The 72,089-nt window shown below is 43.7% G+C and overlaps 1 protein-coding gene and 1 long non-coding RNA gene across 2 annotated transcripts; one reads left to right on the top strand and one right to left on the bottom strand.

Moving 5' to 3' along the window:
• Window positions 1-20,755: 20,755 nt before the first annotated feature.
• LOC129814935 (macrophage-stimulating protein receptor-like) lies at window positions 20,756-40,489 on the bottom strand. The gene is made up of 21 exons (XM_055868097.1): window positions 40,205-40,489; window positions 35,179-36,486; window positions 28,329-28,505; window positions 27,882-28,004; window positions 27,524-27,694; window positions 27,134-27,297; window positions 26,873-27,008; window positions 26,645-26,781; window positions 26,293-26,472; window positions 25,728-25,824; window positions 25,361-25,579; window positions 24,899-25,045; window positions 23,929-24,085; window positions 23,582-23,671; window positions 23,282-23,482; window positions 22,935-23,021; window positions 22,648-22,829; window positions 22,412-22,521; window positions 22,135-22,300; window positions 21,793-21,929; window positions 20,756-21,617 (listed from the first exon to the last, which is right to left on the bottom strand). The coding sequence occupies exons 2-21, from the start codon at window positions 36,388-36,390 to the stop codon at window positions 21,392-21,394; spliced, it is 4,119 nt and encodes a 1,372-aa protein (XP_055724072.1). The 5' UTR covers window positions 36,391-36,486; window positions 40,205-40,489; the 3' UTR covers window positions 20,756-21,391.
• A 7,359-nt stretch (window positions 40,490-47,848) lies between these two features.
• Window positions 47,849-48,292, top strand: LOC129815948 (uncharacterized). The gene is made up of 3 exons (XR_008753498.1): window positions 47,849-47,905; window positions 48,006-48,052; window positions 48,259-48,292. It is a non-coding gene; the product is annotated as an uncharacterized LOC129815948 (long non-coding RNA).
• The last annotated feature ends 23,797 nt before the right edge of the window (window positions 48,293-72,089 follow it).

Here is a 72,089-nt window from a genome sequence, read left to right as displayed (position 1 = left end):
GTCATCATCATTATTTAACCCTCCTGCTGTGTTCCGGTCGAATTGGACTGATTCGACCGGTTTTCTCTCTGAAAAATGTAGTTAATTTAATCTGAATGTCATAAGGTTCCATTACTTTGTCCACACAGGGCATCTGAATACACAAATTACATTTAGATGACTTTCATTTAACTTTTGTACACCTGTGGTGTTCCCGGTCAAAAATGACCGGTCATTTGGAATGAATGGGTGAGACTACAATTAGTGTATTGAATTGAGTTCAGGCACATGCCCATTCATCAGATGGACACACTTCCTCTCCCAGACCCCCACATGCATGTGTGTTTGAGCGCACACACACATACACACACACACACCTCACTCCCCTTCTTGGCTTCCATGGCAACCCCCACAGGAACCTTTCCCCAATAGAATCTTTCCCCCACAGGAACCACACCTGTTGGCATTCTCACAAACAATCGCAACATTGTTTCAATAATATATAGAACTTTTCTTACAGCTCTGGTATATAAAACTTTTTTGAGGCCTTGCTCACAATTAATTTTGTGGCAGCACAATGACCAAACGATATACTGTATGTGAGGCTCTTGATCATATCTTTGATCACGACACTGGTGAGGAGGAGAGAGTCCTTGTTAAACTTTGACACAAAGTAGTCTGTCATAAATAGCACAATATATTTAATCTGAGTATTTGTTATAGTCAAAATAATCCATACATTGTTTTTTTTACTCAAAAACTAGTTGTATGAGCTCAAGTCAATGAGGCCTACAGGTCATAAATAGCAAATAGAAGTTCAAAACTTGTAATGTTCACAAGAACTTAAGTTGATAAAAAGATCTAACGCAACATTTGGTGATAATATGTGTATTATTATGGATTTATAATCAGCTATAATGGGGCAATCATTTTGGACCGGGAACTGTCACGTTCCTGACCTGTTTTCCCTTGTTTTTGTATTTATTTAGTATGGTCAGGGCGTGAGTTGGGTGGGTTGTCGATGTGTGATTTTTATGTTGGGATTTTGTGTGTTCGGCCTGGTATGATTCTCAATCAGAGGCAGCTGTCAATCGTTGTCCCTGATTGAGAATCATACTTAGGCAGCCGGGGTTTCACGTGTGTTTTGTCGGTGTTTGTTTTCCGTGTCAGTGTTTGTACCACACGGCACTGTTTCGTTTGTTTAGTCTGATCCTGTTCGTGCGTTCTTCGTTATATGTAAGTTCTCATGTTCAGGTCAGTTGACGTTGTTTGTTGTTTTATATAGTTTTTCAGTGTTCGTCTTCTTTAAAAAATAAATCAAACATGTTGTCACGCGGGACTAGGTTGGCGAAAGAACCAGACGCAGAGAGAGAGAGCCGCTTGGAAAAATATTCCTTATATTTTTACTTCACAAAACTGAAATAAGCCCGAACATCCAGGGCGCAGAGAGAACACTTGCCAAACACCCAAAAATCACACACGTAACAAAAAACAATCCCGCATAAAACAAGGGCGGGTTAAACTCCTAATTATAGGGAAGCTAATTACGAAACAAAAAACAGGTGCAACTAATAAGACAAAACAAACAGACAAACGAAAAAGGGATCGGTGGCGGCTAGTAGGACGGTGACGACGACCGCCGAGCACCGCCCGAACAGGCAGGGGAGTCAACTTCGGCGGAAGTCGTGACACATGTATTCTCCACAAGCTGCGTTTTGGTCCGATCCATGCTCCTCAGACGAGGAGGAGAACAATCGTTACAGGAACACAGAATTAATTAACATGAAACTAATACAACAGGAGGGTTAAGTTGACAATCTACTGGCAAATTATTTTAAATCCTTGTCTTATAAAAGAGAAATTATAGATAAAACATATTGGTGCTCATCGGCCATTGGACATAAACATAAAAAAAACACTCTAAAGTTTCCAAAACGGTCAAAATATTGTCTGTGAGTATAACAGAACTGATTTTGCAGGCAAAACCCTGAGGAAATCCAACCCGGACGTGCCTTTTATTTGGAAAAATCCCTGTTCCATTGGCTGCCCATCCTCCATTTAAAGGGGTATCAACCAGATTCCTTTTCCAATGGCTTCCTCAGGCTGTGACCAGGCTTTAGACATAGTTTCAAGCTTTTATTATGAAAAATGAGCGAGATTTTTCAAAACGCTTCAGGTGTCCTTTAATTAGTTCCTGCGCGTGAGAGATGTAGCTCGACATTTTCTTTCTCTGTAGTATTGAATAGTTTACCGTCCGGTTGAAATATTATCGATTATATATGTTAAAAACAACCTGAGGATTGATTATAAAAAAACGTCTGCCCTCGTCTGCCCTTCAGAACCGGCACGAGCCTGTGGTTTTCTGAACATAATGCGCAAACTAAATGGAGGTTTTTGGTTATAAAAATAATCTTTATCGAACAAAAATAACATTTATTGTGTAACTGGGAGTCTCGTGAGTGCAAACATCCGAAGATCATCAAAGGTAAGCGATTAATTGTATTGCTTTTCTGATTTTTTGTAACCAAGCTATTCTTACATCTCTTTGCTTTCTTTGTCGTCCACAGATCAGGTGCAGCCCATGGAAATGCCGATGCACTCTCCAGGAGGGATGCTCTAGGGAACTAGACCACCCCTCCCTCCTGGTCAGAGCTAAGGGAGAGGTGAGGGGAGTGGTTATTGAGGGGAGATATCTGGCAGCCCGTTGGCTCCACCCCCGGGCCTTATATGGACTTCCTGCCTCAACGAGGCAAGGCTGTGTGTCGTTAAGCCAGGGAGTGCTTGGGGATAAAGGAGGAAGCAGCCTGCACAAAGGGGCAGAGTAGGAGAGAGCCAAGTGAATGATGAAGAGTGGAAGAAGAGAGAGCAATATCTGTGAGATTACCCGTTGTGACCTGGACTGTCGGACTACCTCTCTTGTGTACCGGACCGGATTGACTGAGGACCCGAGTGTGAGCATTACCCCTGGAAAACGGAACGGACAAAGAGAACGGTTTGTGGACAGTGAGGGGATTGGTGAATTCCCCCTTCTTTCCCTGTGTACTAAACTCCCCATTTGCATTCTATTTGTGCTACTGGTGCATGTTTTGTTATTGAACTTGGTGACGTGGAAACCTCACAACCTTGAGCCTGCTACACCACCCATTGTATAAAGAAGGTGAAACGGGTCAGAACCTCAGGAGTAAATGTAAGTTGGCTTTTCATACCCAAGCATTCAGCGGTTGGGACAGCAGGTGTGGTTGGTAGAAAGCAGTGGCGATTTTAGCATGTATATCTTGGTGGGGCAAACCATTTTTGGGGGGTGGGTATGCAGCCCTGCAAAGCCACAACACAACACTAAACACTACATTAACTGCACTAGAATGGTGACACACAGTGCCTACAAACTGATAGGGACTACATAAACCTGTCCCAACAGCAGAGTCCCAACAGCAGTCCCAACAACTTACCACTGCTACACCTGGCTATCAGCGGAGCCTTGTCTGGCAGCGAAACAGTTCATTTAGCCTCTTTACTGCCTTTAAGAAAATATGGCTGACTTACTTAACTTGTTTTTCAACCACTCCACAAATTTCTTGTTAACAAACTAGTTTTGGCAAGTCGGTTAGGACATCTACTTTCTGCATGACACAAGTAATTTTTCCAACTATTGTATACAGACATATTATTTCACTTATAATTCACTGTATCACAATTCCAGTGGGTCAGCAGTTTACATACACTAAGTTGTCTGTGCCTTTAAACAGCTTGGAAAATTCCAGAAAATTATGTCTTGGCTTTAGAAGCTTCTGATAGGCTAATGGACATCATTTGAGTCAATTGGAGGTGTACCTGTGGATGTATTTCAAGGCCTACCTTCAAACTCGGTGCCTCTTTGCTTGACATCATGGGAAAATCAAAAGATATCAGCCAAGACATCAGAAAAGAATTGAAGACCTCCACAAGTCTGATTCATCCTTGGGAGCAATTTCCAAATGCCTGAAGGCACCACGTTCATCTGTACAAACAATAGTGTGCAAGTATAAACACCATGGGACCACGCAGCCGTCATACCGCTCAGGAAGGAGACACATTCTGTCTCCTAGAGATGAACATACTTTGGTTTGAAAAGTGCAAATCAATCCCAGAACAACAGCAAAGGACCTTGTGAAGATGCTGGAGGAAACAGGTACAAAAGTATCTATATCCACAGTAAAACGAGTCCTATATCGACATAACCTGAAAGGCCGCTCAGCAAGGAAGAAGCCATTGCTCCAAACCGCCATAAAAAAGCCAGACTACGGTTTGCAACTGCACATGGGGACAAAGATCGTACTTTATGGAGAAATGTCCTCTGGTCTGATGAAACAAAATTGGAACTGTTTGGCCATAACAACCATCATTAGGTTTGGAGGAAAAGGGGGGACGCTTGCAAGCCGAAGAACACCATCCCAACCTTGAAGCACGGGGGTGGCAGCATCATGTTGTGGGGGTGCTTTGCTGCAGGAGGGACTGGTTCACATCACAAAATAGATGGCATCATGAGGAAACAACATTATGTGGATATATTGAAGCAACATCTCAAGACATCAGTCAGGAAGTTAAAGCATGGTTGCAATTGGGTCTTCCAAATGGACAATGACCCCAAGCATACTTCAAAGGTTGTGGCAAAATGGCTAAAGGACAACAAAGTCAAGGTATTGGAGTGACCATCACAAAGCCCTGAACTCAATCCTATAGAAAATTTGTGGGCAGAACTGAAAAAGTGCGTGCGAGCAAGGAGGCCTAGAAACCTGACTCAGTTAGACCAGCTCTGTCAGGAGGAATGGGCCGAACTTCACCCAAAACATTTGACCCAAGTTAAGCAATTTAAAGGCAATGCTACCAAATACTAATTGAGTGTGTAAACTTCTGACCCACTGGGAATGTGATGAAAGAAATAAAGGCTGAAATAAATAATTCTCTCTACTATTATTCTGACATTTCACATTCTTACAAAAAGTGTTGATCCTAACTGTCCCAAAACAGGGAATTTTTACTAGGATTAAATGTCAGAAAATGTGTAAAACTGAGTTTAAATGTATTTGGCTAAGATGTATGTAAATATTAAGGTGTATGTACTGTAAATACTTCAACTGTATATAACGAAAAAGCTTAATCTAGAACATGTCATACCGTTGAAATTCTTCTGTAAGATTTCCACAAAGGACAAGAAATACGTATCATCTATGTAGCTATGTATTTTAGCAATTTGACATGAATCCCGAAAGGTACAACATATTTTGAGCATTTCCTTTATCCTCACTGTTGGACATTGTGGCCCAGTGAATTGCAGGATGATAAAAATCACTTGCATGGCCTTGAGTCTCCAAAGCCTCTTTCAATGCTCTGCAAATCCTTTGCTTTTCAATTTCTCCTCATCTGTGGACACATTTACTCTCTTTCTCTCTCTCTCTCTCTCTGACCTTTCAGAGTTTGACATCGTCTCCTTAGTAGGCAACAATGGAGGAGATACTGTAGGTAGGGAGAGGGGAAAAATCCTGCACTTACATTCAGGTGTCTGCTGCTGATACACTAGCTCAAGGATAAATAGCAAATTGATTTCAGAAAACAAGTAGGTGAAGAAGGTGCCAAAGCCCACAGATGATAACTAAAAAGGAAAGGTCTGAGAGAGGAGAGGCTTCAAGCCACCAGTAATAATAAACTGTATGTGCACCTGACATGCACTTTAGTGACTAAAAACTAAACTTGTTTGGTGTCCATTTTCTTCCAAACAATTTAGTTTGAGGAAGTGCAAAATGGATCTTGAAATAACATGTTCCTTCAGCATGGAAGCAGGCAGAGAATTTGCCATTTACAGTATGATTCAGCGAGAGATATAACCAACCTGAAGGTCAGAGACCCCGAGAGATCCCCTAGTTATTCAACATCCCTAAATATATTTCCACTGACGTAATTGTGATCTGACATTGAAAAAATGTAGTGTGAATTAAATATTAGCTTTTTTTACCAGTCATGAACAGTTACATTCTGCAGCCTCTTATGTTTGATATTAACAATGGGAGTGGTACACCACATTTAAAGTGTGTGAGAGTGCATGCACATGCATACAGTACAGATGTAGGATCTTAATTTGATCACCCTGTTGCAGGATAACTTTTAAAAGTTTAAAAAATGCTTTTGAAGTTTGTAATTTCCGCTTTGAAATGTCAGACTAGATTTCTCCTTTACGAAAAATGTATCAACTCCTACAAAAATGTCCATTAATTATAATCCACATAATTCACATTTCCTGTTAATGCAAGATTATTTTGCTATTGTAACAAACTGGCTCAAATTAAGATCCTACGTTCATACATGAATAATATTTGCATCCAATAAATCATCATCCCACTTTTGCATCCTCTCACTCTTCTACCAGACAGACTTGTAGACAGAACACATTTTTTTTCAAATCTGAGACCGTCAGTGGTGTAGATTTAGTGGCGATAGAAACTTTCAAAACCACACAAAGCCCAGAGCCTCATACATACCATACACAAAACCAACTCAAAGCAGATCCAAGGTGAAACTTAACAAAGGTTCTTGAATTATTTTTATTATCTTTAATTCTCCTGGGGCGTTTCCGTACCAGGGTGGTGCAGTATAGTACATACACATTCTGAAATATTTCTATTAGAGCTATACAGTATACCCAAAATAAACACTGGCCTCCCAGTTTGGACAAAAATACAGTCATGACAAACATTGAAAATAATGATAGAAAATCAAGTGTTTTGTTTTCTTATGCTACGTGTACTTCTAAGATAAACTAAATGGCTAATCTATAGGGTGTTTGTGGGCTGTATCACAACCGGCCGTGAGTGGGGCCGCACACAATTGGCCCAGCGTCGTCTGGGTTTGGATGGTGTAGGACATCATAGTAAATAAGAATTTCTTCTTAACTGACTCACCTAGTTAAATAAAAGAATAATAATAATTGAGGGTAACACTTTATATTACATTATCCAATTATGATGATCCTTTATCATGGTGTGTATTGATGCATCTAGAACTACTGACAAATTATGAAAATAGTGTCATCTTATCTGTTAAATGAAATTAGGCTTAATTTGAAAGCAGCATACGGATATAGGATCTTAATTTGAGCTAGATTGCTAAAGCAGAAAAATAATCCTGCAGCAACAGAACATTTTAATTATTATATGGATTATAATTAAATTCTTTTTTTGCAAGGGTTGATACATTTTTTGTTAGGGTAAATCAAGTCTGACATTTTAAAGTGTAAATTACAAGCTTTAGAAGCCTTTTTAAAACTTAGATACACTACAAGTTTCTATTTCCTACCGTGCAGGAAAATTCGCAGCAACAAAAGAGTGATCAAATTAAGATCCTACATCTGTAGGTCTACTCTACACTGTGCCTTAGGTATCAAATCAAAAGTTTCCCATCAAAACATGACAGCTGAAAAGAATGCCAGTGACAACAAGTAGGTCTAATGAATAAAACATTTATGCATATCAATACAATAATGCATTTAACAAAACAATAACCGATGTACAGTAGTATTTTGACTGTATAACAATGCCTGTATTTTAGTCCAGGCTTGGTCTTGCTCTAGCACGTCTAAAGCAGCCACAGGTGACTCGTTTCAGGGCCCCCCTTCTTGGGAAATTTCTGGTAACCTGAAAGATAGGAAGAAGTATTTTTAGCATTCACCACCAAATCTGCTCCAAATTATTTGTTGACTTAGGTCCTCCTGTGTCAATGATCTGTGAAGTGTCCATTCCCTTTAACGTTAGTCTACCTTCAAGCCCTTAACGCTCATGTCTGCCCCTACAGAATGTTTTTTTACATTTTTTTACTTACTTTTTTACGTATTTAATCGGGAGCCCAATGAGACCAGGGTCTAATTTTCCAATGGTGCTCTGAGGACAACAAATTCAACACGGACATACCAATAAAAAAAACTCTATACATTTATTTTTTTATACTTCAAGAAATAACTAAGTAAAGTAAGTCGGAAGCTTGTGTAGTGGAGCTGTGTAAACTAAAAGGGAATAGTGAAGTGATCTACAAGACTTTCATGAGGACCAGACAATCTTTTGATGCAGGATGCTGTGATGCATATTAAAACTGTATCACCAGTGATAAAGCAGAAAGGCGCTATGGTAGATGGCATCCACATGATTAAGAGTAGTGGCTATTGCATTCTGGAAAAATGGTGTCACCATAGTCAGGAACTGGCAGGAAAGTTAACTGTACAATCTGCTTCCTGTTGTTTAGGGAGAGGCACGATCTATTTCTAAAAAAGAAGCCCACTTTAAATCTTTGCTTTTTAACTAGCTCATCAGTATGTTTTTAAACATGAAATCCTTGTCCATCCAAATGCCCAGATATTTATATGCGGGAACCCGATCGATGGGAGAAACATTCAATTAACAAATATGTACACTAGTCCATCAGAAAATATTTTGCAAGTATTAGAGACCAACATATATTAAGTTTTGCCCACATGAAGTACACCTTTTAAACCAACCAGGGCTTTTCGGAAAGCAACAAAGTCAGATTGCAGCTCTAACACCTGGTCTACAGTTGGGATAATGGCATACATAATGGTGTTGTATGTATGAGATTAATATTATAAGTTTTAACAGAAAGACCAATATTATTTACAGTATACATACTGAACAAGCAACATGCAACAATTTCAACGCTTTTACTGAGTTACAGTTTCATATCAGGAAATCAGTTAATTGAAATACATGAATTAGGCCCTAATCTATGGATTTTACATGACTGGGCAGAGGCGCAGCCATGGGTGGGCATAGGCCCACCACTTGGAAGCCAGGCCCAGCCAATCAGAATAAGTGTTTCCCTACAAAAGGGCTTTATTACAGACAGAAATACTCCTCCGTTTCATCCACTGTCCACCTGGCTGATCTCAGACGATCCCACAAGTGAAGAAGCCGGAAGTGGACTTGCTTGATTACACGTGGTCTACAGTTATGAGGCCAATTTTACGTAATGCCAAATTCTCTAAACCGATGTTGGAACGGGCTTATGGTAGAGAAATGAACATTAAATTCTCTGGTGGAAATTCCAAATCAAATCAAAATCAAATCAAATTCCTGCAGTCAACATGCCATTTGCATGCTCTCTCAACTTGAGACATCTGTAGCATTGTGTTGTTTGACAAAACTGCACATTTTAGGGTGGCCTTTTGAGAGGCCACATTGTATAGTGCACCTGTGTAATGATCATGCTGTTTAATCGGCTTATTCACATGCCACACCTGTCAGGTGGATGGATTTTCTTGGCAAAAGAGAAATGCTCACTAACAGGGATGCAACCAAATTTGAAAGTGTCCAGATAAATACACTGTATGAATATTTTATCATTCTTAGATGATGCTTACCCAGACACACTGGCCGGATTATTACATGACCCATAAAATTAGCAGGTGTGTCTGGGGGTGGTTACGTCCATCTATTGTATTTCATGAACATGTGTACATGTCTAGACAATAGTGACCCATCCACTTAGCTAGATGTGGCTGAGGGGTAGTTATAGCATTTCTTTCACACGACCCATCAATTTAGACAAGTGTGTCGGGTAAGCGTCATCTAAGAACGATAAAATATTTATAGAATATTTTTACCAGGACACTTTCTGTGTGAAATTGCTACTATGCAAGTACTATCACTGTACCGTTTACATCTTCTGTATCCTGTGCATGTGACAAATAAACGTTGATTTTATTTTTCACGTGGCCTCACATTTGAATCCTTAAAAAGATGGGTGGGACTAAGGCTTAAGAGGGTGTGAACGATGCTGAATGGGTGTAGACAAAGAAGAGCTCTCCAGTAGGTGTATCAAAAAATTCAAGGGACATTTTCTCAAAAGTGGGGTTACAAGTTTATCAAAGCAGAATTACTTTCACATTGTTCCTCAACTGCAGTCTCTACTTTTATTCAATGTAAAAAACACAATTTCATATTTGCTACATAAGCCCAAATCGAGGCGATCGTTCACAAATAACACCACAGTTGTACCTCACTAAACAATGTATGTGACAAACAAACTCTAATACTTGTTCTGGAGGCAGCTCTGCAGATTGGTCAACTAGCACAGACACAAAGTCATGAAATCAGATTTTATACCTAACCTTAACACTATTCTTAACCACACTGCTAACCCTAATGCCTAACCCTAACCTTAAATTAAGACCAAAAAGAAAATGTTTGTGTAACAGTCCTGACCTGTTTTATGTTGTTTTTTATGTGTTTATGGTCAGGGCATGTGTTTTGGGTGGGCAGTCTATGTTATCTGTTTCTATGTTGGTTTCGGTGTGCCTGGTATGGCTCTTGATTAGAGGCAGGTGGTTTGCATTTTCCTCTAATCAAGAGTCATATTTAGGTAGGGCATTATTCACTGTGTGTTTGTGGGTGATTGTCTCTTGTGATGTCTTCGTGTCGTTATTCGATGTATATTCACAAACGGGACTGTTTGGCTGTTCGTTTTGTTTCGATGTCGTCTGTTGCCTGTTCGTGAGTTTACGTTTCAGTTATGTAAGTTTATGTTCAGGTTTTCGTTCTATGTCGTTTTGTTATTTTGTAGTTTGAAAGTGTTTTTGTTTAGTTTTCGTGTTGCCATCTGCATCGTTTGTAATTTATAATAAAGATGGCATATTTCCCAGACTCCGCATTTTGGTCAGAAGATCCTTCTCTCCTCACCTCATCTGAGGATGAGGAGAGCGACAGCTCTAACAGAATCACCCACCTACAAAATGTGACCAAGCGGTATGGGAATGCTCGACGGAGCAATAAGGATTTCTGGACTTGGGAGGAGATATTGGACGGTAGAGGACCTTGGGCTCAACCAGGGGAATATCGCCGTCCAAAGGAGGAATTGGAGGCAGCGAAGGCTGAGCGGCGCTGGTATGAGGAGGCAGCGCGACGACGCGGTTGGGAGCCCGTGAGTAAGACCCAAAAATTTCTTGGGGGGGGGCACACGAGGAGTGTGGCAAAGCCGGGTAGGATACCCGAGCCAACTCCCCGTGCTTACCGTGGAGGTAGAAGGCGTCGTACTGGTAAGACACCGTGTTATGCGGTAAAGCGCACGGTGTCCCCAGTACGCGTGCTTAGCCCAGTGCGGGCTATTCCACCTTGCCGCACTGGGAGGGCTAGGTTGGGCATCGAGCCGGGTGCCATGAAGCCGGCCCAACGTAGCTGGTCTCCAGTACGTCTCCTCGGGCCGGTGTACATGGCACCAGCCTTACAGGTGGTGTCCCCGGTTCGCCTGCATAGCCCAGTGCGGGCTATTCCACCTCGCCGCACTGGCAGGGCTACGGGGTTCATTCAACCTGGTAGGGTTGGGGAGGCTCGGTGCTCAAGAGCACGTGTCCTCCTTCACGGTCCGGTATATCCGGTGCCACCTCCATGTACCAGTCCTCCGGTGGCAGCCCCCCGTACCAGGCTGTCTCTCCGGGTTCTCTCTCCTGCTGTTTCCTCCTCTCCAGCGCAGCCGGTGCCTAGACCACGCACCAGGCTGTCTCTCCTTCTCCTCCCTACAGAGCTATCTGTCTCCCCAGCGCCATCTGAGCCATCCGTCTCCCCAGCGCCATCTGAGCCATCCGTCTCCCCAGCGCCATCTGAGCCATCCGTCTCCCCAGCGCCATCTGAGCCATCCGTCTCTCCAGCGCCATCTGAGCCATCCGTCTCCCCAGCGCCGTCTGAGCCATCCGTCTGCCATGAGCCTGCAAAGCCGCCCGTCTGCCATGAGCCTGCAAAGCCGCCCGTCTGCCATGAGCCTACAGAGCCATCCGCCAGACAGGAGCCGCTAGAGCCGTCAGCCAGACAGGAGCCGCTAGAGCCGTCAGCCAGACAGGATCTGCCAGAGCCGCCAACCAGACAGGATCTGCCAGAGCCGCCAACCAGACAGGATCTGCCAGAGCCGCCAACCAGACAGGATCTGCCAGAGCCGCCAACCAGACAGGATCTGCCAGAGCCGCCAACCAGACAGGATCTGCCAGAGCCGCCAACCAGACAGGATCTGCCAGAGCCGCCAGCGAGCCATGAGCAGCCAGAGCCGTCAGAGAGCCATGAGCAGCCAGAGCCGTCAGAGAGCCATGAGCAGCCAGAGCCGTCAAAGAGCCATGAGCAGCCAGAGCCGTCAAAGAGCCATGAGCAGCCAGAGCCGTCAGTGAGCCATGAGCAGCCAGAGCCGTCAGAGAGCCATGAGCAGCCAGAGCCGTCAGAGCGCCATGAGCGTCGAGAGCCGTCAGCCTGCCATGAGCGTCGAGAGCCGTCAGCCTGCCATGAGCGTCGAGAGCCGTCAGCCTGCCATGAGCGTCGAGAGCCGTCAGCCTGCCATGAGCGTAGAGAGCCGTCAGCCAGCATGGACCTGCCAGAGCCGTCCAAACAGGACCTGCCAGAGTCCTTCAGCCGGGATCTGCCCCTTGTCCCGGTGTTGCCCCTTGTCCCGGTGCTGCCCCTTGTCCCGGTGCTGCCCCTTGTCCCGGTGCTGCCCCTTGTCCCGGTGCTGCCCCTTGTCCCGGTGCTGCCCCTTGTCCCGGTGCTGCCCCTTGTCCCGGTGCTGCCCCTTGTCCCGGTGCTGCCCCTTGTCCCGGTGCTGCCCCTTGTCCCGGTGCTACCCCTTGTCCCGGTGCTGCCCCTTGTCCTGGTGCTAGCTGTTTATTTAGGGGAAGGTAGTGTTAGGGTGGGCATTAGAAGGGGTAGAAAGAGGAGGGGAGTGACTATGGTGGTATGGGGACAGCGTCCTGAGCCGGAACCACCACCGTGGTCAACTGCCCACCCGGACCCTCCCCTGGACTTTGTGCTTGTGCGCCCGGCGTGCGCATCTTGAGGGGGGGGTACTGTAACAGTCCTGACCTGTTTTATGTTGTTTTTTATGTGTTTATGGTCAGGGCATGTGTTTTGGGTGGGCAGTCTATGTTATCTGTTTCTATGTTGGTTTCGGTGTGCCTGGTATGGCTCTTGATTAGAGGCAGGTGGTTTGCATTTTCCTCTAATCAAGAGTCATATTTAGGTAGGGCATTATTCACTGTGTGTTTGTGGGTGATTGTCTCTTGTGATGTCTTCGTGTCGTTATTCGATGTATATTCACAAACGGGACTGTTTGGCTGTTCGTTTTGTTTCGATGTCGTCTGTTGCCTGTTCGTGAGTTTACGTTTCAGTTATGTAAGTTTATGTTCAGGTTTTCGTTCTATGTCGTTTTGTTATTTTGTAGTTTGAAAGTGTTTTTGTTTAGTTTTCGTGTTGCCATCTGCATCGTTTGTAATTTATAATAAAGATGGCATATTTCCCAGACTCCGCATTTTGGTCAGAAGATCCTTCTCTCCTCACCTCATCTGAGGATGAGGAGAGCGACAGCTCTAACAGTTTGTTTTCATTAATTTTTACAATACAGCCAAATTTGACTTTGTAGCTGGTCTATCTAAGGGGAAATGTTAAGAATTAACACACTCAAAAAACAAGGGTATGGTTAGGGTACAGTGTTGTTCCCTGGGGTACAAAAAAGGGCAAAGGTTCATTTCACAGCTACACATATAAACTTACATGTGACAATTAGGTACCTTGTGGGTATGGGAGATTTTTCACTATAGGTCATCAATATAGGTAGGGGGCAATGTACTGGTTGGGGCGTGGATAAATGTGTGCATTTGTGCCAACTGTCTGTAGAAGTGTTTGATGGTTATGCTAATGGAAGTTGAGCAACTCCTTTGACACTCATCTGCAAAGTTTGCAAGAGAATGTGTCAGTAATAGCCTGCATTGTAAAGAGGTTATTGTGCATTTTCCAGTAATTTAATGGCCACATATTGCCAGAAGATGCTGTGAATTTGTCATCTTTGGCAGTAACCTACAGTGCCTTCACTGACGTTTCTGTTGACAACATGCACATCACCTGCTGGTTGGCAGCATACTGTAGCAGTGGCAACCTATCAGAAGATTGCAGAAGAGTCATTCGAGGCGTGGCTTCAGTCAGCTCTTTTTGCTCTCCCATGAGAAGGAATCTGGTTAATTTGATCCCAGTTAACGTGGTCTGTTCCTGAACATTAAGCTTGTATACTATCAGTTCTACAGGGTTGTTTAAGGCTGAAATATTGCATGTGATTGTGAAGTACGATATTTCATTCATAGCTAGTCATATTATTGAAATATGCTCTTACCTACCAGACTGTCAGCAAGTGTGTTGCAATCTCTACAGTAAACTACTGTGAATTTTACATTGACCCACTTGCAACTAGTTGATAGCAAGTTAAGGAAAATGAGTACATGAACGTCCTGTGATCCAGCTTTTGAAAGAAGCACAATCACCTCTTAACAGTGCAGCGCCCGATTGTCATAAGTCCTTACAAGACTGCAGAACTGGTAGTCAAAAGAGATGCTTAACCTTCATCAGCATAACAATTAAACCACTTAAACTGGTACAACATGTACACTGACTGTTGGCACAAATAGAACATATTTAGACCATGCCCCCAAATATGCTAATGAACCCCCGCCAGCACATTGCCCCAGCCTACATTTCAAAGTACAGTAATGAGTGTACCTAATCATGCGTTCACAACCAAGTGGGAATTTATCACATACGAACGGGTAAAATCTCCCTGATCAGCCCTCCAACTGGTAATTACTAGTGGGAAATGCGTTTATCATCCCTGATATATGACTTCGCCCACATGTGGAACCTTCGACATCGCCAACTAAGAAAATTACCTCAATAACAGCACTTTCAGCAATTAAATGTAACAACAACACAAATCTTTTTTAAAAGCAACCTATTAATATGGTTTTTCATGATAGCTGTACTTTAAGTTTATGGTTGACGCAGCTTGTTGGCCATTAGCCAATTGGCGTTCACTGGGTGAAAAGGGTCATTATCAGGGCATATCATTATCTGTATATTTCTGGATATCTGACATTTGATTGGATAGAAGGAGTGGACGTGCTCCAGATACACATGTCCTTAATTTCATATACGGAGCTAGGATATTCTCAGTAATGGGACAGTGTCTACATGCATCCAATCTGGACCTCAGAAATATCCCTGCTACAGAGTCCAGGGAGATAATTGTTACAGGTTTTGGTTTTTCTATTTAAGTTGAGATTGGACTTTAGCACATATAGCATGTTCGCACATAGGGTGCACCGATTGGTGTCACCTCATTACTCAGTAGGTGTTACACCTGTGCTGGTTGCCATCTCGTTAGTGGGAATGTGCCGCAGGCCCAGGTGATATTTAAGAGTGGCTGGCCCAGTGCTCCAGTTGTCTTGACAGATGCAGAGGGTCAACAGCTTTAGTTGGCTAACCCTATTTAGATTTCTGGAAAAACATTCCTTTATCTTCACAAACAAAGCACCCAGTTATCCCTACGGAAAAAGCAATCCTGAGAAGTCACCTCCTACTGCAAGATTTCAGTCCATTTCTACAGTACCCAAAGATAAAGATCGGCAGAAAACTGTTCTTTCGTATCCATCAGTTTGTCATGACTTCCATGAGAAAGGACATAATGTCTCTCAGTGTCCTAAATTGAAACAAAAATTAGAGAGAGAAAAGCTGTTTCTTCTTGTGGGAGCACTCCAGGCTATTAAGTCTCTGGTTGGGATTGGTGTATCTCCTAAACAAGATTCTGAATCAGATGTGTATGAACCCTTTGTTTCAGACGGGTTCATGTCTATGCAGAGTAGCAATACTGTTAAGGAGCCAGTGAAGGCCAGCATCCGGGAGTCACCTCTTCACTGGTGACTGAGACTGGTGTTTTGTGGGTACTATTTAATGAAGCCAGTTGAGGACTTGTGAGGCGTCTGTTTCTCAAACTAGACACTCTAATGTACTTGTCCTCTTGCTCAGTTGTGCACCGGGGTCTCACACTCTTTCTATTCTGATTAGAGCCAGTTTGCACTGTTCTGTGAAGGGAGTAGTACACAGCGTTGTATGAGATCTTCAGTTTCTTGACAGTTTCTCGCATGGAATAGCTTTCATTTCTCAGAACAAGAATAGACTGATGAGTTTCAGAAGAAAGTTATTTGTTTCTGGCCATTTTGATCCTGTAATCAAACCCACAAATGCTGATGCTCCAGATATTCAACTAGTCTAAAGAAGTTTATTGCTTATTTAATCAGAACAACAGTTTTCAGCTGTGCTAACATAATTGCAAAAGGGTTTTCTAATGGTCCTTTTATATACTTGGATTAGCTAACACAATGTGCCATTGGAAAACAGGAGGGATGGTTGCTGATAATGGGCCTCTGTACGCCTTGGTAGATAATCCATAACAAAATCTGACCTTTCCAGCTACAATAGTCATTTACAACATTAACAATGTCTACACTGTATTTTTGATCCATTTTTGCTTTTATTTAAAAAACAAGGACATTTCTAAGTGACCCCAAACTTTTGAACGGTAGTGTATACTTTTTTACCCCAAAAGTTATCAGGTCCAAATGGCACCGCACGGTAGGAATGACCCAGCTAACATTTTTCTGCATAAAGAAATAATTAGATTTTGATTAATCTTCTAGTTTTTCTTAAGTGTGCCTTTAGGTGATGGTGAAAGAGAGGGACTCAGCATAAGTTACCGGGGAACATGCAAGAGTCCTGAGGCCCATTGATCATAAAAGAACGGAGATAATTTGGATAATTTACCATTATACAGAATTCAATTCCCCGTTGCCCTTTTCTTTGCAGCTTTTCTGAGCTTTTTAAAAACTTTTTAGATGGCCCTTTTAAGTGTTAAAATGTAAGCAGCTATTACCTTTACAGTAAAAACCTATTCATACAGGTAACATGCTTTTAAATCAATAGCTTTAAGCAATGCTACATTCTTAGCTCGCCCTTCGCAGTCGAGTCCAATCTTGGCTGGTCATTGTAAATCCCCCCCAAAGATAGTGCAGGAGGCTGAATACAGTGGGGCAAAAAGGTATTTAGTCAGCCACCAATTGTGCAAGTTCTCCCACTTAAAAAGATGAGAGAGGCCTGTAATTTTCATCATAGGTACACTTCAACTATGACAGACAAAATGAGGGGGGAAAAAATCCAGAAAATCACATTGTAGGATTTTTTATGAATTTATTGGCAAATTATGGTGGAAAATAAGTATTTGGTTGATAACAAAAGTTTCTCAATACTTTGTTATATACCCTTTGTTGGCAATGACAGAGGTCAAACGTTTTCTGTAAGTCTTCACAAGGTTTTCACACACTGTTGCTGGTATTTTGGCCCATTCCTCCATGCAGATCTCCTCTAGAGCAGTGATGTTTTGGGGCTGTTGCTGGGCAACACGGACTTTCAACTCCCTCCAAAGATTTTCTATGGAGTTGAGATCTGGAGACTGGCTAGGCCACTCCAGGACCTTGAAATGCTTCTTACGAAGCCACTCCTTTGTTGCCCGGGCGGTGTGTTTGGGATCATTGTCATGCTGAAAGACCCAGCCACGTTTCATCTTCAATGCCCTTGCTGATGGTAGGCTTTGTTACTTTGGTCCCAGCTCTCTGCAGGTCATTCACTAGGTCCCCCCGTGTGGTTCTGGGATTTTTGCTCACCGTTCTTGTGATCATTTTGACCCCACGGGGTGAGATCTTGCATGGAGCCCCAGATCGAGGGAGATTATCAGTGGTCTTGTATGTCTTCCATTTCCTAATAATTGCTCCCACAGTTGATTTCTTCAAACCAAGCTGCTTACCTATTGCAGATTCAGTCTTCACAGCCTGGTGCAGGTCTACAATTTTGTTTCTGGTGTCCTTTGACAGCTTTTTAGTCTTGGCCATAGTGGAGTTTGGAGTGTGACTGTTTGAGGTTGTGGACAGGTGTCTTTTATACTGATAACAAGTTCAAACAGGTGCCATTAATGCAGGTAACGAGTGGAGGACAGAGGAGCCTCTTAAAGAAGAAGTTACAGGTCTGTGAGAGCCAGAAATCTTGCTTGTTTGTAGGTGACCAAATACTTATTTTCCACCATGATTTGCAAATAAATTCATTAAAAATCATACAATGTGATTTTCTGGGGGTTTTGCTCTCATTTTGTCTTGCATAGTTGAAGTGTACCTATGATGAAAATTTACAGGCCTCTCTCATCTTTTTAAGTGGGAGAACTTGCACAATTGGTGGCTGACTAAATACTTTTTTGCCCCACTGTATCTCATCCTGGTAGTGCCCTGACAGTGTTTCTTTCTCCTCCACCTGCACAGAGTAGAGCTGGGGAGGAGGCTCTGATGAAGACTCACTTCAATCCCAGCTCAGTTCACCATCCACCTCCTACTCCCTCCCGCTCTCCCTGCCTCCCATCCAACCTTTCAAGATCCCCCCTCACCTGCAAACTAACCTGCTTGTGTTACAATTAGCTACACCAAAAGAACAACACGGAAGAAAAAGCACTGCAGGAGTGATGGAAAATTACTCTGCATCGCCAATCTGTGAGTGCAAATGGCTTGCTTTCCTTGGCTGCTTAACAGGACAGTTAGTACACCAGTCATTACAGCATTGGCAGGCCAGCCAATTTCTCTGATCGTCATTCCAGATTGAATTAAAAAAACACTTGTCTCAAGGACCATGTACCCACAGAAAAGCATGAATCAGTACTGCAGCCTACAACAACACTGTATAACACGTTTACATAACTGTTTATATAAAAGCCCTTTATACCAAGCTTTACCTATTTTGCATTCTGTCAAAATAAGAAATTGTGATATGATGTACTGTGGTGGTCTCCTCAAAGTTTTTCTGTCTGAAGACCACTGAGCCAGCTGAGAGCCCAATTGTAGGGTGTCCACCCACTCTGCCCAGAGTGGGTGAAAACTTGTTTTGGTAATGACGTTTCACTTCCTAATGTTATAAAATACATTTTACCAAGACAAATATGATTATTCATGTGCTGAATAGTTCAGTGGGGTCTTTCTCTAGCATTTAATTTACAGTATGTACAAAGTCGGATTTCATAACCTAATACATCCGATAATAAGCACCGAGCTCTGTTGACAGAGAGGTGCAGCTTTCTTGCAGAAACTTTTGAGGATTTTACTTGTCTTCAAAGTGGTGTCTGCCGGTCACAAAAAACTAAATTAGCATGACGAGCTGAATTAAATGTACAAGGCTTTGAAAATACAAAGCTTGTGGTACACTTAGTGCTCCAATGTCATTTCAAAGAGATACACTTGTTTTAGTGAGAGATCTTCGAAAAAGGACAGGAATTTCACATTCATATGGAAAGAGTATACTAAAACAAGAAAATACTACAAGTCATCTTTCAAAATCAATATCTATCTTACCTCTACTGTATATTGTTTTATGTCCTATGGATTTGAGAAGAAAGATGACGAGTTCAACGGGAAAGTGAGCCTTAACCTTAATCCTCACACAGCATCTTAGCCTAGTTGACAAGAAGTGGTACAGTTTTCCTTATTTTGGACCATTGGTTTTCTTAGCGGATTATCTACACAATTAACATATTATTTTACCCATTGGTCAAAATAAGAATTATGTTTTTGATTGAACACCCTACCAATTGAAAAGGTTAACATTAACACACAAACTCACGTGCACACACATGTGCGTGGCACACACAAACAATGTGATGCTGTTTATGACACGTAAACCTATCATCTCCACAGTGAGAATATCTCCAGCTCAGCTCAGTGAGAGGCTCAGAGGAGAGAGGTCAGATAAGTCTATGAAATACTTAGAACCCTTCAGTATAACCAATAAACCAAAATCTCTCTCTCATGAACACTATTCAAAGCTACGGTACAGAAACCACCTGAGATTGGCTGTGTTTAAAATCTAATATGTCACTATCCTCATGTTGAAACAAACATTCAGACTTGTCTTTTCTGATTGATGTTTCTGAATCCACCAGGAACAAGACCAACACCGTTGAATCCACATCTACCGACTGAAATAAACGAAGAAAACAGAGGATATGGGGAGAGAGATTTCAGTGCCATTTAAGAGACCGACAACAGTCTGTCAATCATAACCAAACATAAGCACCCTTTTTATCACCTTTCAGTTTCATAATCCCGGAGCGTAGACTGTTGTATCAAAGGTCTTGTCTGTACCGTGGTCTCATGAGGTGCAGAACACTGCAGCATAAGGACTGGTGACAAAGGTTTTTACTGACAGCTAGTGGTGGTTTTAAAGACTAACAAGCAGTAAGACATGGGTTGCATATCAGAGTTAAAGGGACAATCTGCAGTTCAAACAACCAAGCAGAATTGTAACCACCCTCAATTTCATGGTCAGCGCTATAGATGCAAGGACTGACCATCCATGTATAGTATAGATTTAACCATGTTTTGACGCTATACAGTGACAGTGTTTCTTTACAATTACATTGTTTACAAACAATAGAGTAAAATCTATTATGGGTTCTGAAGGGGCATACAAGTTGATCTAACCTCATTAGGCATTTATAATTATATTTTTGAAAAATTAAGGTGTATAATATTGTTAATTTAAAAATACACATATATGTACCATTTGCAGATTTCGTATCTACTTCCCCGGAGTCAGATTCATTTATGGGTACCAATTTTATGTCTCTGTGCCCAGTATGAAGGAAGTAAGAGGTAGTTTCGCAAGCCAATTCTAACTAGCGTTAGCGCAATGACTGGGAGTCTATCTACTAGAACGCTAGCAGATAACCACAGACAACGCTAGTTTGGTTCACTGAAATATCCTCTCAGAAGTATCCATGAGAATGACCAGTTCAGTCAATGGCCACATTCAGAACCATACATCAAATGACCATCAACACAAATGACCATCAACACAAATGACCATCTCTAAGGCATATCTTTGGATGCCAGCAAAAAAAGTGAGAAAAATATGGCTGACAAATGTGAAATCCATCTGATTTAACGTGTCAAAACCAAATCATAGTCCTTAGTTGTTATAAAACATATACACATTTCAGACATACAGTATACTGTACATTCAGTTGTTCATATTTACAGCTGTGCTTCAAACATGAAGGTTCACTTGGTGTCCCATTTATAAATACAATTTCTTCACCTGAAAATCTTCCTTAAAAAAAACCCCACAAGTGCATTGAAAGTACAGACAAATATGATATAGTCATAATTTGTGTACTCACATGGAAGGGGAAACTACATTGAAATGCAGTGTCAATGCTCACACAAGTAAACACATTTCACAAGGTCTTCTTAGTCAATAATCAATATTCTATTCCTTACCAATCCAGTCTTGAGCAACAGAAGTGAACAATTATTTCTGTGTACTGATACTGCGTCGTGGATGGGAACAGGGGGAGCCCCCCATCTATTGTGATGCCCCCCATCCGTGCCCTCTGACCACGCCCTACTGTCCCTTGTCCTGGTCTGGTTTGGTCCACTAAATTCTGGTATGGTATGGACCGGTCAGTTCTGTTGACCCCTGAGGCTCTGCGGTCCTCAGCTGGACACAACGCTGTCTGATCCAGAGGCTTCAGCCTCATCAGCAGAGGTGGTAAGGGTAGGGTAAGGCCGTGGCTGGTCCAGGTTGACGTAGGTCACCTTCAGGCTGATGTAGTGCTCTCCCTCCAGGCAGGACAGGATCTCTAGCACCTCCTGGCCCAGCATGTGGAAGTCAGGCCTGAGCTCTGGCTCCGGGTCCCAGCACTCCAGCATGATGGAGTACCTGTAGAGAAACAACAGCATAGAACAATGACAACAGCTGTCAACAACCATGACAGAGTTCCTAATGCAACAACAACAGCTATAAAAGACTGTGATAGAACAGCTGTAGATCAGGAATGGGATGATCCACGTGACGCCGGTTGCCCGTTAAAATGATCTTACACTAGATCACTTACAAAGCATCAGGGCAGAACTGTGGCTGGTGCAGCCTGCGTCCCTTTAACAGAAAGTGAGTGATGTCATAGGGGTCCACTTCAGGATAGGGGCTCGCTCCTCTGGTCAACAGCTCCCACATCAGGACCCCAAATGACCACTGTGAAGACAAGGGATAAAGAGCTAGAAAACATTTACAAGAACTGGATCTCTAGCACCTCCTGGACCAGATTCATTTAGCAGATGCTCTTATCCAGAGCGACTTACAGTAGTGAGTGCATCCATTTTCATTATTTTTCGTACTGTAAGCCAGATACAGTATACAATGGCTATAAGAAAATTGAAATAGAGTCATAATCCCTCACCACGTCTGACTTGGTGGTGAACTTCTGTGTTTGCAGGCTCTCTATGGCCATCCACTTGACTGGTAGCTTGGCCTTCCTGTGGTCCTGGATGCTGTAGTACTCCTTGTCAAACACATCTCTGGCCATTCCGAAATCTGCCACCTTCACCGTGAACGTTTCATCAAGCCTAAAGAGACCATAGATAATAGACAGACTTTATAGATGGGACAGCCAGGCACTGGATTGAGAAATAGCATAAACAAAACATTAACGAGTGATAGAGCTGCCGTGCACTTACATGCAGTTTCGAGCTGCCAGGTCTCTGTGTACAAACTTCTTCTGGGCCAGGTACTCCATCCCTTTGGCAACCTGTAGCCCAAAGCCAATCAGGTCTTTCACTGTTGGATTCTGGAGGAAGAGAGGTGACACAGGAGTCATTCATGAACAATATAAACGTATGTTCTCTCTGACGAGCTGACTAGTGGCTATACTTTGTTATGATGAAGTATGAGGAAGAGTAGGCATTTAACATACCCTCCTTTCACAGAGTATGAAGTGGCGCAGGTCTCCATGTTTCATATAGGGCAGCACCACCAGGGGGAGCCCCTCCTGAGGCAGCAGGATACCCAGCAGGGAGAGAACATTGGTGTGATGGAACTCCTTCATCAGGATGCCCTCTCTCAGAAACTGCTCCACCTCCTCCAGGTCTGTGATCCCTGAGAGAGGGAGAATTGAACTATGTGTACCAAGCAGGACATACACTAGCACAGTTGTTTATGGCATGAGGGCTCAGCCCAACAAAATGAGAAGAATCCACTTACTGTTCAATGACTTAACAGCACAGTGGATTAACTGTTCTTGGTTATTGTTGTCTGTCAGGTAGCCGTGGTACACAGTCCCAAAATGACCTGAATAACGACAAAATTACATCAGTGTTTTGGGGGACATGGTGCTAGTCTAGTTACATACCTTAAACAACAACAAAAAGAACGAACAGGTAAATGAGTGGAAATAGAAATAGATGGATTCTAATGAATATTACGGACAGACCCATTTTGCTTCTCTTAGTCAGTGTCTGAGGAGGTCCCGATCTGTTTGGCGTGACAATGACCATAGGAGTTGGCAAGACAGCACAAACAGATCTTGGACCGGGCTATCCAGACCATACCTTTGCCGATGATCTGGTTGTGGTGAACGTTGAGCCTGTCGGCTGGGATCAGGACATCTTTGACCTCCTCCAGGAGCTCAGGTCTCAGGGTGTCCAATGAGATCAGAGGCGTGGCTGAGGGGTCAAAGGTGGCAGCGTAGAGCAGGCTATGTAAGGCTATCCCTCCTGAGCCTGTCCTTTGGCTCACCTGGTTGGACCATTCTGGAGTACAGAGGAGACACGGCAAGAGAAACCCTTGATTCATTGATATGAATCACAAGATTAATGAACCATAATAAATGTTCACACCAAAGATCTCACCTTGTCGATAGTCACCTGTGGGGGATCGGTCAGGGTTGCTGCTTAGCCGACTGCGGACAAACATCCTTGCTAAACTAGTGTCTACTTCGCCTGAAATGTTTTCATCAACATAATTAATTACATTGCCTTACACAGTACATACTCAAAAACGTTAGATACCTAGCAGAAAATATAAAATGTCTTAAATGCACACATGGTAAGTTATTGCTTACATGACAACAATTGTTAAAGGCATAAAAATGTAGGTCTGTCTAACCCGTGCTATCATTTAAGAATACTGGTAAATGTACTGGTAGATGAAAGTGCATCTTCTTGTAGCGAATTCCACACACAGTAACGGTTCTCACCTTTCTTCTTCCTCCTCACATGTTTCATGGTGATGAAGGCCATGGCAGCACCAACACACAACGCAATGACAATTCCAAACATGATAACCACTACGTTGGTGGTGTTGTTGACGAAGACCACCGTGCCCACCTCATAGGCACGCCCATTTACAGACACCTAGGACAGAAACCAGGATATTACTCACACCTTATTCTGGGATCAGTTTAATATCACTTTCATTTAAGGACCAGTCTACTAATGGATTGATGGTTTGCTTTCAAGGTTAGGGTCAATTCCATTTCAATTCATTTAATTCGGGAAGTAAACAGAAATTCAATTATCAATGCATGTTAGCTCGCACGATTCTTGCCGTTCTCCTTCGACCTCTCTCATCAACGAGCTCTTTTGTCCACAGGACTGCCGCTGACTGAATGTTTTTGGTTTGTCACACCATTCGCGGGAAACCCTAGACTCAGGAGGGCGGCTGTTTTTGAGATACTGGAACCGGAGCGCCTAGCACCGACGATCATACCCCGCTCAAAGTCACGTAGGTCACTCATTTTACCCATTCTAATGTTCAATTGAACAGTAACTGAATGCCTCAATGTCTGTCTGCCTGCTTTATATAGCAAACTACGGCCACGTGACTGTCTGTAGGAGTGATACATTTTCATGAAGGGGGTGGTGTACCTAATAAACTGGCCACTGAGTGTATATGGAAGTAGTTTAGTGCCCAAAAACAGGGTTAATTATGGGTAAAGCACATATATATATATTTTTAAAAATAATTTCCTGATCTTTCTTAAATCTCTCAGATATAGGAAAGACACTTTAGAACAAAGTTCCTTTAGATTTCTTTTTTTACTTTGTTTCCCCTTGTATTTAATGCTTTCTATGGGCTAATAGCCCCCCCCCCCCCCCCCCCCCCACCCCCACGGCTTAGACTCTTAAGGATTAAGTTCAACTAGGTTAGCCATTACAGTAGCTCACCATGACAGGCGAACCTTCCCTGGGGATGATGAGATCCTTGGGGATCCTGCAGGTCAGTTCGTTGTCCAGTACTTGGACTCCGCAGTCCACACCTCCGATGGTCATTATGATCTCCATGCAGAGGCTCACCATGCTTAGCTTGTTGTGCTGCAGACCATGGAAAAACACTTCAATGAGGAATTCATCGGAGCTTGAATATGAAATGACATCTTTAAAACCAGATTACACACTGTTTCAGTTGTAAACTGGTTGCAATGAAGTCATTTCAACCAGCTTTGCCCACTGGTACCTAAGAAATCAACTACTCACACTATTTATACAACAATTGTGGTTAGATTTACCCATCAACCAATTGGTTAATCTAGAGTTACTGTGATGGTTGAAAACAATGATGATTGACTGACTGACTACGTAACTGACTCTCTTCAAAGCTGAGTCCTGTGTGTATAATTGTGAACGTACATGCAGTGAAACCTCAGTCTGTCCAGGGCTCAGGCTCAGTACGTTGCCTTCATACTCAAAGGGGGTGATGCTGGCGTCTGGTTGGTATTCAAAGTCCTTCCTCACCAGATTGATGGCCCCGTCCATGCCGATATTAATAAAACCCTTGTCTGTCTCATTTCTGGGGAAGACAGGGGCAAAGCACTCCATATGCGTGGGGGTTGCTGTGCCGTTGCAGACCTGCGTTATGTTCAACACATCAAATAGTGTCAATAACAGTACTCTGGGGTCATTTAATCAAATACAATCAAAGACTGGCATTTAATGGATATTACCCCCATCATAGGTTTATGAAGCCCAGAGTTGTGAACCCTGCAGGGTAACTTACACGCTGCAGATACTTCTTCAGTCTGTTGGATTTGTAGTGGATCACAGTGTTGTACGCAGAGTCCAGATTTTTGCCTTTGATGATGATCTTGGATCCACTTAATCACAGAATTGAACAAAGAGAAAAACAAACACATAGAGACTTGCTGTTAGAGGTCAACGTTGCTGACTGTAGAAACCAGAGAAACCAGCACTATTTGCAGTTTATTCTCTATTATTATTCAAATGGTTGTGCCAGTTGCTGAAATGTGACCCAGAAAAGGCACAGCATTGTTACACAACAGGTCTTAGCTTGTTTATTTCTGCTGGCTAATCACATCCTCACTTAGGTTTACCTCATTGCCTCTCGAGAGATTGCACATTTCCTGCACAGCATGTTTCCCCTCAGCTAAAAGTGTAGGCACTGCCCGGAACACATTTGACTTATCACTGTCTTCTTGGTCAGCATCATCTGTGTGCAATTAACTGTTTTCTACAGCTCTATAGAGCACATTTGCAGGTCAATCAGCTAGGCCCAGAAGCACACAGATGATGCCTAGTGGCTAGTATCCATTTGTATGGCCTACCTTCGGAAGCTGCAGGCAGGCCGTATCTCAGTGATCACAGGGTTGCTCTTGTAGTGGAACATCTTGTTAGTGGACACCTGGGATTGGTCAATGACAACCCTCACGGGCACCTTCTTCACTGCTGCCACACCTTTAGACAGGCAGACTATGGAGGACATGGTCCCCGTACCCTTAGAGACACTGACAGAGACACAGTAAGACAATAACATCATATTATGGACACTGATATAGATCCAGACAGAAACAGTAAAAGTTATATGTACTATGAAAGTCACAGGTTCTACAGTTACAATGAGACACCCAGGCTGAGAGAGCAAATTGCACAGCTGAAACAGTAGATGCCCATAATTACCTCTTGATGGGGCAGTCCTGGTCTCCTATAGCCACAGTCTTAATCATCCCAGCATTCAAGTGAGGCCCTGTCAGTGTGACCAAAGTGCCCCCTACCTGAGGCCCGTAGTCAGGCATGATTTCTGTGATACTTGGCTCCTGGATAGAATTGTAGACATTAGAGTGGATGAAATACATTGTTTTGAATAAAAGGTTGTGTCAACAGTCAAATAAATGTAATCCTCCTCACCACAAAAGTGAACCCTGTAATTTGAGCCTGCCCTTGGATTGAGTAGCGTCCCTCCACCTTCCCCTCACGCACTTCCACAGTGATGTTGAGATCCTGGTATGGGCCTGTAACATTAGGGTGAATGCTACACACCAGCCTAGGAGTGGTCAGGGTGAAAGATCAGTGTTGACTACGGCCTCAAGAATAACAAAGCTATGAGGTCATTTGACAGAGTTGATTTGAAGTTTGGATGTCTCCATGCATTCTGTGTCTGTTACTTACTGCGTGCTGTTGCTCTTCTCTGACAGTACAGTGCAGGGAGTCTCTCCCACCCTCACCAGGTGGGTCTCCTTGCTGATGACGGCTGGTCTTATAGGAGACTGGAACTCCCAGCCACACAGCTTAAGCTCCGTCTCACCATTAGGGGGAGCTGTCTTAGGGAAAAACTGGATCCCCCCATACAATACAATCAGAAAAACATGATGCAGTTGACATTTCCTCAAATGCTTTACACATTTTCTTCAAATGGTCAACTACTCACTTTCAAATATTCTATTAAGAATGTGTCGGTTTCTTCGACCCATGTGTTTTGGTGGCCGTTGTTCTGACATTTATGACAGAGGATCCGTTTAAAAAGAGCCACTCCCTACTCCGGCCCCCAAGCAGTCTTACCTCTGTGATGAAGGGAGGACAGGACTCGTTCTTCCACTGGGCGGGACACTCCTCCTGCCTGGAGCACACCGCCGAGCACCAGCCACACCCTGTAAACCTGGGCGCCGCCAGGCATGTGGAGCAGGTTAGAAAGTGTTTACATCCTGGCCCTTTAGGAGACACACTGAACATCTGTCACAGAGGAAGAGGAAGCGAGAGAGAGGTGAAGAGAGGGGGAGAGAGGGAAGAGAGAGGGGGAAGAGAGGAAGAGAGAGAAAAGAAAGGGAGTGGGAAAGAAATTGTTACAGTATTCTCTGCCTTTTAGAAATCAAAAGTAAAAGTGAGGTAATGAGCACTTATGACTGAATAGAAAAGGCACCTTATTTCCAACCACAAAGAGCAAGGACTCGTCGGATTGCACAGCAGCTTTCCTGGACACTTCTGTTTCCTCACCCAGAGAATAGTTGGCAAAGATGATAGGACTTGACCTCCTCAGGATGAGCTACAGTCAAAGACACTACAGTTATATCACTGAGCCATGGCAGACCTATGAAAGGAATGGATTTATAATATGTTCTACTCAGGTTGGTTAAAGTGCTGAGAGACCTAATGATCTTCATTGGAAAAAACTGATTGTATAATGTTCACACCCGAGGAAAGACAGTCATGCACATGGTACAATTTTTTAATATAGCTCAATCTACCCCCACTTTCACTGAATCTGCATTCATGAACTAGACACTGTCATTTCATATTCTCCTACTAGACACCTCAGTGACTGTACTGCAACACAAACACACTAAGCACATAGACACAGTGAGTGTACCTGCAGCAGCCTGCCGTCCTTGGTGCCAATGTGTGCCACAGTGTTGTCCCCGATGATGGTGACCAACACTGAGGTGAGCAGGACGTTGTTCATGTACCTGTTGAAGAGGTCCACCCTGTAGTAGGGTTTAGACACTAGGGTGGGACTTTCCCTGCACGTGGCATTGTTCTCTGAGCTCTGCACAGACACAACACACATAGAGACAACAACATTACTCATACGGACTGACTGACTACTCATACATGAGTACTCATTTCACACAATTTCCACTTCCCTTTTTAGATTGCTTTATTAAAATGGTGTATACACGGATTTATTTTACATTACATAGTTGTTGTTTTTTTAATTTTGCCTTTATTTAACTAGGCAAGTCAGTTAAGAACAAATTTTTATTTACAATGACGGCCTACCCCGGAGAAACACTAACGACGCTGGGCCAAATGCGCGCCACCCTATGGGACGCCCAATCCCAGCCACTTGTGATACAGCCTGTAATCGAACCAGGGTCTGTAGTGACATCTCTAGCACTGAGATGCAGTGCCCTAGACTGCTGCGCCACTCGGGATCCCTCTTTGCCTATATTGGTTGTTTGTCATATTCTCCATTAAGCTGCAATAAGTTTATGTGATTTGTTTTTGTAGTGTCTTGAACCCACCCACCCTCCCTTCCGTGTGCACACACACACACACACACACACACACACACACACACACACACACACACACACACACACACACACACACACACACACACACACACACACACACACACACACACACACACACACACACACACACACACACACACACACCCTTGCACCTCCAGCCCTCACCCCTGTAACAGAGCATAGCTCTGACAACCCTGACACTGAAAACGGCTGTAAACCAGTAGTGAACCATGGCTTCACACTGTGAAAATAGAAAGACTCAAAACACTATCTTCGTGTAGTAAAACCATGAAAAGTAGTGCACCTAACCAAAGATGTGTTTGGAGAGTGGTTGAATGTAAACCCAATGTAAGCGTTAAGATACACAGAATGTATTTCAAAACAGAATTGAAGTACCTTGAAACACCAAAGTAGTTCTTCAACCTGAATATTGGTGTTTTTAAGAGAGTGTTGTGAAACAATAGATAACAATAGTTTTTAACACCTCTCCCACGTGAACTTGACCAAATTCAAAACAGCAATCCTTCTCAATCATTATTTAAGCTTTTATACAAAAATATGATGGTTGACTGTTTTTCCACTTTACTAGTGAAATAGTAATTGAAATGATTGCCAATATTGAAAAGTTTTGTTAAAAATGACCCATCAACTTCAATGAATGATGGAGATTAATTGGGTTTTCTGCCCATATCATTTAAGGTACTCTAGTCTTTTCCCATTGTGTTTTATGTAATTTATCTAGATTTGGTCATGTAATTTCTTATTATTTTTTAAAGTTTAGTCACAACTAGGGCTGTTACGGTGACCGTATTACCGCCACACCGGCGGTCACGAGTCCTAATTCTATGTGACCATTTAGTCACGGTAACTAGGCTTTTTCAAGCTCTGATCGTGCTGATGCTCATTAGTAGCCTACCAAACTTGCTAAGTGCCTAGTACTCAGCACTCTATTGCCCCTCTAATCACTCTGACATCAATGCAAACATAATAGAAAATCTAATCCAACACTTCATGAGAGCCCATGAGCTCATGTTAAGAAACATTTCTGTAGGCTATGCAGTGATGGCCTCTACTAAAAAGAGGATGTTCCAATCAGCTTTCTATATTTATTTCTCAACTTTCCTAATATTAAGCACATTGCTTCGCTTTACAACAGGAGTATAGCCTGCCTGGCATGAAAATAAATAACGAGAAAAGCGTGCTCCTTTTGCTATTTAAGTGCATAGATGACATGTATTTTTGTTCCACTTCCACTGTATTGAGACGGGTATATGATAATGGTCCATTCTAAATCCAAACAAATTTCACACATATATTATTTAGTATATGTAAAGACAAGATTAAATCAAGAATAGTCGAATGGGTGACAATAATATCCTATCCCTTGTGAATGATATATTATCACTTTTTCAAATCGTAGTTGCACACCTCATGTAGCCTAGCCCATAGGGCTATATGTTTTGATAAGGATTGTATCACAACTAAAAAAACAAAGCATCATTAGAGTCGCATCAGGCTGTCTTAGAGTGTATTAAAAATCTAAACAAATAGCCCAACTTTTGTAAAGTTGCATAAATAACTCTAAATTAAACATTTAGGAGGACCTGTTTCTTTGTTAACAGTTCAACACAGAATAGCCTCATGTACGCATTCCCTCAAATCGTTAGGATAAAATATTGTTTCTATTTTATTTAGTTATGTTCAATTGTATTCTTCATACTATAAAATAATCTAAAACAATGCCATGGAATTCTAAGAAAAGCTTGTCTGCTAAATGAACTAGTGTAGCCCACAGCCATATGGCATAGCCAGATCCGGAGCTAACATAAGGACAACTCAGAGTATGGTATTCTCTTCTTCTGAAATAGACTACATTTTATTCATATCATGTTTCTTTAGACCTATCTAAAATAAATCATGGATTTATTGTGATGGTGTAGGCTATATTAAATTGATTCGTTAGACTTTTTAAAATGTAGCTGTTCCAAAGGTCTGCTTCAGTGGCTCGTAGGCTATACATGGAAGTCGGGAGATGCTAAATGTGTTTATGTAAATTAACGGTCAATTACCGTGAGACCGGCAGTTATTTGTTTGACAATCACCGGCTGACAAAATGTCATGACCGCCACAGCCCTAGTCACAACATTTCTCAATTTATAGTATGTCAACCAATCAGCTGTGCAGCCTGACTTGTTTGCCATCACTTTTGCATCATTTCTTTGAACCATACACTTTTTCAATTCATCATCAATCCAGAGGACTCTAACAGTTCTCACCGTTAATTTCTTAACAGGTGCATGCTTGTCAACAATTGTCATGAATAAATGTTAAAAAATACTTCCAGTGCTGCATCTGGATTCACTTAATGATACACATCAGACCAACACATTATTTTTTTTACATCTTTAACAAAAGTGTCCTGAGGATTTAAAAAAAAAAAAAAAATCTCTGATAAATTACTTTATGCCCACTTTGGCTTTCCTTGTTATTGCCACAATATTATGGTCACTACAGCCAATGGGAACTGATATTGCTTTCGAGCAAAGCGCCTCAGCATTAGTGAAGATATGATCAATGCATGTGGATGTCACAGATCCAACACTACTGGTATGCACTGTAGTTGGTTGAGTGATAACCTGGGTCATATTACAGCCATTAGTCACAGTTAGAAGCTTCCTCCTGAGAGGACAGCTAGTTGCTAACCAGTCAATGTTCAGGTCACCCAGAAAATAAAGCTCTCTGTTAAGATCACACACTCTATCAAGCATTTCACACACATTATCTACATATATACTGACTGTTAGCCCTTGCTAGCCTATAGCAACACCCTAAAAGAATAGGCTTTAGATGAGTCAGGTGAACCTGCAACCACAACACCTCAATAACACCTGACATGAGATCGTCTCTAAGCATTACAGAGATATGGCTCTGAATATATACAGAAACACCTCCCCTAAAGCCATTCCTGTCTCGTCTGTTAATGTTATCTCCTTGTATTTCTACCGCTGTATCATCAAAGGAATTATCGAAGGGAGTCTCAGAAATGGATAATATATTAATATTATCCGATGTTAGCAAGTTATTGATTTCCTGAACCTTATTTCTAAGGCTACATATATTAATATAGCCTTTTCTTGTGTAGCTTATCAGAGATGGACATACTATTGAAAAGATCAAACGAAGCAATAGACAAAAACAACACTGCTCCGCATGGGTACTGTTGTTGCTAAACTCACTGCTCTGGTAGCAAGGGAAAAACTCTAAACAGATGTTCCGTAATGTGATTCTGGTGCAACACCCAGAACTACGAGCATACTGTATCAACCTTAGGGCTAGGAATTGTCAGGGACCTCACGATACGATATTATGCTGATACTTAAGCGTCGAAATAATATGTATTGCGATTCTAACAATTCTCACAAATCTATATTGTGATTCGATACAGGGATTTTATTGCGATTCGATGTTCCAAACATACTGCTCACCAGTGTCTGCTGCAGCGGGTCAAGAGAGAGCCATGAGAAAACGAGTTTTGATCAGTCATGGAAATAAAAGTGCTTTAAACAAATTGGCTCCCTATTTAAAAAGAAGATGGAGAACAAGCTATGAAGGACAAATACTGGAGTTTTGGTAAAGGTACAGCCAACTAGCACAAAAATAGTATTGTCAAAATTATACTACACGATATATCATCAAATATAATATCCTGATATGTTACTGTATCGATTATTCCCCCATTCACTATCAAGCATGGAGTGTAATTTTAGCTGAATATATCAACACAAACACAGCTGAACATAAATACAGCTACTCCAGTACAGTACAATTAGCTAACCTACCCCGACATGCCTCTACCATTCCTTTGAGTGTCTTCAATACACATTTAATCTGATCTTCCCCACTTACTAAAAAAAATGTGGGTTTAAAAACAACCCAATTTGGGTAAATATTGGGCAGAACACACATTGTGTTATTTTGACCCAGCCAGTTGGATCACAAACAACCCATTGTTTTCTTTAAATTGGGTTGTTGACGCTGGGTTATGGAGCTATGATCCACCGGGTCATAGCAGAAGACTGGAGGAGGTGCTTTCAGATATTTATTTTTGGCCACCCATGACAGTAAATGTCATTCCGGTTAATCTGTTCTGTTGTATTGTCAACATGTTAAGGTTGAGCACTGACGCTTTTGTAGCTTTAATTATGGCGTACACTAGAGAAGGAGTTCATTAAGTGCCTATGTATATCCCAAAGTTGGGACAATTACCACATTGTTATAATATTTAAATAATGTTATAATTGTTTTATATTAAAACGTGCAATGTGCAAAAATATAGATTTTTTTTAATTTTCAGTTTATAAACTTAACATGAAGAAAATTAATGAGATTTACTCTCACGGGCCAAAAAGAACTCTGAAACTCTGAAAAAAGGCCACGTTTTTGGATTACACAATTTTACAATTTTCTTAAAATTTAACCATCAATTGGGTTTCTATTCACTTTTATGCTGGGTTGACCCAGCAGATGGGTATTTTTTATGTAATCCCTAGGTTATTTTCAGGAGGCATGGCCTCCAGATAGGTATTTTTGGCCACTTGTTCATCTCATGTTTGTGCACTGCAAATGTACCTTTCCCTTCAATATTTTTGCACATTACATAATTTAATATAAAAAAACATTATTCATAACATTATTTCAACAGCATAACAAAGTGGCAACTATCCCAACACTGGGATACGCATAGGCCCTTGAAGAAATCAACTTGTGTAATTGACATTAAGATACACAAGTGTCAGTGCTCAACTTTAACTTGTGTTGACAATATAGCAGAACAGATGAAGTGGAATCAAATTTACTCTCACAGTTGGCCAAATATAACAATCTGAAAGTAACTCCCCTACTCAGCCATGCCTCCAGTCTTCCGATCTAACACGGTGGATCATAGCTCAAGTGACCCAACTGGCTGGGTCAAAAATAACCCAACTTGTGTTCTGTCCAATATAAAATACTGGGTTGTTTTTAACCCAGCACTTTTGTTGCGTACAAATACTATAATCCATTGAAATGTTTAACATTGACAATATGGCTGGCTGTTACACTTTTGTAACAGTGTACTTTATTGACTTAAACATTAATGACAGTACTGACGAACGACAGCAGACAACTCATGGCGTCATCCACTTAAAACACCTCAGAGATGGAATAAGTAGAGTATCCCTTCCTATAAACAGTAACCCTACAAACACTGTTCTTCCTCTATTGGATGAGTCAGACAGTAAAATGCTTTGAAGTGACACAGCTACTTTAAAATGGAGACCATTCCCTGCTCCTTGCTCTTTCCTGCGCTTGCTCTCTCTGTGTCTCGTGTGCCTGTTTCCATGCACTCATACAACACGTGTAGCAGCCAGGCGCAGGGATACACTCCCTCCCCTTCACATTCCGTCTCTTTATCAACACCATTTATAACCTCTGAGTTGGCACACTGTACCTGCAGGTGTACACATCGTTCTATGAGCTCAGAGTCGTCAAGTTTAAGAGTCGCCACACCTTGACAGCGGATATTACACAGCCAAACACTTTAAAAAAAAAATGAATACAGTTTTTTGAATGCAACTGCTGTCTATTTTTCCAACTATCCATACACTACATTTCCAATTCTTCTTCTTCAAAGTAATAATTAATGTCACACTTTAACCTAGTCATAGTCATAATATCATTAAACAGCTTCATTTGTTTTTCTCAAACATAGGGCATCATACAATAGGTCAAGTCTACCCTAACCTAACATAGTTAAGATTTCAGGAACAGCGATAGCAGGACTTTCATGTACTAAGGCAGTATCAACAGTTACGACCCTTACAATCATGGTTATTACCATGTGCTGAAACTCAACAGAGCAGAACAACAGTGTGGCAATGTGCCGGTGAGATCGGACTCATTCACCTCTTCCTCCCTCCCTTCCTCCCTGTTCTCACACATCTGACTTCCTCCTCTCATAGTACTGGGACTTCTAATAGACAATACAATAAGACTAACCTATATCAGTCCAATGACATAGTCATGATTTTGGACTGTTGAATATCAATCAAACTATTACATATTCCTGTCTACCATCAGGCTTCACCAACTACCTAACTGAAGCCCTGGCAGAGCAGAAGAGAGCGGAGTAGACCTGTCACTGACCTCATGAGGGCAGCTCTCGCAGAGCTGGAAGTGGCAGAGCCCCCTGGAAAGCTGCTCTGGGCTGGAGCTGCAGCAGTCCTCCACTCCCTCATCAATGGCCCTGTTCACGTGGTCAATTGGGAAGGCACACAGGGCTGAGTTACTGTAGGGCTTCCCAGATTCATCTGTCTCTGCAAACACCCCATAGAGAATGTCATCCTTCTCCCCCACTCCTAGCTCGTCTGCCAGCTCCTTCCCGGCCCGGGTGAAGTGGGCCGCCTGCAGCCTGTTATAAACCACATCCTCGAACACCTTGCTCCCCGTCCTTCTCCTCCTCCGCCTGCGTTTGGGCTCGAAGCGACACTCCAGCACCAGCTCACGGTACATCCACACCTCTGTGTCCTTCACCGGAAGACGGCCCAGTCGCGTTTGATACAGAGAGGAGTCCAGGAAGTTCTCTCTCTGGACAGACAGGAAGTAGACATAGTCCTGTGTGGAGAAGCTGTAGATGTAGTCGATCCGGTAGGAATTCTGTAGTTGAGGGAGCACGGTCAGACCCTTCATGACCATGTCAAAGCCATCCAGGGTCGACAGCGGCCGGCGCACCGATATGGACAATCTGCCATACCTCTGTGCCACACTCTCATTGAGTGTAGCCACTACAAAGAAATAGGTTGTGTAGCCTTGCTCCACGATGATGACCTCAGTGCCCAGGGGGCTGGCCAGGCAGTCAGGGCAGTCGGAGGGTGAGTTAGCAACCTGCCTGAAGAGACACTCAGATTTAGGTGGGGTACCATTAGAGTTAATTTCATGTAAGTAACAGACCCCATGCTGAGAGCTCCCACAGGAGTATAGAGAGGTAAGATAAGACGATGAGTCCAAGAGCAGGACCTCATTGTTCGTGTCCACTGAGTCCTCAGGATCAGCCTCAATGCCACACAGGGTACAGGTCTGACACTCTGGGCTGCCCACTGGGCCTGTCCTCAGCTCCCATAACTTACTGAGCCTATCACTTACTGCCTCAATGACATTCTCAGAAGCCACATAAACCTCAGGCTCGTCCGGGTTGATCACTATGTTCTGGATGGGTTTAGCAGTCTGGAAGTGGGTTATCGAGTAGCTAACATTGAAATCCACGTCCTTGCGAGGGGTCCTGGGACAGGTGTACAGTCCTGAGGCTTTGAGGGTTTGTATCCACATGCATGTCACCAGGAAGGTGGCCCAGGGGACCATCGCCACTCCACACTGCACTGTTACTGCTACTGTCTGTTACCTACAGCCACGAGATTTCTCCTCTCCTCATGAACATTCTGGGGAACAGCAGGAGATCTGTGAGGAGAGAGAGAGAGAGTTAGAGAGAGAAAGAGAGAACAGTCTGTAGCACCCAGCCTCACCCTACTAGAATCTGAAGTCAAATGTCTACTGTTTGCTGAGCAGCACCTAGATCTTCTGCACAGATTCTGTCAGACCTGGGCCCTGACATTAAATCTCAGTAAGACAAAAATAATTGTGTTCCAAAAAAGGTCCAGTTGCCAGGACCACAAATACAAATTCCATATAGACACTGTTGGCCTAGAGCACACGAAAAACTATACATACCTCGGCCTAAACATCAGCGCCACAGGTAACTTCAACAAAGCTGTGAACGATCTGAGAGACAATGCAAGAAGGGCCTTCTACGCCTTCAAAAGGAACATAAAATTTGACATACCAATTAGGATCTGGCTAAAAATACTTGATTCAGTTATAGAAACCATTGCTCTTTATGGTTGTGAGGTCTGGGGTCCGCTCACCAACCAAGAATTGACAAATTGGAACAAACACCAAATTGAGACTTTGCATGCAGAATTCTGAAAAAAATATCCTCCTTGTACAATGTAAAACACCAAATAACACATGCAGGGCAGAATTAGACCGATACCCGCTAATGATCAAAATCCAGAAAAGAGACGTTAAATTCTACAACCACCTAAAAGGAAATCGATTCCCAAACATTACATAACAAAGACATCACCTACAGAGAGATAAACCTGGAGAAGAGTCCCCTAATCAAGCTGGTCCTGGGGCTCTGTTCACAAACAGACCCCACAGAGCCCCAGGACAGCAAAACAATTAGACCCAACCAAATCATGAGAAAACTAAAAGATAATTACTTGATACATTGGAAAGAATTAACAAAAAAACTGAGAGAACTAGAATGCTATTTGGCCTTAAACAGAGAGTAAGTACACAGTGGCAGAATACCTGACCACTGTGACTGACCCAAAATTAAGGAAAGCTTTGACTATGTACAGACTTAGTGAGCATAGCCATGATATTGAGAGACCGCCGTAGGCAAACCTGGCTCTCAAGAGAAGACAGGCTGTGTGTACACTGCCCACAAAATGAGGTGTAAACTGAGCAACACTTCCTAACCTCCTGCCAAATGTATAACCATATTCGAGACACATATTTCCCTCAGATTAGACAGACTCCCAAAGAATTTGAAAACAAATCAAATTTTGATAAACTCCCATATCTATTGTGTGAAATACCACAGTGTGCCATCACAGCAGCAAGATGTGTGACCTGTTGCCACAAGAAAAGCGCAACCAGTGAAGAACAAACACCATTGTAAATACAACCCATATTTATTTATTTTCCATTTTTTATTTGAACTATTTGCACATCGTTACAATACTGTATATAGCCATAATATGACATCTGAAATGTGTACTGTTTATTTCACTTGCTTTGGCAATGCAAACATATTCTATGTAACCTTTATTTTACTAAGCAAGTCAGTTAAGAAAAAATTCTTATTTACAATGACTGCCTACCCGGCCAAACACTAACCCGGACGACGCTGGGCCAATTGTGCACCACCCTATGGGACTCCCAGTCATAGCCAGTTGTGATACAGCCTGGAATCGAACCAAGGTCTGTAGTGATGCCTCTAGCGCTGATATGCAGTGCCTTAGACCGCAGCGCCACTCGGGAGCCCAATAATGCCCATTGAACGGAATTGAGAGACAGAGCGAACGAGAGAAAAAGAGAGAAAGAAAGACAGCCAGAGAGAAAAAGAGAAGAGTGGGCGTGAACTAAACATAGAATTACAGTGGCTTGATGTATTCAGCTTTTTAAACTGAGGGATATGACATTTAATGACCAGTGAGTCACAGTTTTATTTACTTTGCTCTCCCTACATGTGTTGTAAAAGAGACACGATAGTATGTGTATTACTGGGGGATGGGAAGGTTTGTTAATACAATCTGTGGTTGAGAGAGTGGTTTTTTGTACTAACATTTTAAACATGATTTCATATTTATCCAAACAGATTCGTATGCATGACTTAAATGTGTGAGTAGCAGTCCAGACTGAGTCATTAGGGTTGCACTTAATGGGAAATGCCAACTTGTTCAAAGTTGGACAAAACAAAACGTGCACAATGTTGACATAACTATGGAAATGTTCTGTATTTTTCTCAGTCTCGTTTTACCTCAACTAAAAATAATACCTAACACTTTGTGTAACCCTATTTCATGTTTCATTACATTGTCTGATATATTTCATGTAGGAAAATATACTGTCAGAATGAAAGCGAGATTTAGCAAATATTTGGCTATACCCAGTCATCCTCATGAGCCCTTCCCAGCTAGCTAGTTTATGCTGGTTAGCTGGAAACAATGACAGCATGGGGCTAGTTAAGACTTTTAAATATAAAGTTAACTTGTAGTATTGGTCACCATCTGGATGTCAATTTGGGCACCAGGCGTGTCCATATAGACTCTCCCGAACGACAGAGCAGCGTAACATGCCAATTAACGTAGCTAATGTAACGACAAACCGGTGCGAATTACCATTGCAATGGTGTCGTTTTGGGGTGCTATGCAGTTTCTTCGCGCTGGGCAGCTGTATCACATGTCATCCGACGTAACGTGGCCAATTTTTTCCATCCCACTGTATTTTATTTTGATTATGATAGCAGCCTATATTATAATTAACTTGTCCTATTGTATTGGTAGTAAACATTTGGATGTCACCGTGATAAGGTATAACGTCGCTGCTCAATGGGGACAGTGTGCGCTGCAACACAACACCACCCGGCACAGCACTGCAGCTTGGAACAAACTAGATAGGCTACACTATCACCCCATACAGAACCAATCAGTCGATATAACAGGGTGACAGCTAAAGCACACGGTTTCTTATACCCAGAGGTGCAACATCCGGAAACGCTTGCGAAACAGATCGGGTTGGGGTGTGAGAAGTCAATAAGTGAAAAATGCGTCCTTAGTTGTACATTTTTTCGAAATCGAAAGGTGCAACCTAGATTCGAGGCAATATCTTAAGTAGTTGAAAATGATGTTACTCCAACCTCGCCAAACACAACTTTATATCGAATGAGAGCCTTTGATTTGACGGCCTGGATATGCTTAGTTAGGTTTATAGCCAACGTCGCCATTTCAGGTGTGATCAGGGATTTCTATTGGGAGCAGTTTTAGCCTATCTAAAAACTGTCTTTGGCTAAAGTGAGATTTAAAAAAAAAAAATACAAGTACGACATTTAATATATACATTTTTGTAAAAACTTTTATTTTTAAGAACTATTACTCCGATAAAAACTGAATGATTCTTAAAACACTCCCAAATCCCAATTTAGGCAGACAAGTTTCAAATTCTCCCTGAAGTTTCTAGCCACGAGCACTAGCTAGCTGGGAAGTGCTCATCATGAAGAATGACTGAACCGAATCAGTGCGTCCCAACTCTCAGCTGCCTAACATATGTGATCAATTTCGGCACCAGGCGTGTCCATATAGTCCCCCCCCCCCCAGAACGACAGAGCAGCGTAAGAATGAGTGTGAGTTGCTATTTTGCCTACTAAGTCATATAAAAGTACATTATAGATGGAACAATCTCATTCAGGATAAATTGATAACAGAAGGAGAAAAATACTACGTCGCCCAACAACCGGCATGCATGTTTAAGACAATTTATAAACACATTTAAAAAGCACTGAATTGGTGTAAAGTCATATGCCAGTCAGATTGCCATTAACATTACATACCTGAGTGCGTAAATTATGCCGCGCATCCAGTTTAACTGAAAAATCTTGATTCCCAGACACAACACCAGTTGTCTAGTTGTATGTGGCACTATTACACGTTTTTCAATTCTGTGCGATATTATGGAGCAATTTCAGAAATTACGTGTGGGACAAGTCAAAGTTCCTTGTACACTCCTCACATGCCCCGCCTACGGCAATGAAGTATGTACTGGTTTTGATTGCACAATCTCAGTTCTAAGGTTTCTTTTCTTTCATATGTAACATCCAGATTACTTTTTACTCTCATCATCTGAAGTCACTTGAAGGACAGAAATTTTCACACTCATGAAAACAAGAGATCACGCACTCACTCTTCCGGGTAACAGGAAACGCAACACTCCCAACTACAGTATGTCCAAGCATTCTTGGCAGAAGGAATGCTGCTGTGGGGTAGGCCTGTCTGCATACAGTTGCCAGACATGCATTGCTATCAGAAGAAACTCAAACACATCCCAGGAAAGAATGTGCAGTCTCAAGGAACAAATATATTATTTACATGTAAAATAATTATAATTATACTCACCTCAAATCAACAAGACATTAAAATAATAGCAAGATCAATTACTTCATGTTAAGTGTGGACATTTAGCCACTGACTAGATTTATTAAAACCATGTACTTCTGGGGGACCAGAAACCGATGCAAAAGGCATGAGTCAATGTTGTCTTAAAGGCACGCATGTCTTGGACCAGTTTTAACTTCTTCACTTTCAAAATACATAAAAAAAACTATCTGCCCATGTAACGGATGTGAAATGGCTAGCTAGTTAGCGGGTACGCGCTAGTAGCATTTCAATCAGTTACGTCACTTGCTCTGAGACTTTAAGTAGGGTTGCCCCTTGCTCTGCAAGAGCCGCGGCTTTTGTGGAGCGATGGGTAACGACGCTTCGTGGTTGACTGTTGTTGATGTGTGCAGAGGGTCCCTGGTTCGCGCCCGTGTCGGGGCGAGGGGACGACGTAAAGTTACAACTGTTACACCCATCATGGTGCACATAGTCAAACGTTTACCTACAGTTGAAGTGGGAAGTTTACATACACCTTAGCCAAAATACATTTAAACTCCTAGAATTCCCTGTCTAGGGACAGATAGGATCACCACTTTATTTTAAGAATGTGAAATGTCAGAGTAATAGTAGAGAGAATGATTTATTTCAGCTTTTATTTCTTTCATCACATTCCCAGTGGGTCAGAAGTTTACATACACTCATTTAGTATTTGGTACCATTGCCTTTAAATTGTTTAACTTGGGTCAAATGTTTTGGGTAGCCTTCCACAAGCTTCCCACAATAATTTGGGTGAATTTTGGCCCATTCCTCCTGACAGAGCTGGTGTAACTGAGTTAGGTTTGTTGGACTCCTTGCTCACACACGCTTTTTCAGTTCTGCCCACAAATTTTGTATGGGACTGAGGTCAGGGCTTTGTGATGGCCACTCCAATACCTTGACTTTGTTGTCCTTAAGCCATTTTGCAACAACTTTGGAAGTATGCTTGGGGTCATTGTCCGTTTAGAAGACCCATTTGCGACCAAACTTTATCTTCCTGGCTGATGTCGCTTCAATAGGTCTACATAACTTTGCTTCCTCATGATGACATCTATTTTGTGAATTACACCAGTCCCTCCTGCAGCAAAGCACCCCCACAACATGATGCTGCCACCCCCGTGCTTCACGGTTGGGATGGTGTGCTTCGGCTTGCAAGCCTCCCCCTTTTTCCTCCAAACATAACGATGGTCATTATGGCCAAACAGTTCTGTTTTTGTTTCATCAGACCAGAGAACATTTCTCCAAAAAGTACGATCTTTGTCCTCATGTGCAGTTGCAAACCGTAGTCTGGCTTTTTTTATGGCGGTTTGGAGCAATGGCTTCTTCCTTGCTGAGCGGCCTTTCAGGTTATGTCGATATAGGACTCGTTTTACTGTGGATATATATACCTTTGTACCTGTTTCCTTCAGCATCTTCACAAGGTCCTTTGCTGTTGTTCTGGGATTGATTTGCACTTTTCACACCAAAGTACGTTCATCTCTAGGAGACAGAATGCGTCTCCTTCCTGAGCGGTATGACGGCTGTGTGGTCCCGTGATGTTTATACTTGCGTACTATTGTTTGTACAGATGAACGTGGTACCTTCAGGCATTTGGAAATTGCTCCTAAGGATAGGCCAGACTTGTTGAAGTCTACAATTTTTTTCTGAGGTCTTGGCTGATTTCTTTTTTCCCCCCATGATTTTCCCATGATGTCAAGCAAAGAGGCACTGAGTTTGAAGGTTGGCCTTGAAATACATCCACAGGTACACCTCCAATTGACTCAAATTATGTAAATTAGTCTATCAGAAGCTTCTAAAGCTATGACATAATTTTCTGGAATTTTCCAAGCTGTTTAAAGGCACAGTCAACTTAGTGTATGTAAACTTCTGACCCACTGGAATTGTGATACAGTGAAATAATCTGTCTGTAAACAATTTTTGTAAAAATGACTTGTGTCATGCACAAAGTAGATGTCCTAACTGAGTTGCCAAAACTATAGTTTGTTAACAATACATTTGTGGAGTGGTTGAAAAATGAGTTTTATTGACTCCAACCTAAGTGTATGTAATCTTCCGAAGCCAAAGTACACTTTTTGGAAAAAATGTGCTCGTAGACATCGCTGCGGGTAGTAGGGGTACTGGGAGAGCTGGAGCACCCCCTGAAAAATCGGAATAATAATAATTTAAAATATATATATTGCGCTGGGCCTTTACTATTATTAGCGGACAGATATAGACATCTGTAGCGTGGGCAAAAACATTTTTTAAGCATCTCCACTTTAGCAAGAAAGTGTTTAATGCTTTTTGACCTGTCCCCAAATTAATATAATTCTTTTAGAGTTTGTTTTGATATTTTAACCTATGTGTCGTGATTGCGTTTGGTGTGGGGGGGACAAAATCAATTTGCGCACGCGACCAGTTTGGGTACGGTGTAAGAGTAGCAAAATGTGTGGGGTTTTTCTTTTGGGAGGGGGAGGGGGGGTACTATGTGTATAACTTTTTTTTATTGCTAAATTCTACTGCACTGTTGGAGCTAGAAACACACGCATTTTGTTGCACCTATGATAACATCTGCAAATCTGTGTACGCAACCAATAAACTTTGATTTTCTACGTTTGTTTTCCTGATCCCTTAACCACAGGGGTCTAAAAGGGAACCTAGGGCTCCCTCCCATGGGTTAAATATGCTTGAAGCAAAGCACAAATAACACAGGATCATATCCTTCACACAGTCATACCACATTCAGGCCCCCCTGGGTTGCATAAAGGTTAGGTAAGGTGAGTAGTACGACTTCAATGGTGCAGTCATTTTCTAATCGGATTGATAAAGCCTTTCCCATTAGCAGCCATCCCACTAAGTGCTTGTCAACAACATGTCTGGCTGTTTTCCTTGCAGCTCTGTTTGACTTGGACTGACTCACAGGTCTGTTTGAAGGGACTTGGCAGTCCGAGAATGAACCTTCATTCGTATAGGGATGGAACCTAGCTGGGAAAACTAAACTTAATCTCTCCTAAATACACCATTGCATGAACTCACCTCCCCTAAAATACCCTCTCTTGGGCTAGAAACTCATTGCTTCTCATTGTAGTTCCATAGTTGCTATGGCACACTAGTAGCAGCCTGAGCACAGAGCTCCCATAAATGTGTACATATGTTGTTATTTTTGTAGGCGTTCTAAATAGTTTATTTTTTAATCAGCTCTTTTGTTTTTGATAACATTGATTTTATATTGCATATATCTGGTGTTTTTGAGCCACGGATTTGCAGATTGACTGACAGGTTAACACTTTTTGGCTTAGCTAGCTAGCTAGCTGGCTAATGTTTTTGTTTAAAAGTACACCTGGACATAGAACCAGCTTTTGTTTCACCTAGCTGCGAATTCCTGATCTTCTGATAACATCATTTGAGGAGTCACCTGAAGTGTAATAGGAATGGCAGATGGAGGAATACAGCAATGCTAAGACGGAGGGCTCGTAGTTAGGACACCTGGCTACAATTCTGAACTTTGTGTGGTGAGCTTTCTGGCACCCAGAGCTGCTGAGGCGTCACCCAAGTGGTGATACACAGAGTGGAAGAGAAGCTCTCCAGTGGCTATAAGAGTCATATACTGTATGTAGACACTGGTTTGGTGCTGGAGAAGATGAATATGAGGTTAAAATGTGGTGCAATTTCCCTTTAAACACTTGGTATGTGGTAATAACTGATAAAGTCCTTTCCAATACGGAAGGAGAAACCAGGCACAAATATTTATTTTAGAAGTCTATAATTTATGAATATTCCTGAAACAGGAACAAGTCAAACTTTACCAAATGATAACCACTGCCTGGAGGGCAGATAAATCCAGTTCTCCACTCTGTCACGCATGTATGAATCCTGGACCTCTGCCAGTGTCACCATGGGGAGGAGTGACTTAGCCTCACACCCTTCATTACATCATTACCCCAGCCAATGTGCCAATGATCCACAGTATAACTTCCTGCCTAAGTGACGTGTACTTTTTCCTAATCAGTGATCACGGATTAGTCTCTCTAGGCAGACGGGTTGCCACCCACAATGTCTGGGATTTCATTATGGGATATTGTGTGTAGATTGACGAGGGGAAAAAACTATTTCATAATAAGGCTGTAATATAACAAAATGTGGAAAAAAGTTGTCTAAATACTTTCTGAATGCACTGTATGTAGAACCATTCTTGCCTTCCAAAGAATCCTTATTGTCTTCCAAAGAATCATCAAAGAACCCTTTCTTCCCAAAATGGTTCTTAGGATGTTAAAAGTTTTAGGGAGAACCCTTTAACTTACAAATAACCCTTTTCCAAGAAAGGTTATTCTGATCAAAACTGTTCTTGGTCACTCTGCAAAGAACCCTTTTGGAACCCTTTTCTCTAACATGCTGACCACACCGCTCGTGTCACGAGCGCAAGTTTTGCAAAATAAATGTAAACATACATGTTATTCAATTATTGCACCCACACTGCTCGCGCGCGCCAACGAGCATCTGCGTTGCCAAGCGCTAAAATAGAAGTCAATTCTATTTGTGACGCTGAACGCGGTGCAAGTCCTGCCTCACCCATCTCCTCATTGGTTTATAGAAGCTATTACCCACGTGCCATTTCCTCATTGGTTATACCCACCTGGGTGATTGAAAGATGAACTGAGTTCGGTCGGTCGTCGTGGTAACTATGAAAGTTACCATATAAAGTACAAATTACAAAAAGCTTGGAAGGAGGAGAGATGACTAGAAACGATTCGGTTGGCCGTTTTATGTGTGGATTAATTGTCGGAGTAGAGGACCTTGTGCATTTCAGATAAAATAACAACTCAACGTTTATATCCCAGGTGTCACGGCTGTCTATCTCTTCCTCCTCATCTGACGAGGAGAGGCGAGAAGGATCGGAGGACCAATACGCAGAGTGGTAAATTTCCATGTTTTAATATAATCCACGAAAACAAGACACAATACAAAAGAACTAACCGAAACAGTCCCGTGTGGCGACAAACACTGACACGGAAGACAAACACCCCACAAACCAACAGTGAAAACAGGCAACCTAAATATGGCTCCCAATCAGAGACAATGCAAAACACCTGCCTCTGAGAACCATATCAGGCTAAATGAACAAACCTAAACATAGAAACAAATAACATAGACTGCCCACCCCAACTCACGCCCTGACCATACTAAATAAAGACAAAACAAAGGAAATAAAGGTCAGAGCGTGACACCAGGACAAATTAGCTAGCAACAGCAAGCTAACTAAATAGGACAAATTAGCTAACAACTGCAAGCTAGCTAGGTAAATTGCCATAAATGTTTAATGGTTTTCGACCTGTCCCCAAATTAATATAATTGGTTAAGAGTTTGTTTTGATATTTTAACCTGCGTGTCGTGATTGCGTTTGTTGTGGGGGGACAAAATCAATTTGCGCACGCAACCAGTTTGGGTATGGTGTAAGAGTGTACTGTCTGTAGCAAAATGTGTGTTTTATTATTTATTTATTTTTATTGTGGGGGGGGGTTATTTTTGTGTATAACTTTTTTTCTTGCTAATTACTACTGCACTGTTGGAGCTAGAAACACAAGCATTTTGTTGCACCTGTGATAACATCTGCAAATCTGTGTATGCAACCAAAAAATTAGATTTTCTAAGTTCCTTCCCAGTCAGGTACGTCCTGTACCTGCTCATCGCACTCTCCTTGGAGTGTGTGTCCCCAGTCCAGTACGTCCCTGCTCATCGCACTCTCCTTGGAGTGCGTGTCCCCAGTCCAGTACGTCCCTGCTCCTCGCACTCGCCCTGAGGTGCGTGTCACCAGCCCGGTGCCACCTGTACCGGCCCCACGCATCAGGCCTCCAATGCGCCTCCACAGTTCAGTACGGCCTGTGCCTCCTCCCCGCACTCGCCCTGAGGTGCGTGTCACCAGCCTTGTGCCACCTGTACCGGCCCCACGCATCAGGCCTCCAGTGCGCCTCCACAGTCCAGTATGTCCTATGCCTCCTCCCCGCACTCGCCCTGAGGTGTGTGTCACCAGCCCGGTGCCACCTGTACCGGCCCCACGCATCAGGCCTCCAGTGCGCCTCCCCAGTCCAGAGCTTCCGGTGACAGTCCCCAGTCCAGATCTTCCGGCGACAGTTCCCAGTCGAGAGCTTCCGGCGACAGTTCCCAGTCCAGAGCTTCCGGCAACAGTTCCCAGTCCAGAGCTTCCGGCAACAGTTCCCAGTCCAGAGCTTCCTGCGACAGTTCCCAGTCCAGAGCTTCCGGCGACGTTTCACGGTCCGGAACCTCCAACGACGGTCCACGGTCCGGAACCTCCAGAGACGGTCCACGGTACGGAACCTCCTGAGACGGTCCACGGTCCGTAACCTCCTGAGACGGTCCACGGTCCGTAACCTCCTGAGACGGTCCACGGTCCGTAACCTCCTGAGACGGTCCACGGTCCGGAACCTCCTGAGACGGTCCACGGTTCGTAAACCTCCTGAGACGGTCCATGTTCCGGAGCCTCCTGAGACGGTCCACGATCCGGAACCACCAGCGACGGTCGATGGTCCAGAGCCTCTAGCGGGGTTTCCAGTCCAGAGCCTCCTGTGAGGGTTCCCAGTCCAGAGTCCCCGGCGACGATCTACAGTCCAGGTTCCACCGGCGAGGATCCCCGCACCAGAGCCGCCATGGAAGATGACGTATCTGCGAGCGGAGTGGGTACTTTGCCCCGCACCGGAGCCGCCCCCGACGGTAGATGCCCACCCGGACCCTCCCCTATTGAGTCAGGTTTTGCGGTCAGAGTCCGCACCGTTGGGGGGGGGGGGGGGGGGGGTACTGTCACACCATGACCATAGAGAGCTTTTTATTCTCTACTACGGTTATGTCGTCTGCAAACTTCATGTTTGAGTTGTAGGCGTGCATGGCCACGCAGTCATGAGTAAACAGGGAGTACAGGAGGGGGCTGAGCATGCCCCCCTGTGGGGCCCCAGTGTTGAGGATCAGCGAAGTGGAAATGCTGTTTCCTACCTTCACCACCTGGGGGCGGCCCGTCAGGAACTCCAGGAACCAATTGCACAGGGCGGGGTTGAGACCCAGGGCCTCAAGCTTAATGATGAGCTTGGATGGTACACATAATGTCACATCAGCATCCAGCTCTGCAGGATCAGGTACTGTATAGGCTATTAGCTAAAGTAAGGTGCATTCTTGACACCCATCCCTAGAGGTTCCCTTACATGACGTAATGACCACAATCTGTTTACTTTCTAGACGATACTGAAAACAAAATGCACGGCGAACTGGGAGCTATGAACTGGGTATGTAGTCTATTGTGTGTAATGCTGACGGCTTGATGTATGGAAAGATATAATAGCTGTGATGACTTAGTAGTTATAGATATCACTGAAAACCCCTTTAGTAATAGTGACTTTTGTTTGCATGGTGGTATTGTGAAAGTGGGGTGTAATTGTTCTTGATCACCCAATGAGGCACTACTAATATTAATTCTTCCTTTTTCTTCAAGGAAGCAGATGTTCTTCTAAGGGACACTCTAGAGGTAGCAAGGTGGTGCGAACGCCAAACATTTAAAGGAACCGTTATCCTCCCTAGTGTAATTGGGATGGACGGGGAAGAGCGCATTACAACCCTTAAAGAACAACGGTTGTATGATGGCCTGGATGAAGAACCATTCATGTTACAGAGAGATTATGAGATGTTCTATGTGGAGGCAGTTGACAACAATACAATTATTGTCTTTGCCTCTTTTGATTGAAGCCATTTTTTGAGGAGTGGTCAAACCTTGTTTTTGTCTGCTGTGTTAATTGTTTCAATTGTTAATTGTCTTATGTTGTTTAGTAAAGATGACGTAGAAGTCACTCGAGTTGCTGATCTCTTTTCTGGAGCTGGTATAACTTAATGTACAAAAGCACATGCAGCGTGTCAGTATGTCTATATAGTATAGTCTGTCTCCATTCTCATGAGGAAAGTAAATAGCATTATAACTCAGGATAGGTAGTAACTCTATATATATGCTCAATTAAATAATATAATTAAGTTATAACATTTATCAACACAATTTTAACAGTATATGACATACAGTTGAAGTCGAAAGATTACAGGCACCTTAGCCAAATACATTTAAACTCAGTGTTTTATAATTCCTGACATTTAATCCTCGTAAAAATTCCCTGTCTTAGGTCAGTTAGGATCACCACTCTATTATAAGAATGTGAAATGTCAGAATAATAGTAGAGAGAATTATTTATTTCAGCTTTGATTTCTTTCATCACATTCCCAGTGGGTTAAGTGTTTACATACACTCAATTAGTATTTAGTAGAATTGCCTTTAACTTGTTTAACTTTGGTCAAACTTTTCGGGTAGCCTTCCACAAGCTTCCCACAATAAATTGGGTGAATTTTGTCAAATTCCTCCTGACAGAGCTGGTGTAACTGAGTCAGGTTTGTAGGCCTCCTTGCTCGCACACGCTTTTTCACTTCTGCAAACAAATTTTCTATTGGATTGAGGTCAGGGCTTTGTGATGGCCACTCCAATACCTTGACTTTGTTGTCCTTAAGCCATTTTTCAACAAATTTGGAAGTATGTTTAGGGTCATTGTCCATTTGGAAGACCCATTTGTGACCAAGCTTTTACTTCCTGACTGATGTCTTGAGACGTTGCTTCAATATATCCACATCATTTTCCGTTCTCATGAAGCCATCTATTTTGTGAAGTGCACCAGTCCCTCCTGCAGCAACGCACCCCCACAACATGATGCTGCCAACCCTGTGCTTCTCGGTTGGGATGGTGTTCTTCGGCTTGAAAGACGCCCCCTTTTTCCTCCAAACATAACGATGGTTGTTATGGCCAAACAGTTCTATTTTCGTTTCGTCAGACCAGAGGACATCTCTCCAAAAAGTACGATCTTTGTCCCCATGTGCAGTTGCAAACCGTTTTGGCTTTTTTAATGGTGGTTTTGGAGCAGTGGCTTCTTCCTTGCTGAGCGGCCTTTCAGGTTATGTCAATATAGAACTCATTTTGCTGTGGATATAGATATGTTTGTACCTGTTTCCTCCAGCATCTTCACAAGGTCCTTTGCTGTTGTTCTCGGATTGATTTGCACTTTTCACACCAAAGTACGTTCATCTCTAGGAGACAGAATGCGTCTCCTTCCTGAGCGGTATGATGGCTGCGTGGTCCCATGGTGTTTATACTTGCGCACTATTGTTTGTACAGATGAACGTGGTACCCTCAGGCGTTTGGAAATTTCTCCCAAGGATGAACCAGACTTGTGGAGGTCTACAATTCTTTTTCTGAGGTCTTGGCTGATTTCTTTTGATTTTCCCATGATGTCAAGCAAAGAGGCACTGAGTTTGAAGGTCTTGAAATACATCCACAGGTACACCTCCAATTAACTCAAATTATGTCAATTAACCTATCAGAAGCTTCTAAAGCCATGACATAATTTTCTGACATTTTTCAAGCTGTTTAAAGACAGAGTGAACTTGGTGTATGTAAACTTTTGACCCACTGGAATTGTGATACAGTGAATTATAAGTGAAATAATCTGTCTGTAAACAATTTATGGAAAAAATACTTGTGTCATGATCAAAGTAGATATCCTTACCGACTTGGCAAAACTATAGTTTGTTAACAATAAATTTGTGGAGTGGTTGAAAAACAAGTTTTAATGACTCCAACCGAAGCGTATTTAAACTTCGGACTAAAACTGTACATAACAAGAATGTTGTTCACTGCAACATCAGTAGCTTGTCTCAAATACAGCATGAAGCAAAAAGTGTTACAACACGAGCTGGTACCATTTAATATAATATTTCTTACGAAATTCAAAATTTCAAAAATGAAATATGTTTGTATTCCACGTGTGCCTTGCACAAATGTGTGTGTTCGCATTCAGTGTGTGACTCAAACTTCAGATGGACAAAAAAAAGTACAGGTGGTCGGGGTCAAACTCCACCCACATTGAGCCCTGCCCCACACTGCAAACTACAGTCAGGGGTACATGCAAGGATGAACAGTGGATGTCCGGTTGGTGTACAGTCCCCCTCAGTCCCCCTCTGGTGGTTGACCCGGGTAGGATTTCTGCAAATGGAGCAGGCCGCCACAAGGGTGGGCAGTAGATGTCTGGATTAGGATCGCTGTTCCGGACCCGTCATCTGGTCGTCCAGCCTGGTGGATCTGGGCAGTAACATAGGCAGATGTTAACAACGCACACACACTCATGAAACACATAATTACATTTCTCGCCCAAATGAGCGGTGTTGTGGCACTGGTTGCAGGGGGAACTTGTTTATGGCTCTATCACTTCTTAAGTGTCAAAGGAAATTAAAAGGAATGAAAGCATAGACAAAAGATATACAAAATATAGTTATCACACCTTCATCTAATTGGATTGTATTCTATATACGTCCAATGTCTTGGCAAAATGACCCTATCATGGCATTGTCTAATGTCATATCTAGGGCTTTCCTAATTTGCGATGTGTTGCTAGGGCACTATCCTAAGTCGATAACTACATGAGAAGTCCACAGCTATAAGACACCAGCTTCGGCAGTCTACAGGGATGACCTATGGACCTCTCTGGAGAAACTGGTGAGTACTGTAGCTGTAGAGTAAAAAGGCCTACGAATATCTTTTCAACTTTACTAAGGCTGGTATTTTGTTCGGACCATTAAGTGATCTGAGCATAAATTCTTAAATGTTCTGTTTACGTGTGCTTTGTGCTTACACAGGCACACATACCAAAGGAAAGAAACCAATTATCCGGGTAGGCTGCATCCTAAAATGGCACTGGAGCAGAAGGCAGATGTTTTACGTGCCCCCAACGATTGTGTTTTTTGTTTGTTTATCTGCGTTGTTTGTAACTTATTTCTTTACTATTTTTTACATAATGTTGCCGCTACCATCTCTTATAACCCGAAAATAACTTCTGGACATCAGAACCACTGCTTTTAACCAGGGCAAGGTGACCGGAAGCATGATCGAATACAAACAGTGCAGCTATTCTCTCCGCAAGGCAATCAAACAGGCTAAGTCCCAGTACAGAGACAAAATCGAGTCGCAATTCAACAGCTCAGACACAAGAGGTATGTGGCAGGGTCTACAGTCAATCACGGATTACAAAAAGAAAACCAGCCCCGTCGCGGACCAGGATGTCTTGCTCCCAGACTTTGAGGACAATACAGTGCCACTGTCACGGCCCCCTACCAAAACCTGCGGGCTCTCCTTCACTGCAGCCGAGGTGAGTAAAACATTTAAACGTGTTAACCCTCGCAAGGCTGCAGGCCCAGACGGCATTCCAAGCCGCGTCCTCAGAGCATGCGCAGACCAGCTGGCTGGTGTGTTTACGGACATATTCAATCAATCCTTATCCCAGTCTGCTGTTCCCACATGCTTCAAGAGGGCCACCATTGTTCCTGTTCCCAAGAAAGCTAAGGTAACTGAGCTAAACAACTACCGCCCCGTAGCACTCACTTCCGTCATCATGAAGTGCTTTGAGAGACTAGTCAAGGACCATATCACCTCCACCCTACCGGACACCCTAGACCCACTCCAATTTGCTTACCGACCCAATAGGTCCACAGACGACGCAATCGCAACCACACTGCACACTGCCCTAACCCATCTGGACAAGAGGAATACCCATGTGAGAATGCTGTTCATCGATTACAGCTCAGCATTTAACACCATAGTACCCTCCAAACTCGTCATCAAGCTCGAGACCCTGGGTCTCGACCCCGCCCTGTGCAACTGGGTCCTGGACTTCCTGACGGGCCGCCCCCAGGTGGTGAGGGTAGGTAACAACATCTCCACCCCGCTGATCCTCAACACTGGGGCCCCACAAGGGTGCGTTCTGAGCGCCTCTTCAACCTCAGGAGGCTGAAGAAATTCGGCTTGTCACCAAAAGCACTCACAAACTTCTACAGATGCACAATCGAGAGCATCCTGTCGGGCTGTATCACCGCCTGGTACGGCAACTGCTCCGCCCACAACCGTAAGGCTCTCCAGAGGGTAGTGAGGTCTGCAGAACGCATCACCGGGGGCAAACTACCTGCCCTCCAGGACACCTACACCACCCGATGTCACAGGAAGGCCATAAAGATCATCAAGGACAACAACCACCCAAGCCACTGCCTGTTCACCCCGCTATCATCCAGAAGGCGAGGTCAGTTCAGGTGCATCAAAGCAGGGACCGAGAGACTGAAAAACAGCTTCTATCTCAAGGCCATCAGACTGTTAAACAGCCACCACTAACATTTAGCGGCCGCTGCCAACATACTGACTCAACTCCAGCCACTTTAAAAATGGGAATTGATGGAAATTATGTAAAAATGTACCACTAGCCACTTTAAACAATTAATATAATGTTTACATACCCTACATTACCCATCTCATATGTATATACTGTACTCTATATCATCTACTGCATCTTGCCATCTTTATGTAATACATGTACCACTAGCCACTTTAAACTATGCCACTTTATGTTTGCATACCCTACAGTACTCATCTCATATGTATATACCGTACTCCATACCATCTACTGCATCTTGCCTATGCCGTTCTGTACCACCACTCATTCATATATCTTTATGTACATATTCTTTATCCCTTTACACTTGTGTGTGTATAAGGTAGTAGTTGTGGAATTGTTAGGTTAGATTGCTTGTTGGTTATTACTGCATTGTCGGAACTAGAAGCACAAGCATTTCGCTACACTCGCATTAACATCTGCTAACCATGTGTATATGACTAATAAAATTTGATTTGATTTGATTTGACATCAGGACTGCGAATACTCACCACGGACTAGCAGAATCCTTTTTCTTCTTTAACGACTCTGACGAGCCAGAGGCAGAGGATATACGGCTCGCTCGGGAACAGGCTCCGACCCCAGTGATCTGCGTGAAGGGCTGGAGGCCGGAGGGTGGGCTGCCTTCTGAGGAATAGGCAGCGATCGAATAAACCCCCACTCCCTTCTGCTCGCAAACATGCAATCTCTGGACAATAAAAAGGACGAGTTATTGGGAAGATTTAACTACCAATGGGACATTAAAAAACTGTAACGTCTTATGCTTCACGGAGTCGTGGCTGAACGACGACAATATCAACATACAGCTGGCTGGTTATACGATGTACTGACAGGATAGAACAGCGGCATCTGGTAAGACAAGGGGCGGCGGTCAATGTATTTTTGTAAACAACAGCTGGTGCACGATATCTAAGGAAGTCTTGAGCCATTGTTTGCCTGAGGTAGAGTTTCTCATGATAAGCTGCAGACCACATTACCTACCGAGAGAGTTCTCATCTATATTCTTTGTAGCTGTTTACATACCACCACAGTCAGAGGCTGGCACCAAGATAGCATTGAATGAGCTGTATTCCACCATAAGCAAACAAGATAAAGCTCTTCCAGAGGCGGTGCTCCTAGTAGCCGGGGACTTTAATGCAGGGAAACTTAAATCAGTTTTACCTCATTTCTATCAACATGTTAAATGTGCAGCCAGAGGGAAAAGAACTCTGGACCACCTATACTCCAAACAGAGATGCATACAAAGCTCTCCCTCACCTTCCGTTTGGCCAATCTGACCATAATTATATCCTCCTGATTCCTGCTTACAAGCAAAAATTAAACCATGAAGCACCAGTGACTAAAAAAGTGGTCAAATGAAGCAGATGCTAAGCTACAGGACTGTTTTGCTAGCACAGACTGGAATATATTTCGGGATTCCTCCAATTCCTCCAATGGCATTACACCACATCTGTCATTGGCTTCATCAATAAGTGCATCGATGACGTTGTCCCCACAGTGACCGTACGTACATACCCCAACCAGAACCCATGGATTACAGGCAGCATCCACACTGAGCTAAAGGCTAGAGCTGCCGCTTTCAAGGAGCGGGACTCTAACCCGAAAGCTTATAAGAAATCCCGCTATGCCCACTAAACTACTTCTATGCTCGCTTCGAGGCAAATAACACTGAAACATGCATGAGAGCACCAGCTGTACTGGAAGACTGTGCAATCACGCTCTACGCAGCCGATGTGAGTAAGACCTTTAGACAAGTCAACATTCACAAGGCCAGATGGATTACCAGGACCTGTACTGCAAGCATGCTCTGACCAACTAGCGAGTGTCTTCACTGACATTTTCAATCTCTCCCTGTCCGAGTCTGTAATACAGAGGGTAGTGCAAACAGCCCAGTACATCACTGGGGCCAAGCTTCCTGCCACCCAGGACCTCTATACCAGGCGGTGTCAGAGGAAGGCCCTGAAAATTGTCAAAGACTCCAGCCACCTTAGTCATAGACTGTTCTCTCTGCTACCACACGGCAAGCGGTACCAGAGCGCCAAGTCCAGGTCCAAGAAGCTTCTAAACAGCTTCTACCCACAAGCCATAAGACTCCTGAACATCTAGTTAAATGGCTACCCAGACAATTCACATTGTCCCCCCCCCCCCCCCCCCCCACACACCACTGCCACTCTCTGTTGTCATCTATGCATACCGTAGTTACTTTAATGAACTCTCCCTACACTTACATACTACCTCAACTAACCGGTGCTCCCGCATATTTACTCTGTACCGACACCCCGCTGTATACAGTGGGGAGAACAAGTATTTGATACACTGACGATTTTGCAGGTTTTCCTACCTACAAAGCATGTAGAGGTCTGTCATTTTTATCATAGGTACACTTTTATCATAGGTACACTTCAACTGTGAGAGACAAAAATCCAGAAAATCACATTGTATGATTTTTAAGTAATTAATTAGCATTTTATTGCATGACATAAGTATTTGATACATCAGAAAAGCAGAACTTAATATTTGGTACAGAAACCTTTGTTTGCAATTACAGAGATCATACGTTTCCTGTAGTTCTTGACCAGGTTTGCACATACTGCAGAAGGGATTTTGGCCCACTCCTCCCTACAGACCTCCAGATCCTTCAGGTTTCAGGGCTGTCGCTGGGCAATACGGACTTTCAGCTCCCTCCAAAGATTTTCTATTGGATTCAGGTCTGGAGACTGGCTAGGCCACTCCAGGACCTTGAGATGCTTCTTACGGAGCCACTCCTTAGTTGCCCTGGCTGTGTGTTTCGGGTCGTTGTCATGCTGGAAGACCCAGCCACGACCCATCTTCAATGCTCATACTGAAAGAAGGAGGTTGTCCAAGATCTTGCGATACATGGCCCCATCCATCCTCCCCTCAATACGGTGCAGTCGTCCTGTCCCCTTTGCAGAAAAGCATCCCCAAAGAATGATGTTTCCACCTCCATGCTTCACAGTTGGGATGGTGTTCTTGGGGTTGTACTCATCCTTCTTCTTCCTCCAAACACGGCGAGTGGAGTTTAGACCAAAAAGCTCTATTTTTGTCTCATCAGACCACATGACCTTCTCCCATTACTCCTTTGGATCATCCAGATGGTCATTGACAAACTTCAGACGGGCCTGGACATGCGCTGGCTTGAGCAGGGGGACCTTGCGTGCGCTGCAGGATTTTAAACCATGACGGCGTAGTGTGTTACTAATGGTTTTCTTTGAGACTGTGGTCCCAACTCTCTTCAGGTCATTGACCAGGTCCTCACCTTCCTCATGATCATTGATGCCCCACGAGGTGAGATCTTGCATGGAGCCCCACACCGATGGTGATTGACCGTCGTCTTGAACTTCTTCCATTTTCTAATAACCGTTATTGCCTTCTCACCAAGCTGCTTGCCTATTGTCCTGTAGCCCATCCCAGCCTTGTGCAGGTCTACAATTTTATCCCTGATGTCCTTACACAGCTCTCTGGTCTTGGCCATTGTGGAGAGGTTGGAGTCTGTTTGATTGAGTGTGTGGACAGGTGTCTTTTATACAGGTAACAGGTTCAAACAGGTGTAGTTAATACAGGTAATGAGTGGAGAACAGGAGGGCTTCTTAAAGAAAAACTAACAGGTCTGTGAGAGCCGGAATTCTTACTGGTTGGTAGGTGATCAAATACTTATGTCATGCAATAAAATGCAAATGAATTACTTAAAAATCATACAATGTGATTTTCTGGATTTTTGTTTTAGATTCCGTCTCACAGTTGAAGTGTACCTATGATAAAAATTACAGACCTCTACATGCTTTGTAAGTAGGAAAACCTGCAAAATCGTCAGTGTATCAAATACTTGTTCTCCCCACTGTATATTGGTATTTTTTACAGCTCCTCTTTAATTGTTGTTACTTTTATCTCTTACACAGAATCCAAACCGGTTGCACGCGTGCGCCATCGTGCGCTATCGTGCATAAATGTATTTTGCCCCCCTACACCAAATGCGATCATGACACGCAGGTTAAAATATCAAAACAAACTCTGAACCAATGACAATAATTTGGGGACAGGTCGAAAAGCATTAAACATGTATGGCAATTTAGCTAGTTAGCTTGCACTTGCTAACTTATCTGTCATATTTAGCTAGCTTGCTGTTGCTAGCTAATTTGTCTGGGATATAAACATTGAGATGTTATTTTACCTGAAATGCACAAGGTCCTCTACTCCGACAATTAATCCACACATAAAACGGCCAACCAAATCATTTTTAGTCATCTCTCCTCCTTCCAGGATTTTTAATCTTTGAACTTAGATGGTGATCACATCTAAACTTTCATAGTATTACCACGACAACCGGCAAAACAGTCGTCTTTCAGACACCCACGTGGGTATAACCAATGAGGAGATGGCACGTGGGTACCTGCTTCTTTAAACCAATGAGGAGATGGGAGAGGCGGGACTTGCAGTGCAATCTGCGTCAGAAATAGAACCGAATTTTATTTTAGCCCTTGGCATCACAGACGCTCGTTGGCACGCGCGAGCAGTATGGGTGCAATAATTGAATAACATGGATTTCTAAATTTTGTTTGCGACACTCACGCACGCGACGTGTCCGGTCTGGTTAGCATGTTATTCTTAGCCGTATTTTTTTTAACTGCACTGTCGGTTAGGGGATCATAAGTAAGCATTTCATTCGGCGCATGTGACTAATAAAACTTGATTTGAACCTGTTCAGAATGAGTCTTATGTCATCAGATAATTTCCAGGTCATTGCCTGGAGGTCAGTAAGAATTGATGTCGACCTCAAGACATGTGTTAACTTCTTAGCGCTAGGGTCAGATTTTTTTATTTTTTAAATAACGTGCCCAACGTAAACGGACATTTTCTCTGGCCCAGATCATAGAATATGCATATAATTTACAGATTAGGATAGAAAACACTCCAAAGTTTCCAAAACTGTCAAAATATTGTCTGTGAGTTTAAGTCATACCACAGATTCTCAATTGGATTGAGGTCTGGGCTTTGACTAGGCCATTCCAAGACATTTAAATGTTTTCCCTTATACCCCTCGAGTGTTGCTTTAGCAGTATGCTTAGGGTCATTGTTCTGCTGGAAGGTGAACCTCCGTCCCAGTCTCAAATCTCTGGAAGACTGAAACAGATTTGCCTCAAGAATTTCCCTGTATTTAGCGCCATCCATCATTCCTTCAATTCTGACCAGTATCCCAGTCCCTACCGATGAAAAACATCCCCACAGCATGATGCTGCCACCACCATGCTTCACTGTGGAGACGTGTTCTCGGGGTGATGAGAGGTGTTGGGTTTGCACCAGACATAGCGTTTTCCTTGATGCCTAAAAAAATAAATTTTAGTCTCATCTGACCAGAGTACCTTCTTCCATATGTTTGGGGAGTCTCCCACATGCCTTTTGACAAACACCAAACGTGTTTGCTTATTTTTTTTCTTTAAGCAATGGCTTTTTTCTGGCCACACTTCCGTAAAGCCCAGGTTTGTGGAGTGTATGGCTTAAAGTGGTCCTATGGACAAATATTCCAATCTTCGCTGTGGAGCTTTGCAGCTCCTTCAGGGTTATCTTTGGTATCTTTGTTGCCTCTCTGATTAATGCCCTCCTTGCCTGGTCCATGAGTTTTGGTGGCGGCCCTCTCTTGGCAGGTTTGTTGTGGTGCCATATTCTTTCCATTTTTTAATAGTGGATTTAATGGTGCTCCGTGGGATGTTCAAGTTTCTGATATTTTTTTATAACCCAACCCTGATCTGTACTTCTCCACAACTTTGTCCCTGACCTGTTCGGAGAGCTCCTTGGTCTTTATGGTGCCCCTTGCTTGGTGGTGCTCCTTGCTTAGTGGTTCCCCTTGCTTAGTGGTGTTGCAGACTCTGGGGGCCATTCAGAACAGGTATTCTGAGATCATGTGACAGATCATGTGACACTTAGATTGCAGGTGGACTGTATTTAACCAATTATGTGACTTCTGAAGGTAATTGGTTACACCAGATCTTATTTAGGGGCTTCACAGCAAAGGGGGTGAATACATATGCACGCACCACTTTTCCGATTTTAATTTAATAGAATTTTTTTAAACAAGTCGTTTTTTTCATTTCACTTCACCAATTTGAACTATTTTGTGTATGTCCATTACATGAAATAAAAATAAAAATCCATTTAAATTACATGTTGTAATGCAACAAAATAGGAAAAACGCCAATGGGATGAATACTTTTGCAAGGCACTGTAAACTCGACACATTAAGTAATGACTTTAACCTCTTGACGCTAGGGGTGTCACGAATCCCGCCGAGGATGGTGCCTCTTCCTGTTCGGGCGGCGCTCGGCGGTCGTCGTCACCGGCCTACTAGCTGCCATCGATTCCTTTCTTTTTTGTTTCTGTTAGTTTGGGCTGATTGGGTTCCCCTTGTTTTGAGTTTAGTTTGGTGGGTAGGCTATTTATGGGCAGGTAGCCCGCTGGCTGTTGTGCGGGCTTGTTTTCTGTTATGTTGGTGTTGGATTGTGAAGTGGATTGTGGTATTTTCTCGGAACAGTTTAGTCCGGTGTTTTGGACTTCTCTTTTCATGCGCCCGTGTGTTTAGGGCATGATCGTTTTTCTGTGTGTTGGAAAATAAATCCACGTTCGTTAAACCTGCTCTCTGCGCTTGACTCCATCCACCCATTACTCCTAATAGCTCTGACAGAAACCCGCACCCCCATATGGAGTCAGCAGGAGCAGCGACCACCCCTCTCCCAACTATGGAGGAGCGTGTCCATCATCATACAGCTGTCCTTCATCGTATCGGGTCAGCAATGGACCAGATGATGGAGAGGATGGAGCGATGGGAGAGGAGTGGTCTCCCGACACCCCCTTCAGCTCCCCTGCAGACGACACAACCCACTCCTACAGTGTCATCGGCTGGGACCAGCACATTGCGTCTCACCCCCCCGAGGGTGTACGATGGAGCAGCGGCTGGTTGCCAGGGATTTCTGCTCCAGCTTGAGCTTTACCTGGCTACCGTGCGTCCGACTCCCTCGGGTGAAGAGAGTGTAAGCCTCCTTGTCTCCTGTTTGTCAGGGAGGGCCCTGGACTGGGCCAACGCAGTATGGAACAGCCCAGACTCGGCTCGGGACCATTACGCGGAGTTCACCCGCCGGTTTCGGGCTGTGTTCGACCACCCACCAGAGGGTCGAGCGGCGGGTGAGCGTCTGTCCCACCTCAGACAGGAGACGAGGAGCGCCCAGGAGTTCGCTTTAGAGTTCCGGACCTTGGCTGCTGTGTGGGGTGGAATGACAGGGCCTTAATAGACCATTACCGTTGCAGCCTCCGGGAGGACGTCAGTCGGGAGCTAGCTTGTCGGGACACCACACTCTCCCTCGATGAACTGATAGACATGTCGATCCGACTAGATAACTTGCTAGCTGCCCGCGGGCGTTCAGAGGGGGTCCTGTCCATTCCACCTCCCAGCCCTCCCGCTCCAACTCCGATGGAGTAGGGAGGAGCTGCATCTAGGGGGACCGGAGGAGGTGGCTCTTCTTGCACCTACTGTGGCCGGAGAGGACACACTTCGGACCGGTGCTGGAGGAGTCCATCTGGGAGTCGGGATGGCAGGCGGAATACTCCTCGGCCACCCCAGGTGAGTAGGCACAAGACTCTCCCAGAGCTCCCTGTTGGTCACATGATTTTGGTTATTTTTTCCCCTGCGTTTTTCCCCTCTCTTCAGCATAAGGCGCTAGTCGACTCAGGCGCAGCTGGGAGTTTTATGGATCGCGGACTTGCCCGTAAGTTGGGTATTCCGCTGGTGCAGATAGACCCACCTTTTCCCGTGCACTCCCTAGATAGCCGACCGTTAGGGTCAGGGCTGGTCAGGGAGGCCACGATTCCGCTGGACATGGTAACCCAGGGGGATCATAGGGAGCAGATCAGTTTTTACCTTATTGATTCACCTGGGTTTCCAGTGGTGTTGGGGGTTCCCTGGCTAGCCATTCACAGTCCCCTCATTTCCTGGCGACAGGGAGCTCTTCAGGAGTGGTCAGATGAGTGTTCAGGTAGGTGTGGGGGAGTTTCCATCGGTGCCACATCGGTGGAGAGTCCAGACCAGGTTTCCACTGTGCGCATTCCCCCAGAATATGCCGATTTGGCTATCGCTTTTAGTAAGAAAGAAGCGACTAAATTACCACCTCATCGACGGTGGGATTGCGTGATAAACCTCCAGGAGAACGCTGCACTTCCCAGGAGTCACGTGTACCCATTGTCACAGGAGGAGACGTTGGCTATGGAGTCATATGTCACGGAAGCTCTGGGACAAGGGTTCATTCGGCCCTCCATGTCTCCCGCCTCCTCGAGTTTCTTTTTTGTGAGAAAAAAGGAGGGAGGACTGCGTCCGTGCATTGATTATCGAGGTCTAAATTCAATCACAGTGGGATTTAGTTATCCACTACCTCTCATCGCTACGGCGATGGAATCATTCCACGGAGCGCGTTTTTTCACAAAACTGGACCTCAGGAGCGCGTATAATCTGGTGCGTATTCGGGGAGGAGACGAGTGGAAAACAGCGTTTAGTACCACATCAGGCCACTATGAGTACCTCGTCATGCCGTATGGGTTGAAGAATGCTCCAGACGTCTTCCAATCCTTTGTAGATGAGATTCTCAGGGACTTGCAGGGGCAGGGTGTGGTAGTATATATTGATGACATCTTGATCTATTCTGCCACACGCGCTGCGCATGTCTCCCTGGTGCGCAGGGTGCTTAGGCGACTGCTGGAGCATGACCTGTACGTCAAGGCTGAGAAAATGTGTGTTCTCCAAACCAGCCGTTTCCTTCCTGGGTTATCGCATTTCCACCTCGGGGGTGATGATGGAGTATGACCGCGTAAACGCCGTGCGTAATTGGCCGACTCCAACCACGGTAAAGGAGGTGCAGCGGTTTTTAGGGTTTGCCAATTACTACCGGAGGTTTATCCGGGGTTTTGGCCAAGTGGCGGCACCCATTACCTCACTGCTGAAGGGGGGGCCGGTGCGTCTACGGTGGTCGGCCGAGGCAGATGGAGCCTTCAACCAGTTGAAGGCAAGGTTTACTGAGGCTCTCGTGTTGGCGCATCCACCCTTCGTTAGCGTTCATAGTGGAGGTGGATGCGTCCGAGGCTGGTGTTGGAGCCGTGCTATCACAGCGCTCGGGCACACCACCGAAGCTCCATCCCTGTGCTTTCTTTTCTAAGAAACTGAAGCCGGCGGAGCGGAACTATGATGTGGGGGACCGGGAGTTACTAGCTATGGTAAAAGCCCTGAAGGAGTGGAGAGACTGGCTTGAGGGGGCTAAATACCCTTTTCTCATCTGGACTGACCACCGCAATCTGGAGTATATCCAAGAGGCGAAGAGACTGAATCCGCGTCAAGCTAGGTGGGCCATGTTCTTTACTCGTTTTAGATTTACGATCTCTTACCGACCAGGTTCCCTCAACACTAAGGCCGACGCGCTGTCTCGTCTCTATGACACGGATGTCCGGCCCATTGATCCGACTCCCATCCTTCCAGCCTCGTGTCTGGTGGCCCCGGTGGTATGGGAGGTGGACGCGGACATCGAGCGGGCGTTGAGGGTAGATCCTGTGCCGTCCCAGTGTCGGACTGGCCTTAGGTACGTACCGCTTGGTGTTCGTGATCGATTGATTCGGTGGGCTCATACACTACCTTCTTCGGGTCATCCGGGGATTGAGAGGACAGTGCGGGGTCTTAGGGGGAAATACTGGTGGCCCACCTTGGCTAAGGACATGAGACTCTATGTCTCTTCCTGCTCGGTATGCGCACAGAGTAAGGCTCCTAGGCACCTGCCGAGAGGAAAATTACAACCCCTCCCGGTTCCACAACGGCCATGTTCTCATTTATCGGTAGATTTCCTGACTGATCTTCCCCCTTCCCAGGGGAACACTACCGTTTTGGTCGTTGTGGATCGCTTTTCTAAGTCCTGTCGTCTCCTTCCATTGCCTGGTCTCCCTACGGCCCTACAGACTGCGGAGGCTCTATTTACCCACGTCTTCCGGCACTACGGGGTGCCGGAGGACATCGTATCTGATCGAGGTCCCCAGTTCACGTCCCGGGTATGGAGGGCATTTATGGAGCGTCTGGGGGTCTCGGTCAGCCTTACCTCTGGGTATCACCCCGAAAGTAATGGGCAGGTGGAAAGAGTGAACCAGGAGGTGGGTAGGTTTCTGAGGTCGTATTGCCAGGACCGGCCAGGAGAGTGGGCAAGGTACGTCCCGTGGGCAGAGTTGGCCCAGAACTCACTCCGCCACTCCTCAACTAACATGTCGCCATTTGAATGCGTATTGGGGTACCAGCCGGTCCTGGCTCTGTGGCATCAGAGCCAGACCGAAGCTCCTGCGGTGGAGGAGTGGGTACAGCGCTCTAGAGAGACCTGGCGGGCAGTCCAGGCCTCTCTCAGGCAGGCCAGTGAGCGGCAGAAGAGGAGCGCTGACCGCCACCGCAGTGAGGCCCCTGTGTTCGCAGCAGGGGACAGGGTCTGGCTCTCGACCCGAAACCTGCCCCTCCGCCTGCCCTGCCGGAAGCTGGGGCCGCAGTGTGTGGGGCCATTTAAAGTCCTGAGGAGGATAAATGAGGTGTGTTATAGATTACAACTCCCTTCTTACTATCGCATTAACCCCTCGTTTCATGTGTCTCTCCTCAGGCCAGTGGTAGCTGGTCCCCTTCAGGAAGGTGAGGTACCGGAGGTCCCTCCGCCCCCTCTGGATATCGAGGGGTCCCCGGCGTACGCTGTACGAGCTATTCTGGACTCGAGACGCCGGGTGAGGGGCCTGCGGTACCTCGTTGACTGGGAGGGGTACGGTCCGGAGGAGAGGTGCTGGGTACCGGGGAGAGACATTTTAGATCCTTCCCTCTTGGCTGATTTCCACCGTCACCACCCGGATTGTCCTGCGCCTCGCCCTCCGGGTCGTCGCGCTGCGGGAGCCGCGCGTCAGAGGGGGGGTACTGTCACGAATCCCGCCGAGGATGGTGCCTCTTCCTGTTCGGGCGGCGCTCGGCGGTCGTCGTCACCGGCCTACTAGCTGCCATCGATTCCTTTCTTTTTTGTTTCTGTTAGTTTGGGCTGATTGGGTGCACCTGTTTTGAGTTTAGTTTGGTGGGTAGGCTATTTAAGGGCAGGTAGCCCGCTGGCTGTTGTGCAGGCTTGTTTTCTGTTATGTTGGTGTTGGATTGTGAAGTGGATTGTGGTATTTTCTCGGAACAGTTTAGTCCGGTGTTTTGGACTTCTCTTTTCATGCGCCCGTGTGTTTAGGGCATGATCGTTTTCCTGTGTGTTGGAAAATAAATCCACGTTCGTTAAACCTGCTCTCTGCGCTTGACTCCATCCACCCATTACTCCTAGTAGCTCTGACAAGGGATCAGATTTTTATTTATTTTTAAATAATGTTCCCAAGGTAAACGGACTATTTCTCAGGTCCAGATCGTAGAATATGCATATAATTTACAGATTAGGATAGAAAACACTCCAAAGTTCCCAAAACTGTCAAAATATTGTCTGTGAGTATAACAAAACTGATTCTGAGGGCAAAAACCTGAGAAAATCTAACCCGGAAGTGATATATTTTTTTTTAATCTGTGTTTCCTGGCCCGTCTTTCTTCCATTTAAAGGGCTATCAACCAGATTCCTTTTCCAATGGCTTCCTCAGGCTGTGACCAGGCTTTATACATAGTTTCATGCTTTTATTTTGAAAAATGAGCGAGATTTTTCAAAAGTAGTCAGGTGTCCTCAGATTAGTTCCTGCACGCGAGAGGGTAGTGCTTCATTTTCTTTTTCTCTCTTATTGAGTAGGTTACGGTCCGGTTGAAATATTATCGATTATGTTTGTTAAAAACAACCTGAGGATTGATTATAAAAAACGTTTGACATGTTTCTACGACCATCACGGATACTTTTTGGAATTTTCGTCGAACGGAACGAGGCTTTGGTTTTCTGAACATAACGCGCAACCCAAATGGCGTTTTTTTGTTATAAAAGTAATATTTATCAAACAAAAATAACAATTGTTGTGTAACTGGGAGTCTTGTGAGTGCAAACATCTGAAGATTATCAAAGGTAAGCTATTCATTTTATTGCTTTTCTGACTTTCGTGACCAAGCTAACCAAGCTAATATAAGGCTAACTGTTCTAGCATTGATTGATACACTCACAAAAGCTTAGAATGCTTTCGTTGCAAAGCATATTTTCAAAATCTGACACGATCGGTGGATTAACAACAAGCTAAATTGTGTTTTGGTATATTTCACTTGTGATTGCATGATTATAAACATTTTTTGTAATATTTTTGAATCTGATACGTTTGGGAATTTTCTTCTGGCTTTCAGGACCGGAACGAGGCTGTAGTTTTCTGAACATAACGCGCAACCCAAATGGCATTTTTTTGTTATAAAAGTAATATTTATCGAACAAAAAGAACATTTATTGTGTAACTGGGAGTCTCGTGAGTGCAAACATCCAAAGATTATCAAAGGTAAGCGATTAATTTGATTGCTTTTCTGACTTTCGTGACCATGCTAATTTGGGGCTAGCTGTTCTAGCATTGATTGATACACTCACAAAAGCTTGGATTTCTTTCTCTGTAAAGCCTATTTTCAAAATCTGACACGATAGGTGGATTAACAACAAGCTAAGCTGTGTTTTGGTATATTTCACTTGCGATTGCATGATTATAAATATTTTTAGTAATATTTTGCGCCCTGCAATTCAGCGGTTGTTTAGGAAAATGATCCCATTAAAGGGATCCGTAGCGCAGAGAAGTTAAGAATGATTACCTGCTGGATTCAAAGACATCCAACATTTCAAAGGTAGCTACACTAGCTTGGTCACTGGGTCTGATTGGTAAATAAAGCTGTGTGTAATCCGCATAGCAGTGTAACTTAACTTTATGATTGCAGATGATGACACCATCAGCAAAATACTTATTTTGTTCCTGCGTTCATCATGGGGGAATTTGGATAACGCCCAGAAGTTTTGGTTATGTTTTAAAGCTCATTTCCTGCAATTCAACAATTTTGCAATGGGGCAGAGAGAACATTTAGCAGTAATAGCTAATCTCTTGCTATTCTATACATTTTGCCATGAGGCTAATAGACAATGTTGCCGTTTAAAAGTTTGTCATTTTAATGTGATACGCCCATGTGTAGAAGTAGATGACAGTGCGTCACACAGTGCAACCAAAACAAAGATCTACACACATGCACGAGGCATTTCTCACGCAGTACATTTCTGACTTCTCTCTGTTGTAGAACCACCTGCAACTGGACACATACTGGACACAATGAAGAAAGTAATGCCAGGTTAGTGAAAAAATATATGTTTTACATTAGCTAAGGCAGTGTTTCCCAAACTCGGGACCCCAAGGGGTGAACGTTTTGGTTTTGGCCCTAACACTGCACAGCTGATTCAAATGATCAAAGCTTGACGATTAGTTGAGTATTTGAATCAGCTGTGTAGTGCAAGGACAAAAAACAAAATGTGCACCTCTTGGGGTCGCGAGGACCAAGAATTCACATAACAATGTCATAATAATGTGTAGCAAGGGGGGTCAAACTAATTTTTCCCACAGACCGTGTTCGGTCTGTATATCAAGGGCTTTTATTGTATAGATATGTATAATTGTATATCTACAGGGCTCACCTGACAAGAGACCTTGGTCTCAGTGTGACTTCCCTGTCAAAATAAAGTTAAATAAAAATAACCAAATAATTGTAAATTAATAAGATGATTCACATTGCACAGACTATGATGTGTAAAAGATGACATCCTCTTTATTTTTCCAGGCTCTGATTTCTTCAGTATGTTCTTTCCTGAGTATAAGAAAGGCAGTGTGGTATCCGAGGTCAAAATGTCAAGGATACAAAGATTTGTAAGCATTTTTGCCTCATGTTTTTCATATTAATTATACTGGGTTCGGCATTAATCCATATCATAAGAATAATACTCACAGTTTTACTGAAAGTATCACAAAACTATACAATGTTTAAGACAGTGGTCTGTTCACTATGCCTTTCTGTTATAACTCTCCCTACTTGTTACAGAAACCCATGGACAAGGCCTTAGTTGATACTGTGCTACTAGTAATGCCTGATTATGGGAAGATAATGAAGCGCCAGACCCTGCACCTGGCCTTCCAAGCCCTACATTGCTTTGTGAAGAGCGAGGGACGACTGCATAACGCAAGGTCCCAGGTAAGTGACAGATATTAGAAAAACATGTATTTTTCTCTTATTGAACATTCATACATTGATATGTATCATACATTGATACATTATGCATTAAATCTATTCTACCGAGCCCAGAAACCTGCTCCTTTCACTCTCTGTCCCGAACGTACTAGACGACCAGTTCTTATAGCCCTTAGCCGTACCCTTATCCTACTCCTCCTCTGCTCCTCTGGTGATGTAGAGGTTAATCCAGGCCCTGCAGTGCCTAGCTCCACTCCCATTCCCCAGGTCCTCTTATTTGTTGACTTCTGTAACCGTAAAAGCCTTGGTTTCATGCATGTTAACATCAGAAGCCTCCTCCCTAAGTTTGTTTTATTCACTGCTTTAGCACACTCTGCCAACCCAGATGTCCTAGCTGTGTCTGAATCCTGGCTTAGGAAGGCCACCAAAAACCCTGAAATTTCCATCTCTAACTATAACATTTTCCGACAAGATAGAACTGCCAAAGGGGGCGGAGTTGCAATCTACTGCAGAGATACCCTGCAAAGTTTTGTCTTACTATCCAGGTCTGTGCCAAAACAATTTGAGCTTAAACTTTTAAAGATCCACCTTTCCAGAAACAAGTCTCTCTGTTGCCGCTTGCTATAGACCACCTTCTGCCTCCAGCTGTGCCCCATATGTGAATTGATTGCCCCCCATCTATCTTCAGAGCTCGTGCTGTTAGGTGACCTAAACTGGGACATGCTTAACACCCCGGCCATCCTACAATCTAAGCTAGGTGCCCTCAATCTCACACAAATTATCAATGAACCTACCAGGTACAACCCCAAATCCGTAAACACAGGCACCCTCATAGATATCAACCTAACCAACCTGTCCTCCAAATACACCTCTGCTGTCTTCAACCAGGATCTCTTGCTTGTGTCCGTAATGGGTCTGCGGTCAAACGACCACCCCTCCTCACTGTCAAACGCTCCCTAAAACACTTCAGCGAGCAGGCCTTTCTAATCGACCTGGCCCGGGTATCCTGGAAGGATATTGACCTCATTCCGTCAGTAGAAGATGCCTGGTTATTCTTTAACCTCTACAGAGTACCTAACCCGGATCCGGGAGCACCCCCCACCTCCCCCACACTGATTAGCATCGCTAGCATAGCGTCACAATTAAATAGTAGCATCTAAATATCATTAATTCACAAGTCCAAGACACCCAATGAAAGACACAGATCTTGTGAATAAAACCACCATTTCAGATTTTTTAAATGTTTTACAGGGAAGACAAAATATGTAAATCTATTAGCTAAACACGTTAGCAAAAGACACCATTTTCTTACTCCAACAGTTTCTTACTCCATCAGGTGCTATCACCAATTCGGCTAAACTAAGATATTGATAGCCACAAACCAACAAACAAATTCATAAGATGACAGTCTGATAACATATTTATGGTATAGCATAGTTTTTTTTTTTTAAATGTGCATTTTTCAGGTATAAATCACAGTTCTACATTGCAGCTGCAATCTGATATAGTGCTGATGCAGCTAGAACAATTACAGAGACCAACGTTATATAACTAATTACTTGTCTTAAAACATTTCAGAAAAAATACACAGCGTACAGACATTGAAAGCCCAACATCTGGTGAATCCAAACAATATTTCAGATTTTTTAAATGTTTTATAGCGAAAACAAAATGTAGCGCTAAATTAGCATAACCAGGCCAGCCAGAACCAGCTGTACGCGCCCGACCAGTTCACATGCACGACAGATATATGAAATAACATCGTAAATTGGGTCTTACTATTGCTGGTCTTTCATCAGAATGTTGATCAAGGTGTCCTTAGTCCTGATGAGTCGTTCAATCCATTCACAATGGCAACTTCCCCTCTTCATTTAGCCTGGGTACTGGTCGACTGGCACGGTCCCTGTCCAAAGTTAAAAAACTCAAAGAACGGAACACGGCAAAACTCCCGAAAAAATTCTAATAATCTGATTAAACTATATTGAAAAAACATACATTACGGTGATATGGTCACATGTATCAAACAAACTTCGAGACGGAGATAGTTTTCATCCGTAACGTCAGCATAACAAAAGACAATGGCTTCTCTAAAACGCGCATCTCAGAAAACCGGAAGTTGTCGGTCACGCTAAAGAAATAGGTCTTATTTCACGTCAGTACAAGATAAACAAAAAATTTCTCCTCTGACGTCTTCCTGACACCCAGAGGAAGAAGAAGGAAGTGTGTTTCGGGTCATAGGTGGCGTGACCATATATAGGCAGAGCGTTGAAGCGAGCATACACATCTTGCAATCTTCTTCTGGCTCAGGGAAAGTGCTGTGAAATGACCTGTGTTTCACTCAGAGACAAAATTGGAACGGTTTTAGAAACCATAGCTTGTTTTCTATCCAATGGTATATGGTTATATGCATATAGTAACAGCAATAATTGAATAAGAGGCAGTTTAATCTGTAGAGGCAATTATGCTAATGCGAAACAGCACCCCCTGTATTCTCAAGAATTAAAAGTGCTTTCCTCACAATCTTAAATAAGAATGCCCCATTCAAAAAAAAATGAACCAGGAACAGATATAGCCCGTGGTTCACTCCAGACCTGACTGCCCTTGACCAGCACAAAAACATCCTTTGGCGTACGGCATTAGCATCAAATAGCCCCCGCGATATGCAACTTTTCAGGGAAGTTTGGAACAAATATACACAGTCAGTTAGGAAAGCAAAGGCTAGCTTTTTCAAACATAAATTTGCATCCTGCAGCACAAACTCCAAAAAGTTCTGGGACAATGTAAAGTCCATGGAGAATAAGAGGACCTCCTTCCAGCTGCACACTGCACTGAGGCTAGGAAACACTGTCACCACCGATAAATCCACAATAATTGAGATTTTCAATAAGCATTTTTCTACGGCTGGCCATGCTTTCCAGCTGGCCACCCCTACCCTGGTCAACAGCCCTGCACTCCCCACAGCAACTTGCCCAAGCCTCCCCCATTTCTCCTTCACCTAAATCCAGATAGCTGATGTTCTGAAAGAGCTGCAAAATCTGGACCCCTACAAATCAGCAGGGCTAGACAATCTGGACGCTCTCTTTCTAAAATTATCAGACGAAAATGTTGCAACCCCTATTACTAGCCTGTTCAACCTCTCTTTCGTATCCTCTGAGATCCCCAAAGATTGGAAAGCTGCCGCGGTCATCCACCCTTCAAAGGGGGAGACACTAGACTCAAACTGCTACAGGCCTATATCTATCCTAACCTGCCTTTCTAAGGTCTTCGAAAGCCAAGTTAACAAACAGATCACTGACCATTTCGAATACCACTGTACCTTCTCCGCTATACAATCTGGTTTCCGAGCTGGTCATGGGTGCACCTCAGCCACGCTCAAGGTCCTAAACAATATTATAACCGCCATTGATAAGACACAATACTGTGCAGCTGTATTCATCGACCTGGCCAGGGCTTTCGACTCTGTCAATCACTACATTCTTATCGGCAGACTTAACAGCCTTGGTTTCTCAAATGACTGCCTTGCCTGGTTCACCAACTACTTCTCAGACAGAGTTCAGTGTGTTAAATTGGAGAGCCTGTTGTCCGGACCTCTGGTGGTCTCTATGGGGGTGCCACAGGGTTCAATTCTCGAGCCGACTCTCTTCTCTGTATACATCAATGATGTCGTGATTCTCTGATCCACCTCTACGCAGATGACACCATTCTGTGTACTTCTGGCCCTTCTTTGGACACTGTGTTAACTAACCTCCAGACGAGCTTCAATGCCATACACCTCTCCTTTCTTGGTCTAAAACTGCTCTTAAATGCAAGTAAAACAAAATGCATGATCTTCAACCGATCGCTGCCCGCACTTCCCCGCCCGTCCAGCATCACCACTCTGGACGGTTCTGACTTAGAATATATGAACAACTACAAATGCCTAGATATCTGGTTAGACTGTAACCTCTCCCTCCAGACTCACATTTAGCAAGTCCAATGCAAAACTAAATCTAGAATCGGCTTCCTATTTTGCAACAAAGCATCCTTCACTCATGCTACCAAAAATACCCTTGTAAAACTGACTATCACTCATGCTACCAAAAATACCCTTGTAAAACTGACTATCCTGCCAATCTTTGACTTCGGCGATGTCATTTACGTGCTCTAGCAGGTATATTTCACTGGTCACCCCCAAACCCAATTCCTCCTTTGAACGCCTTTCCTTCTAGTTCTCTGCTGCCATTGACTGGAACGAATTGCAAAAATCACTGAAGCTGGAGACCCATATCTCCCTCACTAACTTTAAGCACCAGCTGTCATAGCAGCTCACAGATCACTGTACCTGTACATAGCCGATCTGTAATAAGCCCATCCAACTACCTCATCCCTATACTGTTATTATTATTATTTTTATCTCCTTTGCACCCCAGTACCTCTACTTGCACATTCATATTTTGCACATCTATCACTCCAGTGTTTAATCGCTAAATTGTAATTATTTCGCCACTATGGCCTATTTCTTGCCTACCTCCCTTATCTTACCTCATTTGCACACGCTGTACAGTCGTGGCCAAAGGGTTTGAGAATGGCACAAATATTAATTTTCACAAAGTTTGCTGCTTCAGTGTCTTTAGATATTTTTGTCAGATGTTACTATGGAATACTGAAGTATAATTACATGAAGTTGATGCAAAGAGTCAATATTTGCAGTGTTGACCCTTCTTTTTCAAGACCTTTGCAATCCACCCTGGAATTCTGTCAATTAACTTCTGGGCCACATCCTGACTGATGGCAGCCCATTCTTGCATAATCAATGCTTGGAGTTTGTCAGAA

Source organism: Salvelinus fontinalis, chromosome 18 (assembly GCF_029448725.1).
Source record: "Salvelinus fontinalis isolate EN_2023a chromosome 18, ASM2944872v1, whole genome shotgun sequence".
Lineage (NCBI taxonomy): Eukaryota > Metazoa > Chordata > Actinopteri > Salmoniformes > Salmonidae > Salvelinus > Salvelinus fontinalis.
This window is presented reverse-complemented; position numbering and strand designations above follow the sequence as displayed.

Coding starts and splice junctions, on each gene's coding strand:
- LOC129814935 (XM_055868097.1), bottom strand. CDS start 36,390: ATGGTCCCCTGGGCCACCTTCCTGGTGACATGCATGTGGATACAAACC. Junction 25,825..26,292: donor CCTGCCTGCAGCTTCCGAAG/GTAGGCCATACA, acceptor TCTGTGATTAAG/TGGATCCAAGATCATCATCA. Junction 23,022..23,281: donor CAACCAGATCATCGGCAAAG/GTATGGTCTGGA, acceptor GTCGTTATTCAG/GTCATTTTGGGACTGTGTAC.